The sequence below is a fragment of the Thermobia domestica genome, chromosome 2 (assembly GCF_964235325.1).
Source record: "Thermobia domestica chromosome 2, izTheDome1.hap1.1, whole genome shotgun sequence".
In the NCBI taxonomy this organism is placed as follows: domain Eukaryota; kingdom Metazoa; phylum Arthropoda; class Insecta; order Zygentoma; family Lepismatidae; genus Thermobia; species Thermobia domestica.
In genome coordinates, this window is record NC_137455.1 from 64106314 (window position 1) to 64167261 (window position 60948).

Genomic DNA, 60948 nt, shown 5'->3' on the forward strand with positions numbered 1-60948 from the left:
TAATATTCACCTCTCTAAATAAATAAATAAATGCCTAAGATTATCATGTTTACTTCATTCAGAATTGTTAAGTGACTAAATGACTGATTCTCCTATTTGATGCAGAAAATCCAGTTTTCAATTCATGTTCTTTGGACACTAAACTATAAGTTTGGATGTTACAGTGTATTATATAGAAAGTCGAAAAGAAATGAATTCCAAACAAACAAAAATTTATTATGAATCAGTAGTTTTGAAAAGGTCATGAGTCAGAAAATGACGGGTTCACATTGAGTACGCTTTTTGTTGCTACCAATTACTCTACATAAGTTTTTCAATTTGTACACTACAAAAAACTATTTTTCAAACAAAGGTCGATCATGTCATGTCTAGCAGGATTTTCGAAAATTAAAGATTTTTATTTATTTTTTTTTTATTTTTTCATAACTACTTTTCTGTCTCATGACCTTTTTAAAACTATTTTTTCACATAGTTTCTCTGTGGAATATATCGGATTTTTTAAAGACAAAAATAGCCTTTCTTTCCCCAATAAACATTATACTATTAATGATTTCTCTCTCCAGTGAACAATCTTTCAATAAGGTTTTCGCATATACATGATCATATCCCAATTAACAATTTCTTTTTCCACATTTTTCCTTATCACGTTAAAATATGCATTTTATTCCTTCAAGACTATTGGCTCTTGCGCCGCAATCTCTTTTTCAATACGTAAAATAATACTGCTTTTATTTCGTTGAGATCGAGACAATTTTCTGTGATATTTTTCACATTTTGATTTCAAAGTGCTTTTTACTATAATACTCTCTTCTTCGTAAAATAAATAACTTTTTTTCTATCTGGATTTAATAGTTATAAATTGTTAGTTTATCAAGTTATAAATTGATATGATTTAATACACAGTAAATATAATTTTAAATAATGTTGTCTTGCAGTGGTTCACAACATTAAAATTAATTTTGGCATTATCTTCTGAAGTATAGAGTTAATTATTTCGATCATTTAATAGTTGAATCTCTTAGTATTCTTAATATACTTTTAAAATTTTTAAGTAGTATTTTTAAAAAGATATAAAATATTAATTTTGATCAGTCTTCTCATTCGTAAGGTGCTTACACACAAAAGATATTAATTACGAAAGAAATCTTTCGTTGGCTGTAAAGGGCGTTCTTTTTTCATAAAAATAATATGTAGGGAGTGCACAAAATACGTGTATTACATTTTTTTAAATATACTAGTTTATATAGTTTTGAACTTTCATCACAAGACTTCTATATTCTTCAAAGGTTCTCCTCAAATCCTGAGGAAGCTGACGACAAGATCAGTGAAATTGTTGTTGGTTTTAAACTTATTTGTAGTTACACGACATAGTACAAGAAATTCTTTAAAAATCTCTGTACTTCGCCGTCTGCGAACTTTGTGATACAGTCAACATGTGATATTGGTTGGATGATGTGTTTCTCAAATGTTGAATTGAAATAAGCAGACCTATAGAATAGACATCACTGTCTCTTGACCATACACCTAATTTTATTCTATGAAAAATTGTGAGTTATGAGATACATACTTTGCAATCTGTATTATGTTATAATAATCTGGATCTGAGTTATCTGAGACAGGGGTAAGAAGATTTAAAAAAAAAATATTTGTTAATATTTTTACGAAGATTGTCTCAGTTCATTTCTTCAATAAAAAGCAACTGCTTTTGATATTTTACATCAAGCTAATTTGGTCTGTTCTCGACTATCATTTTGCTCGACTTCACTTGTATTCTCAGAGATATATTAACACTAGATAGTTTCGTGGTTTTCGTTTCCCAGCTATAATGATCAACTTATTTAATTTACCTATTGACACTCATGTTAAACTTACAGTGATAATCAATGTTGAACAGAAACATGTAATACACTAATATATTAAGGTGTCAATGAAAATGATAGTGGAACAACTAACGAAATGGTTGTTAAATGTTAAAAAAAAAAAAAAAAAAAGGTGAATTTCTACAATGGACTGGTTTATCGAAACACAGAAGAATGCTTTGGAAATTATGTTGAGAATAGTGGCGAACATAAAGAGTATATCTTCCATATTTTTGAAATTCCCATTACTTTAAGACTTTATAATCCTCCTGTTGATATTACTACTTCAAAATAAAAATAACTTTCAAAAACTTCCCGGCTGGAGCTCAAGTGATTCGGATTCCACGTTAAGCTGTAAGTCCACGTTTCATATAGCCTCGCTGCTGAACAAGATCCTAAACTCGAATCCAATTCAAAATGTAAGTTTGTTATATTAGAGTAATAGTGAAATGTACCAAACTAAACAAAAGTTTAAACGTTACAATAATAATTTAGAAAAAAAAAGAATTGTTCCGATATTTTTGTGGTCCCTCTGAGTTTTGCGGCTCTAGGCAGTTTGCCTGCTTTACCTAGTCGGAAATCCGACACTGGTATGGTGGCTTAGTAGAAGAGGGCTCACTTCTTGTGCGAGAGGTCCTTGATTTGATTCTAGGCCATGTGAATTTGTACTGAACAATATCGTGACTGTATTTTTTCGAAGTTTCCCCGTATTCTCACACAGTCTTATTCCATAAATTCTTTAAGCGTTTGTTTTTAGTAAAGATCCGTCTCCTTTAGCCTACGGGGCATAAATGTGAGACATGAAACTAGAAATTCCATTTCATCTCAAGACAAAAAGAACACGATGAAATATACATAAGCACAAGGACATGAAAAGAAATGTTCACGATAGTTTGTGCAAACCATAAAGCCTGGTGACCTCGTATAGGGACCTCAGTCACGATGAATAACTGTCTTTAACCTTTGACAAATGAACCTTTGAGTAAAAAACAGAATATAATTTTAACAAACTTTATGATGTTTTGACTTAGATAACCAATTAACAAATTGATCAATCATAGATGTCAATGAAAAAAGAATTGAATTTTTCCTGTCGATGTGATTTTAGTAAGTCTTCTCGCGCTAGCAACCAGGGGAAAGTATTGATATCCGACGTTTCGAATGCATACATCGCATTCATCTTCAGGAATTATAATGATTAGAATTCCTGAAGATGAATGTAATGTCTGCATTCGAAACGTCTGGTATCAATACTTTCGCCTGGCTGATAGCAGGATAAGACTTACTAAATATACCAGAGTAAGTATTAATTAATTTTATTTATTTTCCTTTAATAACAATGAAAACAATTTCACATAGATTTTTGTGTTTGTTAGTTTTGAAATTAGTATTAACTACAACTTAATACTATTTCCGCATTTTCGAAAATCCCATACAATTTCTATAATATCCAAATTTCCGATTCTTTCTTCAGAAAGTTCCGAGTGTGAGGATTCGCTTAAGTTAGAGGTGACAAATTCTGTATATAAATTCTTTTAAAAAAGAACGACGCGCATGTTTAAGATTTCTCGAAAATTCCGCTCCTAAGGGGGAAAATTGATGCAACTTATATATTCAAATGTATGTTTCTTTGCTCATAACAATTCGATATATTAACCATTAATTAAAAATAAAGAAGTACGTGGTTTCATTGTTTAAAGAGGGAAAAGTAATAACTATTATGTTGAAATTTCTGTTTCTTAAGATTCGTTGTTTAAATTTTTTTCATTAAAAATAATGTTCACAAAAGTTTCATCATTATCGATGATTCCACTTCTAAAGAGAAATTTCTGCAATATTCAAAATTCAAGTTTTTCTTTAATCTTCCCGTGCGAAGAACGGACACTTCTTCCCGTGATAGTATAACTTACTGTCCGCTATTCTGCAATAATAATGTTTTATATTAGAATTATGATATTTATTGTTATGAGTAAATTGAATTTATGTTTTTATGGTAAACTGTTAATACAAATAAGTTATTTCTTGTTTGTTTGAAGCAGTAATTCTCCGTGTAAAACAGAAGGACTGTCATATATTTTTCTTGCGTTATATAGTCAACTGTAAAAGAATACATTACATGAATCATCACATTCCAAGAAGTATTTCAGCCTACTCATTTCGAAACTTCACGCTTCGTACGGGGTGTGTGAGTGTACCTATTTACCTCTGTTTACGATCTGATTTCTTAACCCTATTAGGGTCTTTTAAATCAAAAGGATTTTGACTGATATGTATGTTAGGAAGTTATAATTATTTACCTTAAGAATTATTAGTTCTTGGTATACATAATTCTGCTCTGAATCTGTTCCTTTATTGCAGATTTCGACTTTCCAATTTCCTTGGAAACCACAGGTAAAAACACTGGCCAGTCTACCCTAGTTATACGCCAGTCTACACCTAATTGTCACATGTAGTTTATTTTGCAAAGAGTCAGAATTTAACTTATATATTTCGAAACTTAACTCCACCTTATTTAATATTACTTCGAGAATGGACAAAGTCATGTTGCTCAAAATATATCGAAGAACATTTTGTGTTGTCTAAGATAGCCAGCAAATTAATCTTTTACTCAGGACTGCTCGAAAAAATAAATAAAATAAAACAAAATAAAATAAAATAAAAATTGATTGCTGATTTCAAAGCACAGCATTTCAAATTTAGGATGTTGACAAAGAAATGGTAGAAACTTTTTAAACAAATTAACACTAAAAATTTGTAAAAAAAAAGAAAAAAAGCTATAAAAAATACTTCTTAATCTACACCCAAATGTAAATATTAGATGCCAAAACCACTTCAATTAGTTTAAAGATACAGTATACCTTCGTAATCTGAATTCCCCGGAAGTCGAACAACTTAGAATCCGAATCCGAATGCAAACGTTAACCAGTAAAGGATTAATCTAGATTCAGTTATTTGCAAGGAGAAAATTATATTGAAACTCAATCGATGATCCTGAAATATCACTATATTGTTAAATTTTGAAGAGGATATGTAAATAGAGCAATTATAGAGAATGTCGTCATACCATTTCTGTTTATGTTGCTCCAATTTCTTGAATATGTGACACCTCTGCCAAATATACTGTTAGTTCAGTTTTGTCATAAAAGAAATGACCAAAACCTTTGTGCAACTAACCTTAATATAGCACTAATATTTCAACAAATAAAAAAACAACCAGAAAGAAAAATTAGAATATAAAACAAATTCACAAAAGCTCAAGAACGAAATATTCAGAGATTTGTTAGAAGAAGAGCTATATTGATTACATTAGAGACCAAGAAGGAGGCTCCAACTTTCTCCTATAATTACTCAAATTATGAAACAATAAGTGGCGTTTAAATTAAGTTGTCACTTAAAATGAATACAATAAGTCTTACGCTTCCTCGTAAGATTGCACGCAAAGACTATGTCTATTGTGACGCAAATATAATATTCATAATGAAATATTGATTAAGGAAGGTAACGGAGAACATACAGATTTCTTTTTTTCTTCTTTTTTTTGTGACTTGACCACTTTAGCATCTTTTTGAGCACTTGGTTTATTACGAATGAGGATGTGCATATATATAGTGTAATATATGACCCAAACCAAATGTTCTACTGGGGATCGAACATAGAACAATATAATAATATATTAAGTTTTACAAAACTCGAAGTATTGTTAAAGAAGTTCACACGAAATTACGGTATTTTATTTACAAACAGGGAGGAATGAATTCGCTCTCTTATTATTTATCTAGTTCAGCTCCATCAGTAAAGTGTTTGGAAATTATTCCTTCAAAATTGAATTATTTTATTTTACGAAACCGGGAGTAACTACTCATTTTTGACCGACTTCAACTCCAAATAATTAGGAATTCTTTGAGAGCATTAATAAACATGCACATCACATTTAATCAAAATGGAATAACTATTATGTACGAAATAGCGATTTTTTTTTTTTTTCATTGAGGGCGGAGTATTTGTAAGAACTAGGTGAAAAAAGGTCATGTCTCGTTGTCGATTGATTTTAAATTCAAGATGATTATGAATCCCGAAAAAATATATGCTATATTGCATAAAATTTTCTTTTATGATAGTTATCTTGGAACATTTCTTTCTTTTTAGAGGGGTTAAATCGAACGAGGTTATTTACGTTAAGAGAGATAAATTTACCCTTCACTTCTGGTAGCTTTTTAAGAAGGGTGTGGGGAAAGCCTTAAAGAAAATGTTCATAAATTCTAAAAATCGAATATTTTTAAAAGAAAATTAAAGTGGAACTTCTTTTTTTAAAAAAAACACAATTTGCTCTTCCGTCACCTTAGGTCCAACCTCAAGGGATGATTCAGAATCTTCAACGAAAAAATTCGCCATACTGCATCAAAAACAAAAACCTTTACAAAACACAGCTTTCGTAAAACATTGTATTTCTTAAATTTGAGTGGGGAGGAATTATTGGTAGATTAGAGAAATTAGGAATGATTTCAGTATTGGTAGATTTTAACCTCACACTGTGAGGATCTTCTAAAAGATCTATCCCTTTGGGGATCCCATGGTACAATTTGTACCATACGGGGTGTTTCATGGTACATTGCATTATAACTCTCCTATTTGAGCTTTTTCGTCCTTTTTTTTTTTTTTTTTTTTTCAAGTCCAGAGGCATTGTAGAAGACATTACGTATGGTTTCCCACCTTCCTGCTTCGAGGCATAGGAGGTGATGACGTCATAAGTCTAAAATTTATATTTTCGTGTAATACTTTTTGGGAGGGTTTATGTAAAGTATTTTTGGCGGGCTTATTTTTGCACGTAGAAGATTGAAATTTTGCACAAACATGCAGTCCACCGAGTAGTATTTACCAGATTTTTTTCAGATTTCTGCGTTAAAACAGGGGGGATCCAGAGGGTCAAAAAGTTGAAAAAAGGGATATTTTTACCCCAAAATCCCGTTTTTCCTCATTTTTCCGCTTTAGATACATGATGGAGACAAGTGAATGGTACCGCCTGAAAGGCAGTTTTATTCTGAAGAGAATGATGTGCGACACATGGCCCTAGGGTAATTAGGGAAGTGTCAGGGAAGTTTTACCAAAATATACTTCTGTATAGGGGAATTTTTGACATTTTCGGTATTATTTTTTTGCGGGCTTATTTTTGCACGTGGAAGATTGAAATTGTGCACAAACATTCAGTCCACCGAGTAGTATTTACCAGATTTTTTTCAATTTCTGCGTTAAAACAGGGGGGTACAAAGGAGCTAAAAGTTGAAAAAGGGAAATTTTTTACCAAAAAATCCCTTTCACGGGATTTTCCCGCCTTAGATACATGATGGGGACAAGTGAATGGCACTGCCTGAAAGGCAGTTCTATTATGAAGAAATTGATGGGCGAAACATGACCCTAGGGTAATTAGGGATGTCTCAGGGAATGTTTAAAAATTTCCCTCTGTATACGGGAATATGGGACATTGTCGGTATATTTTTTTTGCGGGCTTACTTTTGCACCTGGAAAATTGGAATTGTGCATAAACATTCAGCCCACCGAGTAGTATTTACCAGATTTTTTTCAGATCTCTGCGTTAAAACAGGGGGGTCCAGGGGGGGCTAAAAGTTGAAAAAAGGATATTTAGACCCAAAAAATCCCGTTTTTCCTCATTTTCCCGCCTTAGATACATGATTTAGACACGTGAGTCATACTGCCTGAAAGGCAGTTCTAAGCTGAAGAGAATGATGGGCGAAACATGACTCTAGGGTAATTAGGGATGTCTCAGGAAATTTTTTACCTGAGATCATGGTGTTTTACGGTAATTTGGGGCATGGTGGGAATTCCTGATAAAATTTCTCCCGCCCTTAGTATTCAAGATAGAAACTTGAAATTTGGTACACGCGTTCAGTATACCAAGTACTATTTATCAGATTTGTTTTATATGGCTACGTTCAAACAGGACCGCTCCAGAGGGGCCCAAAGTGCGAGAAAAAATTTCCCTCCGAAATTTTCCCTTTGACATCATTTTTCCCGCTCCTGGTATATGGTATGAGCATGCAAGTGGTATCATTTGAAAGCCAGCTCCATTCTGAAGAGAATGAGATATGAACCATGATCCTAGGATAAATAGTGACGATGCAGTAGCTGCCTGAAAGTCTAAAAAATAGCCCAAAAAACCAGGTGCCGGAAAGGGCTATATGATACGTTTTATCGAAATCTAATAATTTTTGCATTTATTCTCCTCCAAAATTGTTTGGTATATCAATGTTCAAACTTGCAACATGGGGTTGATTTCATCTCCTTTGACCCTCTTATTCTTCGTGGGCTAAAATCCCGAACAATAGAGTTATTTCTTCTTTCTACATGTTCAAAGAAGGGACACATACCAAGTTCTGTTAAAATCGGGTAACTGTTACTAAAGTAATCGAATAAATGGAATAATCGAATGGTAGAAGCTTCACTAATGATGGCTTTAATTACTACTGATACCCTGCAAGTTTGCGTTGTTAAACTGAGAGACCCTACTTCTTCCCTCCCACTAACTTCAAACTATATTTGTATGAGTATGTATGTAAATTCCAACAAAACACATACCATACTATTATACATTTGTTTTTAGAGTTAAGAAATGATCCGATCAGGCATGGAGTGGGTCAGTGGGTCGTGGGTGAAGTAGGTCAATATTTGTGATTGAATCAGTGGGTCAATATTTGTGACCAGGACGTGATCCAAACTCTTTAGTTAGTTGAGAGAAGGGTGTGAATCATGAGTTAGAGTTGATGATGATGGGATTTGATGCGTGGTGGGTCAGAGTGGGTCATAATGGATGGTGAGTCATGGTGGGTCGTGGGTCACGATGAGTGGTAGGTCAGTAGGTCACAAGTCAAGTTTTGAACCACACCATCTCTGGAGCCAATGTACCCCTCCCAAATTTTAAAAAGAAAGCATCAATGTACAAATCTATATCCAATGAAAGGGAATTGACCTCGTACCCATCTATATAAGTATATAATACACTAACGCCTTATAAAAGAGAACACTATAGGTTAATAATCTTCAGATTTTGAATATTCAGATTTTATCCACAAAAGGGAAAAAAACTAGTACAACTAAAATACATACAGAAATACATATTAGAGTCCTACAGAATATTATCCAGATTTTGTTCTTTCATAATTCCCAATTTATGAGGCCATTCTATGTACCCCTCCGAAATCTATAAGGTGAGCGTGTTATAAAACAAAATGGACCCTTCCACTTAATTGTAAAACCGTATAACGTAATAAACCCTCACCAAAGAGAGAAATTAGACCAAAAAAAAAATACTTTTTTTCTTTTTTTTTTTTAACTCATGAAGGGGTACAAGCAGTACCAACTAAATTTGCAGAAGTATATGTTAGAGTTCTAGGAAATATATATCAAATTTTGTTTTTTCACAGTTCTCAAAATTAAGTTTTGTCCTATGTATCCCGTCCCAAAGTTTAGATGGGAATGTCCTTGTACCCATCTTCTATCAAACAAAATAGATACCTATACTCAACCATACAACCATTAATAAAACCATTAACGTCACAAAGAATACAATAGGTCAAAAAATCTCAGAATGTTACACTTTTGATAACTTTTTAACCTATGAGAATTAACGAGATAGATCAACCAAACTCAAAGAATTACATACGAGCTCTGGTCCTATTTTTCCATACCAAACTTTCAATTTTGCAAATTTTATAAGTTTAAGGTGGTGGTCCTATGTATCCTCCTCAAATTTGGGATTGGGCCAAAATATCTCTGCCAGAATTTGGAACGGTTGGTCTAATGAATCCGTAGATCATTGACCCTGGGAAAGAGACCATGCCCTCTGAGCGAGTAGAGTTGAGTTGATTTTGAGTTTAACGTCCCGTTCAGCAGCGAGGCTATGTGAGATGTGGACCTACTAATTAACGTGGAATCCGAACCACATGAGCTCCCGCTGGGAATCGAAGCCGGGTCTCCCACGCCAAAGGTGTGTACGCTCTGGTCTCTGAGCGAGGAACCCAGGGGAACAAAAGTTTTCTCAACTGGGGCCTTTTCTACTGGTATCTTATCGACATATATGTTTCTAGAGCATTTTCTTTGCAGACCTTCGTTGACTATCACTTTGTCAGTTATCTGTGTAACTCTTATTATAGCAGCAACCAGGGCACTCTTCTAATATGGCGGCTTCCACCTTGCTGATGATGTTCCGTCAAGTTTTGACCTCGGTTGATCGGAAATAAGTCGCTTCTAAATACATTTGAGTTACTGGTGTCAGTGTTTTATGGTACCATGTGAGATGGGGAATTTGACCTATAATTATAATTTGCCATCACCTGGAGATTTTGTTCGATAAACTGTAGAAAAGTCTGTTGAAAGCATATGTATGGAATATATCAATGTGGGTGTGGGGCACGGATTTTAGGGGAAGAAAAACGGAGAATGGAAGCGTTCGAAATGTGGTGCTACTAGTACAGAAGAATGTTGAACATTAGATGGGTTGGTAAGGTGAAAGGTTTAAATTAAAGAATGGTAGAAATTGTAGGAGAGAAATGGACTATACTTAAGGCAATGTCGAAAATAAGAGTAAGAATGATTGAACATATTATAAGATATGGAGGAATAACGTTGTTAGCTATGGAGGGAACGGCAGAAAGAGAACTACGCAGAGAAAGGACGCCATTGAAATATACGGACCAAATAATACAAGATATAGGGAAGAAGAGAACTACAAGGGAATAAAAAGTCTGGTTCAGAGCAGAGAAAAACAGCAAGTTGAGTCTAACAAATTGAAAGATAGCTCAAGAATACCGGTATATTCGAAAATAGAAGACCAATACCGATTTGTAGTGACTCTATTTTCCTACATCTTCATACATATAAAACAAACATATTTGTAAATTCAGATTTTCAACATACATTGTCACCCATAAACTTTCATTTTCATGCACGTCCATCGTAATCAAGGAGAAAATCAGAAGTGTGTCAGAAAATATTTTTAATGAACGCCACTGTTCCTTTCCTTGTGTTGTAGGAGAGAATATTATAATTATATTATTTAGATACTATTAAGGGAAAATAAGAATACTTATTTTTAATGAAATATGAATATAACAATTGTACAAAATTAAATATTATTATTCAGTATGCATCTCATATCTATTTTTAACAGTTATAAATACATATTTATGTTTTAATTTCTTCAAGAAGAAAAGGAATTATCTAATATTCACATTTATTTGTGCTTGGTTAATACCAAAATACGATCACTCTTGTTACAAATCAATCTTTACAAAGTACTATTCAAATTTTTTATACCCACTAAATATCAACTATACATATTCCAAGCTTTCAAACAGATATGTATAATATTCTTAAAATACTGATGACATTTTACAATGTATAGTCAAAAAGTTACAATATTTTGTTTAGTTTCTTTCAAATACTAACTACATAATTCCATCCAATGTGATTTTTGCTAAAGATACTTGTCAATCACCTACGCAAAAACTAATGTTTCTTATTGTTAAGTAATGAAATAGAAATACATACAAGGAATTATCACAAGAGTCAGAGAGATAATGTGTTAAAATTAAGATATGAACATAATTAGTTAAATTTCTTTTCAACAACTCTACATTATAACGTTTACTTTGTATTTATTTATTTATTACTGTTCATTATTGTACAAGGAACCAAGATTCAATCCACCTTAGCAGTGCCTAGATCTGAATCTCATATTAAGTTGTAGATTCACGTCTTATGTAACTTCGATAGACTTCAAATAAAAAGGGGGAGGGGGAATTATAAATTGCAATCAGTTTTAGTAAACTTGGTAACAAATGAAAAATACTAATGTTTTAACACAACATACTGATTACTCTTATAGATCAAAACTATATTCTTGTTTTCTTTACTTAGCAAAAAGTTTGGGAATGATCCAAAAATGGATCAAAAGATTGCGATCTTATCCAAGAATTTTAGAAATGATAAAAAAAATGTATCAAAAGATTGCGATCTTATCCGATAATTAGTTTTAGGATCAGGGACCACAAAAGTTTTGAACCTCACGTAAATAGAGTTTTCGAATCTTCTACGAAACAATCACATCATACTGAGTTAAGTGTTAATTTGGATTTGGATACATTGTCTGTAGTTCTCCAGATATAAAGCCTACACGTAATTTTGGGTTGAAATATATTGGATCTTTTGATAGGATCAGGGGCCAGAAAATTTTTGAACGGCTCCTAAATCGAGTTTTCGTTTTTTTTTTTTTTTGGGGGGGGGGTTGTTTTTTTTTTATACGAAATAAGCACATCATACTGAGTTAAGTGATAGTTTGGGTTTGGCTACACTATATATAGTTCTCCAGATATAAGGCCTACATCTACGATTTGGACTGAAATGATGAATCTTTTGATTCAAAAATAAAAAAGTGATAGAATAAGTTAATGCTATATATATGTAAATGTATGTATAAATTCATACTATTTTCATATAGGATTTTTAACAAAGCAGTAAATTGAAGTGTACTTGTGCTTAAAACAAACTCAAAGGAATGTATGCAATAGAAAGTAATTATGAATTATAACAAACAAGAATGAAGAAGTGATTAATTAAATATCTCAGGCAAACATTTTTTTCTACATAGAAAGAAATTTTCAGTTGCAGCAACTACATGTATTCCAAAGAACTGGAGAGTCAACAATTATTTTCTATTTATATTTAGTTTCCATTGTTGTTTCTCAAGTTACTGATAAATTGCTATTCTTGATTACAACTTTCAAACTCACTATTGACATAAAACTCAGAGTTTCATTTGTATATCTGTAAACAACTAACTTGTTAAAGTTGTTGTAAAGTATAATGGATTTTCTCTAATAAGAATACAGAAAACGCAAATATTAAACCTATAAACAATACTACAAAAATGCCAGCTAAATTTGATCCAGACAATTTAAATCTCTCTTTCAGTTCATCTTTGTAAGACAAAGTAACTAGCAAATTTCTTTCTTCATACTTAAACATCATTTCATTCATCCATTTACCAATAATGCCAGTATCTCTCAGCCACATTAGAACATCATCAAATTTATTAACAATGGGACATAAACGTTGCAACACACAAGAAACAGGAAATTTAAGAACATCATCTTTCATAAGATATAATGTATTTAGCGTTTCTTGGCTAAGAAAACCTGCATTTGAATACAATCCATTAGAAAGTCTTTCAACTAAAACTGATATTTGATTTACAAATACTACATTATTAAACTTATCGAGATTTTCAAAATAGTTATACCGCATTCGAATATTCTCAATGTTCTAGTCGGTAAAATTTTCAAATAATATTAGCCACGAGAGGTCGCTGAGACCCCATTCATAGCCTGAATTGGAAAACTCTTCGATAGTTTCTATTGGTTTCATATAGAAAGGCACAGAAAAGTAAGATATCAGATTACACCTATAAGCAGTAATTTCAATCATAGATACTAAACCAAAAAATGTTAATAGCAATTGAATTGCTGTGTATCTGCATCTTGAAACACCATGACCAATTTCCACACTTAAAGCTTTTAGTAATGAATAACCAACATCTATGTAATAATTCTTTTCGTCTCCAGGAATAATTTTATAGTACACAAAACCACATACGGTAAATAGAAAGGCACGTACAATAAATTCAATGATCATGACTCCCCAAAGTGAAATTTGAAATGGTAAAAATATATACCACAAGTAAAACACTTTCTTAGGTTTTGGGGTAAGAAATGTTACCCCCGCTTGTGCATAAGGTTGTGTCAATTGAAAGCGGTCTGCCAAATACTTAACATAATAGAAACCTCCAATCCCAACTATGGATTTACCATTTAATAGAGCACCAAAAACTCCTGTAGCAGATCCATTATCATAAAATACACCAAAATCTTCAGAAGAGATTTCAATTTTCCAGTTAAAATTATATTTACGTGAAATTTCGTACATTGCACGCATCTCAGTACCATCGAAATGACCATCAACTGTTTTGAAGCAGTATGGAAGATAATCCACAATAAGAAGTTGAAGACTTCTTCCATTGAGATCGAGAAATTTGTCCTTGTAAAAGTCCGTGTTATTTTTAAATTGATGTCCATTCCACTCATCAACAAGTATCTCATTCCCTGGAACCAAATTGTCACTGATAGAATGCGTAAAAATTTTAAATTTTATAGGATCATGTTCAGTTTTTGGTTTTATTGGCACAGAAACAACAGTATCTGGTGAAATTTTAAGAAACTTTTTATCAAACAAACTATAATCAAACTTTTCTTCATAGTTTTTATGCAGAAAGAAATAGCGCTTTTGATCTGTATGTGGGAACTTGGCATTAGCAGAGTAAAGACAATTTGTGATATAATGTATATGACTTACAACCACAATGTAACTTACGCAGTCCATTTCTAAAGTGCTTAGGAGTAGATCTTGTAAATAATATATATTATTATCATCTACATAAATATTGACAGCAGGAATTAAATATTTCGTGTGAACATTTAAGAAAAATTTCTGGAACCACGTATCATAACTCAAGTCCCCTACTATGGCTACACATGATTCTGCATAGAAATATCTGCCAACGACATTTGCCAAGAAAACTTCAATGCTAATATTTGTATCTTCTACTGTAGCATCAACTAGTACTGCATATGATCTAGTAAATACCCCAAATATAATAGCAAATAAAGTATACAATAAAAGTAACATTTTAATAAAAGTATATTAGAAACAATAATAAACAACTTTAAGTGTACATAATAATCTTTTAGTACAATATCAAATTTCACTCCATAGTTCTGTATTACTTTGACTATGAAGGTTTATATGTCTTAGCTATGCAAGAGGATCAATCAGCCACATTAAGATTATATGAATCGACAGTAATGGCATGTCTTCTTATTATATACGTAAGACAAAAGTTTTTGAACTACAATCAATTACGATGGGAAGAAAAAATTAAAGTTAACAAGTGATCAAATGTAACTTTGATAAATTTAGACATAAAATAAAATGACTTCTTCTAACTTTACAACATTTAATGCTGTGTTTCTTTACAATATCAATACAACTGCAAACTAAATTACGGAACAACTGCAGCTAATATGTACTATTACTGCTGGTCCTTCTACTCATATGTACACAGATTAAATGTTTATTACATCAATTCCTTTTTTGGTTTAGAGATAATAATGCACTATATTGTATAGTATTTTATGTTTAGTGTATATCATGTAATGAACGAATGGATGAATAGGTGGCTAGGAAATTAAATAAATTTCCATCTAAATTGTAATACTAAGTATTATTTCCAATATTTCACTATGCAGTTATCCTGTAAAATACCAAATAAAATTAACTACACTGATTGGTTAGGACGTGAATGTGCTGTGATGTAACAAACTTATCAACGTAACAGCTTAAAGAAATAAGAAGTTTACGATACACATTAATGTTTGTTTAAACCTAGATTTGTCAACTATTTTGTATTTGTATTCGCAAAATTTAATCATCTTTGGGAAACAATACGGTTATTTCTGGCTCAGTATGTATTTTTTGAATACTGCAACTTGATATGCAAATTGTTGCTAAGATTTTCCTTTCTTCAAATAAGATTTAATAAAATATAATTAGTTTGTGCTGGATGAAATACTTAGGTCTTCGGAACAGTGTTTATCATATTAACATTTTCAAAGCAAAATAACAAAATTGCAATTATAATCTTTTGTGATTTGTTCCAAATCAGCAAATTAAAGGCTGATCGTATCAAAGGTGATGGTGGAGTTGCTTTAAACATAGTTGTTTTTTAAGTAAATCAATGAAATATGACTACACATACACAATGCACATGATCAAATACAATTTTAGTAATGAAATATTGATCAGAAATATTGATTATCTAAAGTAATTGAGTACGTAGAGGAATACGTTACGTAAAGTACTAAAAAAAACTAGAATTCAACTTCAAGCACCTTTAAAATATAGTCATAACTGTTTAAGGTCTACAAAGACGAATAGTTTGTCAGTGTTGAAAATCATATATAAAAAATTTTTATGTGGACACCCATTTTCAAATATATTGACCATACTAGAAAATAACACACCAGGATCTAAATTACTGTGAAATTCTTATTCTCCTCAAGCAACGTCTTTTCCGGTCAAGATTATTACAGCTGAAGATGTTAGGCAGAAATATTTATAAATAAAAACTACATTTACTGACGTTTAGGGGAAGTCAGTTCAAAGAAGTAAGAATATCAAACTAGTTTTGCATCTTCAGCTTATATATAAAATGGAAAACTTTATATGTACTTATATACAGAGGATATATTGAGCATAGCATGTGCCATCAATACTACATCAAGATATATCTACAAGTAAACAAATCTTATATCTTACATATATTATGATCTAATTTGGACAGAATTATTATAAATTAGTAGTGTAAAAAAGAAAAAACTATAGCTGGAGTAATTTAGTGTTGGGATTTCTTGACACTAATGATGACAAGATAAAACTTGAACTAGTAAACCAACATATTGTAGAAGTACCATGGATTAAAAGTAAGAAGTCAAGTGAACTGCTTCCAAATCAATCACTGATACGCGCTTTCAGTTTTCCTACCCTCTTTAAATTTGTAAAAGCTGGATATTATCGAATAAAAGTTCGATTTTACATTCTTGGTAGTTTTAAATGGTAGCAAGGTGCAATATGGCTGCTGCTATTCGTGCGAAGTGACCAGGAAGTCGTAGAGCGGATACCTATACAGCTGTCATGTGTCAACTGTAAGGGTGACCGTTCTGCTTTGTGTAGGGACTCTCTAGCTTTTAAAAGAGAAAAATATTCCTAAAAGTTTATTGTTGTAGAAAGAATTTCAACTGATGCAAAACGTCGTCTGAAAGAAACTATTTCAATATAGCTTCTTATTCCGTTTGCATCTGGTGTCACTAGTACACGGAAAGCTCTGACTATCCAGATATTTTATGTTACCTCGAAAACTGAGCTTGCCGGACCTAAAAGCGATAAACCAAAACCCACAGTCAGCACTTTATCTATTGAACCTTCTAAAACATCTCGTATTTGTAACAGTAGTCTCAAGTTAACTCCACAGCATCGTCACTCGCTATATATCGCTGGCATGAAGCTAAGTCAGTGTGTTCGACGTCCTCTTAATGACTCTATCTCTCTCTCTCAGAGGAAACCAAAATCTCCAACAGTTCACACGCCACTTTCGGTTTTACAAAAACTGGATATATTGAAAGATGAACTGGTGGCTCACGTCAAACACGAAACCTTGACGGCTTCAGTAGTCATCTTGTTGAATTGAAACAACTGGTATTTGACCAATCATCAATATCCTCCCAGCAAATTCACTATAGGCCTATATAGGCATCTGTTTTATCTTGTTATATGATTTACAGGTACAATAAGCACACTAATGGTTTATCTGTAATTTACATACTGGGTCTATTAACATAAACTTCCAGTGTAATGAGTTGAAAATTAAAAAAAAAAAAAAAAAAAAAAACTTGCCATCTCACTTGATACATCGTTCAGACTAGTACCGCCAAGTGTGCCCATTAATGTAACTATAATTCGAACTGAAGGAATGGCTAGTGCCACTTTTGGACTAGTCATCAAACCGGTAAAATCTCACTTTGGTAGGTGTATTAAAACCATTGGAAAGCAGGAAGACTGTATTCAGAATTAAAGAGAAGTGATTCTTATTGTGATTAAATATCGATATTACTGAATTGTGTGATAATGGTTAGTTGTGAAAGGAAAAAAGGAAGTAATTGGTAGCCAAGTATATTGAGTTAAATGTGGTATTTTGTTAGTGACCTGACATTTGGTAAGAGAGCTTTATACAGGGTGTTTCAAAACAACGCCGACAACATTTGGGAGGTGATTTCTGACACCAAAATAAGACGAAAAGTATAGGCCAATCTGGGTGCACAAATGCTTCCTTTCGGAGTTATAGGCTGCCGAAAACATGAGAAAATAAAGTTCAAAGGACTATAGCTCCAAAACTATGGGATTTACCGTAGTCGGGTCAAGACTTCACTTAAGAACTAATATGTGCGCTATCCAAAAAAAAAAAAAAAAAAAATGTTTCAGAATCCTAAGGTACTCACGCAACAATCTTTATAAAGGAAATTTGACTACGGACATATAATTTGAAGTACTGGCAAACGGTGGTGTAAATATATATACACTTAAAGTAAATGTAATAAACAAGTGAAAAATAAAACTTCAGCATGTGTATTCCATATTCCATGTACCCCACTATGAATCATCACAAATCACCACAAATAGTATATATTCCAACCTGAACTCTATCTTGAACAAAACAGTCTTCATGAACCAATCCTTGCAGTCGTGAGACCTGAATCAATCCTTCCCATCAATTGCATTGTAATAATAACCGCTATATACACTTATAACAATGGTTTGTACTAATTTTCCTTGAGATTCCTTTCCCTCGATCTTCACAACTCTTTTGCGCCTTAGCATCTTCCTTTCTTGACTGTTCATTTGACTCTCGTGCTTTCTCTATGTATTCAAGGGATGTCAACTCTTTAGAAGATGTACATCTGCTCTCATCGTGTGCGTCAGCAGTATCAAGGCGTGGTATCTCCATTAAATCTACAACTCGCACCATGTTTGCATTTCCATTCGTTGTCCCAGAGATGTTGAAGGCATGGGTTCGAAGGTAGAGGTTGAGACAGGTGAGTTAGGCCTAGATCTGACTGGAGGTTGAACAAGGCCAACATCGGCGTTTGGACCAATGGATGGAGTGGTTGCACCTGTGGAGAAGGCTGCGACATTGCCATCCTAGGTCTGTAGAATCAGAGATGTTGAAGTAATGTGGTGGAATTGTGTATCTATTCACAGGATATAGACCTGGGCTCAAGAACCCAGAAACAGCCACGTCTACACTGGCACTTATGTTCTACGACTGAGTAATTTTGTTTCTAGTCGTCAGTGCATGATTCCGACTAAACCATCTAATGACAGTTAATAACCTGCTTATGTTATGTGCATTCATGAAAATGAAACACGGGGGCGAGCCTTGTAACTCTTGTACTGTATATCATTGCAAGACATATTAACTAAAACTCACGGTATATTCAACTAGCATAACAATATTTGTGGGTGCCGTCTTACCCCGAATGGCTTATGTCTTACCCCAACACCTGTCATGCAGCGAAAACAACAGAAGACATGCTTGTACGTTGCTGCATTCAAACCAGGAAGCAGCGTTGTACGCTCGACACCTCATCTAATACTCCTATACACCTGACTTTTATATTACTATAGATTTGCTTGTTTATCTCGAGGTTTTCATTAAGCAGAGAGTTATATCAACCATTTTGATAGTGGTATTTTTATCACTTACTTTCGTATTTAGGAGTATGCAGCTGGATGCTTCCTTTTACCAATACCACGCATATGTCACTCAATTTCAGAAAGCATCACTGTGTGTTATAATAGGAACCGTTAGCTCCGAATTTCGCCACGCGCTGCGAAACACAATGCTGTGGGTAGCAGTGGCGGATTAACGCACAGGCACAGTAGGCACGTGCCTCGGGCGCCAGTGTTGAAGAGGCGCCCAAGAGAAAATATATTTAAAAAAATCAGTTATCCAGAAATTGGTCTTTGTTTTTAAAAATCACTTGATAGACTTATTTTATGATTTTAGAATAAAGCACTAATCTTATCCACTTATGACTTGTTCGTACAATAGACCTCCACATCAAAATTTTGCAAATTTATTTGTATGTCTTTGCGTCTTCCATATTTATATTCAGCTACTCTGTGTCTTATAGGCTTCTTAGGCCCTATTATAAAAGTAACAATAAAACTATTCATAGTAGAATATAAGTAAGGCCAAATATGAACTCTAATTCAGTCTCTACTGGCAAGTACGGTGCCAAGGATGGGCACAGATGGGCAACCGCCCAACCGGTAGATGTTCTTGCCCACCCATCCACCACTCTAACAGAATTAGAATAATGTATGCAGTATTCTATACTTCAAAATAAATAATTTGTAGTTTCAATTGTACGGACCCATTCAGAAACTAACGCCCTCTGCCCACGCCCTCAAGGGATCCTAGTGCCGTGCTTGTGTACTAGATCTCCCAATTCTCACGTTAGTTCGCATATCATAGCTTGCTGTATCCCTTGCTATGTTAATAGGTCAATTTATTGAGTTGATCACTTTCCTCCTAATGAAATTAAAATGATTCGTAACCTATAACATGTTTCAGAAAAAAAAGTAGGATTTTGCATCTAAACCTAACAAATGACAAGAGACGGAAAAAAAGTATTAAAGCTGCTCCCGATGAAACAAAAGAGGGAGAACCCATGTTTACAGGAAGAGAACGATTTCGTATGAAGACATTTAACGCAATTGTGGATTCCCTCATCTCTGAATTGTGCATCTCCATTACAAATTGATTCTTCATTACAAATATGACTTAAATGACGGTTTTTCGCATGGCTGTATTCATTTCAAAGCTCACTTTGAAAGCGTGTGGTGTAGACGCATCTGCATCTGAAATGTTGAAGTTCATTCGGACAAAGAAACTCGAAACTATCTTTCCCAATGTAGATATTTGCCTACGAATGTTTGTATCTGCCCCAACTTCGAACTGTTCAGGGAAAAGATCTTTTTCTGTGTTAAAGCGCGTTAAGAAACAATTTACGGTCCAGAATGCACAATAAAAAACTTTCAACTCTTAGTAAAATGTGTATTGAAAGCAAACTGTTAAGAAAGATATTAGATTTGAATCAGTTGTTTGCTTGCAGACGCTAATGCTAGGAAGAAGTGTTTTCCTCTATAACAAATACCGTACTAACTGTTGATGTTTAAAGGTAAAAAGAGTGTTACCGTCCATATTATGACATGTAAAGATGTAGACTATAACCATTAAGATTCAAAGCGTCATAAATGTTTGTTTTATGTAATGTGATGAAAGTTTTTGTATACTGGTATTGTATATATTTTAAACATGAGTTGTGCTGGTGTTTAATGAGAAGTGCGTAAGTATATGTTGGGGAGGGGCGCCTTATGTCAGAGTGCCTAGGGGCGCCAGAAACCTTAATCCGTCCCTGGTGGGTAAGTAGTCTTTAACAAGTGGCCGTCTTTGAACAACTAGCCCTACTGCAATTTTGAAATCAAGCTTTACCATTTGAAGAAAAAATGGAATAGAAGAATTACTCTGTGATGCCAATATCAGGTATAGTCGGAGAGCGTTTTGGTAGGGGGGGGGGGATAAGGCGAGTTCTTGCCCCGGGCGACAACTAGTCTAGTTGGGTTACTGTATTCCTTGTGCTGAAGCCTTCTTAGCAAGCGGTTTGATTCAGCTTTTCAATCAACTTGAGCCACCAATGTTGATTGTCGGAGATCTTAATGCATACCATCGCCTCCCCATCTGCACTGACGATTTTGGTCATCAGGTAACCGAATTTCTGGATGAGAATGGGATGCTTGTCTTTTTAGTGACCATAACCCTATTAAAGTTTCTACTAAACACGGGATCTATTCGTGAATTGATTTCTATAGATGTAGTGCTTTTCTTGCTGGTTCCTTTACATGGAAAGTGCATCCAGTTTTCTATGGCAGTCATCGTTTTCCAGTGATCACTGAAGATCTGCCTATTCATGTCACCTTCCAATTCATGTCGACTAAAAGCAGGGAATTCGTGTTACTATTCGGTTCAAAATCTCTTGTCGTCGCGAATTCTGTCGAGGACTTTGAAGCTTAAAATATATAAAACGATAATCATGCCTGTTGTTCTGTATGGTTGCAAAACATGATCGCTTACTCTGAGGGAAGAACATAGACTGAAAGTATTTGAAAACAAGATCCTGAGACGAATATTCAGACCCAAGAGGAACGGGATTGGGGAATGGCGGAAACTTCATAACGAGGAACTACATAATTTATATGGAATACCCAACATTCTTAGGGTCGTCAAGTCTAGGAGGCTTAGGTGGGTAGGTCATGTAGCTGGAATGGAAGAAAGTAGAAACGCTTTCAAAGTCTTGACTGAAAGACCAATCGGAAAACAACCATTAGGAAGACCTAGGCGCAGATGGGAGGACAATATTAAGATGGATCTCGCAGAGATAGGAATACAAAGTAGAAACTCGATCCAATTGGCTAAGGATAGAAGTCAGTGGAGAGATTTTGTGAACGCGGCATTGAATCTCCGTGTTCCATAGGCCATAGAGTTAGTTAGTTAGTTAGTCACCTTCCAAACTTCAACATCCCTAGAACTTATTGACTAACATTTCGGGAGATAAGCGAGTTCAATTTTCCTGATCCTTTTCCTGTAAGTACCGCTCTATATTTATTTGCGCAGACTGTTATCAACTCTGCCTATGGCTCATTCCAGAATGCATGTACTCCTGCCGAGAATTGAACCCGGGTCTCCCACGCCAAATGCGGGGACGCCAACAGTTTAACGACCCATGATTATGTCCTTTAGGCTAAGGGAGACGATGATTAAAGCAAGTGAATGATGATGAAAGAATTTGTGGAATGGGAAAGAGAGAGGAAACAAGAGTCCAACGAAAAAACCCACGGACACGATGTTTTCCACCAGAAACTTACTTTGCCGGGGGTCGAACGAGGGACCCCGCGCACCAGAGGTAACCGCTCTACCACTGAGCCACCGTCTCCCCTTACAAAAGAATTGTGGAATTACGAAATTTGATCCATTTCAAAGTTAGAACAAATCTAATCACTTCAAAACAGCTTATGAAGTATTTATTGTATATTTTGATTCTGCCATTTATAAAATACAGCTAAGACAATATACCATATGATATATAAGTATAATAACGTTTTACATCTTAATAATTTATTATCCATAAAATAAAACACATAGAATATATGTTTCGAAGCAACTACATATAAAAGAATTAAGCGAGTAATTAATCTTTCAAGCCCCTCTTGTTCAGTCATTAAGTATTAGTAAACATATAGAAGCTTGTTTCTTAAAACAAGATCAGCATACAAAACTGTTACAAAATCAATAGTGAAAAATTGCATCCAAAGAATAAACTTAATGATCGAAAGCAGATTGAAATGTATTGACAATTAATGGTTATTCCTATCATTAAAAATTACAAACACTGATGTTCTTTTAAGATAACACTATCAGTCTGTTATTTCAATTCATTTTAAAAAATAAACAACGCTCTGATTCTTAATAACATTTTCCTGATGGAAGCCAACCATAATGATGGCCAGTCACGTTCGTTTAGCGTATAATGGAGCGTATAGTCTACGAGTACGTGACTTTTTTCCTATTTAGTCTAAGAAGATTGTATTCTTTTGGTATCCATTGACCATAAGACAATAAACTATGTATATGTATATACTGCATATGGTACATTTTAACATCATTTTTAAGAATATTGCTTTAAATAAGCAATAACATTTCATTGATGTACAAGAACAAACAAGCCACTTTAAATACTTACAGTGTATAATGGTTTTAACTATGTTGTAGTATCATTTTTGAGCATACGACGTCACAGTTCTACATATATCAACATGGAAGGTAAAATAGGTTTCATTTTATGACGTGTCTTTAGGTAAGTACAAAGTATTCGTAAAGTCCTGTTGGTAATTTATGTAACTTGCAGCAAAATATCTGCAGCTCTACTTTTCAGATAAAAATAAGCATTACTTATAGGTAGGGTTGCCAATCGTCCGGTATTTTACCGGATAGTTCGGTTTTTGACCTCCTTGTCAGGTGTTCGGTACGACTTCTAAACCGGACTTTAAATATCCTGTATTTTTTTTTCTCTTACTAGTCACCTTCAAGTAACTGCTATGTCGAACTCATATTCAGTGTTATGAAGAGTCTTTGGAATGGTGAAAGGAATCGTTTGTAGATGAACACGGTTAAAGCAGAGCTTAAATTCGTTTTGATATCGACCTGTTGTGCGTGGAATTTGTTGAAGAGTTGAAGACACGAAAATTTGCTGAACCTATCTAAACTGCTGAACGTCAAACGAAAGTACATTTTCAAGAGCGCAGCTAGCGGTGCTTCATCCTCAGCTACATTTTCCAATTAAATAATGCATCCAGATCCAGTTAAGGTATGTAGACATTATAAGACATTACTAGTCCCAGCAAAGTTGGTAAGATTTATTTTTCAAGTATATTTTGTGCATGCCATAATTATATTGCCACTTACAGAATATTGCCAATTTGCTTTTCTGTTTAAAAAGAAACAAAAAAAAAAAAAAAACTATGTATTATTGATGGTAGACTACAAAAATTACATGTGCCGACTCAACCAAAACTGGAATAAATAAGCTAAATAAATGCTTCAAAAGTAACTAAAGTTGTTAAATTTGAACTTCGAATCGCTCAATTTTATGTGAAGTAACCACTTTCAGGTTGTTTACATTTTTGACGAGCGATGAAATCACAATCTTAAGAGTGTACATACTCCAGAGATGTCCGGTATTTCTATTTTCAAAGGTTGGCAACCCTATTTATAGAAGAAAGATTCATTTTATCTTGGTATTATATATATAGGGTGTTTCAAAACAACACCGACAACGTTTGGGAGGTGATTCCTGACACCAAAATAAGACAAAAAGTATAGACCAATCCGAGTGCACAAGCGCTTTCTTTCGGAGTTATAGGCTGCCGAAAACATGAAAAAAAAATATTAAAGGTCCGTAGCTCCAAAACTATGGGACATACCGTAGTCGGGTCATGACTTCACTTAGGAACTAATATTTGCCCTATCCAAAAATCCATGTTTCAGAATCCTGCAGTACTTTCGTAACAATTTTTATAGAGGTAGTTGGTGAGTACTTCAAATTATATCCCGTAGCCAAAGTCTCGCTACAAAAATTGTTGCCTGAGTAGCTTAGGATTTTGAAACATGTATTTTTGGATAGCGCACATATTAGTTTCTAAGTGAAGTCTTGACCCGACTACGGCATGTTTGAGATATGGATCTTTAAATTTCACTTTGCAGCCTATAACTTCGAAAGGAAGCATTTGTTCACCCAAGTTGGTTTATACCTTTTGTCTTATCTTGGTGCGAGTAATCACCTCCCAAACGTTTTTGGTGTTGTTTTGAAACACCCTGCATATATGCATACATTCCTTACTAAGTATGTTTGCGAGTTACGGGTAAATATTGACAGCCGGATTGTTTCCGTTCAAAACTTTGAGTTCCTAATTTCTTGAATGGATGTTTCCTAATTTCAGATTATAAAAGTATGAGAATTTAAGATGAAACAAAAACTTTAGTTATTCTTTGTGTTATAAAATAAACGTGACTGTATTTCCTTCTAGACTCGTAAGATAATTTTTGTCACTTACTATCTAGTCTTTGTCATGGACAAATCTGAACTTCTAACATATTTTGGATAAAGATTAAGTTTAGCACAAAGCTAATATGCCTAGTGGAAGTATTTCGTGTTTTGAATTGTGTAAACATATTTGTTAACTAAATTAAATGTACTGCAGTTGCTATTGTCTTCATATTTCAATTATGGACCGTTTAATAATAATTTTTAAAAAAATAAATCAAGACATATCACAGATGGGAACTATATGACACGTCTTATGATTTCGCCTTAAATTAATAGATTTAACGTATCTATTAATAAAAGTTTATCTTCAGAACTACTGTAATCGATGTAGACTTTCTCAAACGGCAATGAAAAATATTTCTTGATGCATCATACAAGGTACGTGATTTCCCACACATGATCAATAGCAAAGCAGGAGTAAAAGTTAGGGGGAACGCGGGGGACACTGATCCCCAACCTCCAAAAAATATGTACGGCGTCCCCAATTCCTAAAAAAATATAATGGGCAAAGAAGCAAGGGACGGCGTGACGTCCTTTTCTGATCCACTTTTACCCCTGCAGCAAAGTGGTTGCTTAGCCTGCTCTTCAGTTTATGTTAACAATGACCGATTTTTAATGCAAGAGAAACCAACCCGACAATAGAATTCCGAACAAGAACACAAATTCCAAAATTCAGACACTTTAGGAAATTGCTCGATATTAATGTAAGAACTTATCATTGACTATGCTTACATGGGAAAGGTATGTGCAATAAAAAATTTCAAATTCATATTCCTAAAAACTAAGTAAAAGTTTATAGTTAATCTACTACCTTTATATCTAGTCTATTATCTACCACCTTTAATTCTAATGGCTAGTTAGCACGCCTTTCGTGCATTCAGTTCCTGTTCAGTTTTAGTTGGAAGAGAATTAAATTCATTACGAAGGTTCCGATACAGCCTTAAGCTGTAAGTCAAAGTCTCAAATAGCTTCGGAACTGGAAAAAACACCAATCTTAAAACCAAAGAAACTTTGATCTTAAGTAGTTGTTCTATCTTAAATCGTACACAACCAAATTGAAAACAATGGATTCCAATAGGTTGTTATGTGTAAGTTTTCAATAGTATTAATGTTTTTAAAATTTGAAGTATCAATTTTCAAATTAATAATATTCGATTATTTAAATTTTAGTGATGAATAACGACATATACTGGGTGACGATATATTGGCGTACACTAAATAATCTCTGAATAGAACTCACCAAAAGAGGCACAAGAATCGAAGTGAACATGTTAAGAAAATACATAGTTTCAAAAGTACAGGAAAAAAACGAAAATACGAAGAAATCTTTAATTGGTGGACTGCCATGAGTCTCATAAATGTGTCTCACCTGTACTTTTAGACGAAGCTGCAATACCCAGTCGTACCTAATTTGAATAACTCATTGAAACTGTCATATCCCTATGGGCACGGGTGCCTACCCCCCAAAGGATTTAGGCGTAAACCTCTCAAATTTACTACTCTTAAGTTTGATTGTACCTTTTTCAATGAAAAATTACGTCCAGGCAAATATTGTCATAGGCCCAACCTGCGCCCTAAAGCCCGTCCGCGAACATCCCTGGCTACAGGCGTACACAGAGAAAAATCCGTTCTCCGGACAGCGGTATATTGTACAAATATACGGTATCCTCTTGCTTACTATAGAAATCAGTACGGTAATACGTTATCCGTATGCTATATAGGCACTGCCCTTAGATGTTCATGCCGTTGCAGGATGTCTGACATCTAACAGTTTTCCGTATATCACATGCATATACTTATGTTACCTTCGTCAGCTATATGTTATATACGTCCATTTGTATGTGAAATCCTGACCGCCTACATTGTTTCATACGGAAAGTACGTATAGATGGAACACATACAGAAAGTAGTATAAAACATGCGTTTTCAGTTATACGTCTGCTGTACGTTAAGTCCAAAACTACAGGAATTACGCATGTAACCTATCTTTTTAAGTACGCCAGCTACAATTTTTTCTGTGTATACGACTTTCATTTGTGCTTGTGAATTAAACAACAAATAATGTGTTAAAAGTAGAGATACAAAGAAACTTTTTAGACAGGGGTTTTCTTTCATAAAAAGCGTATTTTGGGGCACTGAAATTTTCTCTCTCTTTTTTTTCATTTTCTTGTTGAAGTATCGCTTTTATTTCTCCTGTAGTGGATTCTACATTATGAAACTGCGTTTACATCATCCCGTACTTGTAAATCCTATATTCAGTCTGGATTGGCTGCCTTGATTGATTGATTTGGAAAAGCTGGCATTGCAGTTATTTCCAGCTAGTGTACGTTATACAACCACCACATGCCAAATGTTATTTTGGTTGCCTAAGTATCTTATTAAGTCTCTGGAAATTATATATATCTTGGTATATGTGTTTTAATGTTGTCTCAATGCAATCTGGCAGGTACCAGTAAAGTACGATAAACTTAGAAAACATATACATTTTTGGTATAAGTACCTTGTCTTGCTCACATCTTGTTCTCTGTTCAGTAAACATTTTATCCTGAACTTCAAAGAGACCAGTACAAACCTAAAGCCATAAGCGGCTATTTTTGGTATGATGTTAATTTAACATCATTATTCATAGATTTTTTTTTTTTTTTACTGCTATATCGTGTCAATTTTTTAAAAGTAAGAAATGTGTGGATATCGCTTTAAGCATGCTTTCTCTGGAATTTAATTGGCCTCAATAAATGCAATACAAAAGCTAAAAATTTTAATTTATTCATAAATTTTAAATGATAATTTTGTTTCATGACATCTACATTTTCAGAGCAGTTATCGTTAATACTATTTAACTTTTTAGCAAAACATTTCTGTCATTAAATGTTAACCTAACAGCTCTATAATCAATTCGTTGGAACTAGAGCATGTCCATTGATCTGTACTTTTTCTGTCATATCAAATGATTGATTTCTATGTCTTGATTTTTTTTTTCACGATTTTCTCTTCAGAATGTAATAATTAAATGCTTTCTACTATTATAATGGGGAAATTAGGTAAAACATACTTTTATCTCTCCACTAAACCTGAAATATTAAAAAAAAAAAAAAAAAAGACCAAAATTTCCCACACGAAAACACTTCGTTAAAAAAAATCAACTTTTTTTTTTCTTCGAGTCCTCGCGTCTCTAGTTGAAGCCCCAAACAATTACCCTGTTGTTGTGGTTTAACTTCACGAACACACAGAGTAATAAATGTACGTGAATGTACGAGGCTAAATAAGTTTTTATTTAGCCTCGCGCAGTGACAAGTATAAGCTATTTTTAGCTGTTATGAATGTGACACTCTTGATGCCATTAAGTTCAAATTTATTCTTCATGCATATCCTAAGGGGGAAGGAATACAAATACTTTCCATAAATGTATTTTCCCGTTCAAAGAACGGACATTTCAGTTAGTTAATAATACATTACTCTCATATAATGTTTTAAAATTGGTCATTAGAGATAAGCTATTTATAGTTTATCTATTTTCCAGTTTGCATGATTGAAGTCTATTGCTAATAAAGTTACTTTTAAAAATCATGGCTAACAATGAGGCAGTTGTAATTTCTGGAATATCTGGGAGATATCCTGAATGTGACAATGTCAGAGAATTTGGGGAAAAATTAATGAAGAAAGAAGATCTTGTGACGGATGATGAAAGAAGATGGAAGCCTAGTAAGTAAACATATTTTTTGAACAGAGAGAACAAGTTTGCCAAATTAAGGGTTTTTCTCTAAATTTTGTGAGACATTTGAGGAAACCAACGGGTGTATGTGACATTTCATTGTATAACTTAGGAAGCCTGTAGAACAAAGAACGTTGAACTAGTAACAGTCTAGGTTGTACTGTATGAAAAAGATGTGTGTGTTACATGTTTGTCTGAATGGAATTTGGAAATACAATTCTGAGAGTATCGTTTCGGATCTGAATTGGCTATGTGTGAGTTTGTAGAGATATTTGAGATTACTGATTTTATGACGAGTGTCAGTTAGTTGAATATTTAGTGTTCGTAACAGTTCGTACTTTGTTATCGTACGTGTAGGAGATACTCTGAAACGTACTATTCCAAGGAAGAAGTTTAGAAGTTTAGAAGGAACCCTAGGTATCTATCAGAGCCTGATTTTCATGAAACTTTGTATATAAAGTACCTCGGGAAACTCGCACAGCTAAAATTGTAGCTGCAGTGTCCAAGACGTTGGGACACTAGGGCTCGAGAAAGATTACAAGTGGAACGTCTGTACATTAAGGACATTGTGAGAAAATGCACGTTTTTCTTTACAACTAATCATTGTAACGACACGAAATGAGCGAGATGGCAGATATGATCTGTTAAAAGTTATAAAAATAATATCCGCCATTTTGAAAGATGCCATATTGAAATTGATGTGATTGCTGTAAATGAGAAGAGGCTCATGCAATGCATTAATTTGAACGTAGACACAAAAGCCGGTTGGTGAAGTCTGTTGTGGGATTACATTAATCTTGTGCTTCAGGTAGAGTGGTTTAGGTACAAGATGAGCAAAGTGTATCTCATGACACTCGAGCAGATGCAGGTTATGGACCGCTATGAGTGGGATCAGTGTAACTAGAAAAACAGAGCGAAATATAATTTTAGCACTTCATCATTTGTGTCAGAATCAACATGTAATTAATGTGGATGTGCTAATATGACGAGTTCAATTTCATAATAATGCCATGGTTGGCATTAATTTGTAACTATTTATTATATTTCCATTAATTCGAACAGAAATCTGAATGACATTTCAGTCCACTCCATACCTTCCATCTGCTCGAGTGTATGAGATACACTTTGCTCATCTTGTACCTAAACTACTCTACCAGAAGCACAGGAATAATGTAATCCCACAACACACTTCACCAACAGGTTTTTGTGTCTATTTATGTTCAAATTGATGCATCGCATGACCTTCTCATTTACATCAATCACACCAGTTTCAACATAGCCTCTTTTAAGATGGCGGACATTCTTTTCATATCTTTTAACAGATCATATCTAAAATCTCGCATCCATGTGTGCTCATTTCATATCGTTACAACGATTAGTTTTAAAGAAAAACGTACATTTTCTCACAATGTCCTTAATGTACTGACGTTCCACTTGTGATCTGTCTTGAGCCGTAGTGTCCCAACGTTTTGGACACTGCAGCTGCAATTTTGGCTGTGCGAGTTTCCGGAGGTACTCTCTATATATACAAAGTTTCATGAAAATCAGGCTCTGATAGATACCTAGGGTTCCTTGTGAGTTTAGCCGAAATAGGTTTGAAGGAGCTGCCATTGTTCAGGTAGGTGAACAGTATTCCAATTAAGGAGAAATTATTGTCTTGTAGAAAGCTGCTAAGGAAGAGATGTTCCATATTTATGTTAATCTGTACAGAAGTCCTAGAAGACTCATCAAATGCTTAGTGATAGTGCTTATATGTTCTGTAAAAGTTAGTTTTGTGTCAAAAGTAACTCCGAGATCCTTATGACTATTGACTCTAGTGATCAGCAAACCATTTATGTTGTATGAAGTGTGTATGAACAAGTATAGGAATGATAATTCCTATCATTCCTGAGTTATGAGTTCATTTTGTCAAATACATACTTATTAATCTCATCATGATTTCTTCCTTACCTACACCGAATTTATTTGGATATAATCGTCAGCTCTTTAAGAGCAGGACTTCAGGCTGCATATTAATTTAGAGAAGTTTTAATGAAATGTAAGGGACGACCTAACGGAGAAGCTTCCCTGTTTGGTCATCACTGCTTCTATGAGAGTTTGGATTTGCGTATGTATATCCAAATACTGCAGTCTATATATTGTCCAGGTTATTTATTCTTGATTTTCAAATTATATTTGTTTTTCAGCGTTTCCTTCAACTGTTTGCGAGCTCCTTCGTGGCTAAGCGATTAGCGTACGCGCCTTCGGTGTGGAAGACAAAGGTTCGATTCCCGGCGGGAATTCAGGAAGTTCGGATTCCACGTTAATCAGTAGGTTCCGTCTCATATAGCCTAGCTGCTGAAAGGAACGTTAAATTTAAAATCAACTCAGCTCAATTCAACTGTTTGTATCCTAGCCCGCTAAGCTAAATGGAACAAAATTACCGTATACAACGTATAGAATTAAGTCATTAATATTTTTGAATGATACTGTTCAATTACGTCATAAGTAATAATAATAATAATAATAATAATAATAATAATAATAATAATAATAATAATAATAATAATAATAATAATAAATTAAGTATTTTAAACTCAGAACGAAGCTGATAACAATGCGGTAGAGTAAAAATAAATATTGCTTACTCTGCGTTGGTTTGTAGATACTTCCTACAAACCAGTGATCACCAAACCGTCGATCACGAACTACTAGTAGCTCGCAGAGACATTTTCGGTAGATTGCATTAACGATCCGGTTGGCTAACAGTAATTCCTCCACTGAGCTGACACTAACGACAACAACTGCTTGTTTCTCCCTTCGCAATTGCCATTGTCAGTCTCATCTCACAGTTGTCGCGTGGGCTTGTGCACGTTATGTTTTTTCGTGTGTTTATTAGACATTTGCTAACTTGGATAGTTTGATTTTTTGTGTGTATATTAGACATTTGCTAACTTGGATAGTTTGATTCTATATTTACTAGAAATGTAAGTTTATAGACAATAAACAAATGTAAGATTTAAAAAATTGTAGTTCTGTTGGGTGGTAGCTTATATAGGATTTTAAAAAGGGTACAGTAGCACAGAAGCTTCATAAATTTAGCGACTACTACTATAAACTATTATTTGGGGGCCCAACATATACAGACTTCTCAGTACCATATGGTCTACGAAGCACTAGATCCTCGTCATAATGTAATTAATAGGATCAATAATAAAGCAGAAGAGTTTATTATTTAGAGAGAGAGAGCTTCTTCATGGATAACCAGTTAGCGCACGCCTTTGGCGTCGAAAACCCGCGCTTAATTCCGGACGGCAGGTCATGTGATTCGGTTAGCGCGTTAAACTGTAAGTCCCCGTCTCATATAGGCTCGCTGCTGAACCTGGTCCCTAGACTCAAAATAAAATATTATTTATTAGAGTAATGCTGTTTTTATGTTTAAAGGTTAGAGTGTTTCTCTTTTTATGAATTATTTATTGTGTGACAAGATACATAAGACTTAGAGATAAATAATAAAATACTAATAGCATGCAATTACTTTTATTACTATTAATCTTATGTTGTTGACATAGAAACAAGTTAAAAACTGATTGCTGTGTTCTGATGATGGTTGATATATGACTTTTTTCTTGCTAATGTTTAAGTATTAATTCAAATGCAGCTACATCCACATTTCTTTAATACTTAAATTAACGAAATACTTTTTTCCTTAGCAAATACAAATGTTCCTCAACGGACGGGTAAAATAAATAACCTGGAGAAATGCGATGCTTTATTCTTTGGCATTCCGTCTACCAGTGCTGATAGATATGATGTACAGCTACGAATGTTACATGAGGTAGCATTCGAAGCTATTGTAGACGCTGGTAAGAAAGTGTGATCTATCCTATATTTTATTCATTAATCAATTCTTAAATACTTTTAACATTTTTTTAGTTTTCTAACGACATGAATGAGCTATTTGTATTTCAAATACAGTATAAATTTAGAACATAACAAATTTTTGAACTAACTTTTTTAATTTTATCGCTTTTCCTTCCAGTTTATTAAACACTCATACAACCATATACCGTATTTCACATCAAAATAACCTTTTTTGTCGCTCAAGTGCTTCATAACTAGCCTAATCTCTAAATTAAATCACTATATTGACAGTACACGCATCTCCTAAGTATATCAGAGGTAAACGTTTTCCAAGTGCACTATAGGATAGTCATACCCACTGGATGTCCAAACTACACCAATCACTGGACTTCCAATTTTGTAGTGAACGTTGCTTGAACATCTTGAAAAAATTTAAATGTTCGCATTCGTTCCTAAAACGGAACTTCCTGTAAGATTTCTGTAGAATATTTTTGTGCTCTTTACGGGGATAATCCCATTACGAGTTTCGGACACCTCAGTATTGTCCCGTGACATGCATATTTCATTAAAGTTCAAGAAAAATTCAGCTTATATTTCTATTCTTAAAATTTATATTGGAGCATTCAGAGCACAAGGGCTTGAATTCACACTACTGAGGTTGCGAGAAAAAAAACATGGGAAAGGTTTCATAGATTAAAAAAAAAAACATGACATATTTACAATATCTGAACATGAATCTTGTAAACTTTGATTATGATGAATATGAAATATATTCAAAATGACCAAAATGTACTTGATTCTCTTGTATACTGTACGTGTCAAATGTCTCGGAGCAGGTATGAGGTTTGACTGGCGTCTAAAGGACGAACCTTGGGCATTTGCCGTGTGAGCAGGCAATCTAATCCTACCTGACACCTCCTTTGTGCCATTATCATAGCGAAACTTATCTGTAACGTTGTCAACTCAGGAATGAAAGATATTAGTACGAAGTGCTTGAAAATCATCATTTAATGTAAATCAGTTTATAAATACTGTCCCAGGAACGATAATAGATTTAAATGACTGCATTTTTGTGGGATCTTGTATTTCAACATTTCTTGTAGCACTATCTTCAAAATTAAACGTGGAGAATTTGTTTGGTAGACTCTATGTAAAAGACCACACACAGATTGTTTAGAAAACAATTAATTTATGCATGTGGGTCTATAGAGAAGCTTCTCCCCTTGTACTAAAATACATTTGCTCGAAAGGTAAGAAAACATTAAGGATTCCAATAGACCCATGCACTCTGTAAGTGCTTACATTTTATATATCATTCAGGAATGGCTCTGCAGTAAGCAGCAATATTTGTGCGTAACATGAAAATCTAGGGATATTCACTCAACGTCTGTGTATTTAGATTAGCAAATATCAAGGGCTAGCGTAAATATGAGGATATTTGTTATTTTCAAAATAAATACCCATCAATGATTAGTAAGTAAGTTGAAAATTCAGGAGATAAACTGATAGATCATTAAGATTGGCAAGATAGGTTAATAGGCTTTGCCTTTTATGCTTAATCATACTGACCTTACCTCAAGCAATAAGTAACTCTTCGAATAATAATAATAACATGATGCAGAATCAAGAAAAATAAACTTTCTTCTGTCGATGGTGAAATAAACTGTATTAATAATAATAATTAAAAAAAAGTTGTGACAATACTTTAATGAATTACAAAAATACTAAGCTGGAACAAATTACAATTCATTAAAACTATGCAACAAAAACAACATATTGACCACAAATGATCTTTTCTCCAAATTCACTAATTTTAGCTTTTGTATACAGGTATCAATCCTCTTTCCTTGCGTGGACGAAACATCGGAGTTTTTGTTGGAACATGTAGCACAGACTCTCAAACAGGCAGAGCTTTCTACGATGAATTGGAACCGCTTGGAGTAGATGTGGTTGGAAATAGTGTTGCCATGTTATCCAATAGATTATCATTTTATTTTGGTTTGACAGGTAATAAAAGTATTTTATTTATTTCTTACCCTGCAACAATTTGTGTAATTGTAATTTATAAATTGGGCTACGAAAATAATACAATACTATGTACTTTTAATATTGCATCACAGATCTATTTATTGCATTTTCTTGAACTGTATCGTTCCAAATAAGCGGAATATATTATTTTATCTTTCATATCTAAGGCTTCCAGATGTCCCGATTTGATCGGGTAATCCTTTCTTTCTGTTTTAATCGACTTTATATTTTCAACTGAAGTTAGAAAGCGAAAATGTCCTTAAAAAATAGTGAGCTATTTTATTTTACCAAGTCATTGTTAGTTTTTCTTAGTACAAAACTTGTAGATGCCTTATGCAGAGTCGTTTTAACGAATGATTAGCGCCATACTAACGGTTTGACTAACGCATGGGTATCAGAACTTCAGAACAGCACGTGTTAGTTGACTTAGTTAATTACATTTGATTAATTAATTTAGAGCAGAGGGTACCCAGATTTAGCCACAATGAACTTCCATTATGAGGATAAGGCAATTAATCACCTTTCTTTCTTTCCTTTAACCTCATCGGGTGTTAATTATGAAACAGCTATTAAGCTGAGTCTTGTATAATATAATAGCAGAACTCTTTCTTAAAGTAAACAGTTAGAGAAGAGTAGAAAATTTCCAGTTTTCTAGTTTTCTGAGGGATACATACAACTGATCGATAAATTATCTTCCCTTATAATTACAACATAATATTTCTATTATCGCTAATATTAATTGAATTCTACTTATTCTACCCATAAATACATCTCTAAGAAATTTATAACTAAATTATAATTCGATTTCGTAACTATTTGTAAGTTGTTGTGATGCCAAACCACAAAGAAAACATTTCGAATTTCGTATTTTCATTTTTACAGATACATATGCGCCCATCTACATTTCCGTAGTTGCCACGTTTATTATTTTTCCTCTCGAGATATTGGGTTTATATTGTTTAATCATACCCAAATTAACTTATTAGCTAAACTCCAAGCAGACTCTGAATACCAAAAAGTACGCCTTCTTTATTACAGAGCTAATACGACACTAACTAATCGTTCGACTAACGCTTGATTAACGAATTCTCTCTGCATACTGCCCAAGGTTTTGTTAACACATAGTATTTAAGTCATGACATATGCATAGTTTATCCAAAAATATTAGCCCTTTATACAGTATTTTTAAAAAGAAATATGATAACTACTTCTGTGGTGAGGTGAAGAGAATCAATGGAAACTAGGTATTGTTTATTATACGAGGGTCATCCGGAAAGTGGTAGCCGTTTGCGCCGTATGAAGCGTTGACGACTCGGGGAGCCGCTGGGCAAGGTCAGACCGCATCAGTGGCTTGTCTGCCTGCTCTGTGCGAGGTTGCCTGACGCTAGCAGTGCCTGTGTTGTGTCTGTGCTCGTTTATAATGATTAAACGAATTGAGAACCCCGCCACTTGTGAAGGGAGGGCCGTGATTATATTTCTTAATGCACGAAACGTTCGACCTTGTGAAATTCATCGCCAATTAAAGGAGGTGTATGGAGACAATGTGATGGACGAGTCGTCTGTTCGGCGCTGGTGTCGCAACTTCAACCTGCGGAGGGGGAGTACACACAACGAGGAGCGTTCAGGGAGATCATCTGTCATTACAGACAAACTGCTGAGATCAGTAGACGAATGCGTGAGGAACGATCGGCGCGTCACAATTGATGAACTCTGTGAACATTGTCCTAATGTGTCTCGAACAATTGTTCACGAAATTGTCAAAGACCATCTGCATTATTCGAAAATCTGTGCAAGGTGGGTCCCTCACATGGTCACAGATGAGCACACAACCAAGCGTATGGCTGCAGCACTGACGTTTCTGGGACGTTATTCCGATGAAGGAGACTCTTTACTGAATCGTATCATTACAGGGGACGAAACATGGGTTTGTTATGCATCACCTGAGAGTAAACGACAGTTCATGGAGTGGCATCACGCTCATTCACCAACCAAACCAAAAAAATTCAAGACAGTTCCGTCCACCAGGAAACTCATGGCAACCATATTCTGGGATCGACGAGGTGTCCTGCTCATTGATTTTATGGCCCGTGGAGACACAATTAATGCTAATGCGTATTGTGAAACATTAAAGAAATTACGGCGGGCAATACAAAATCGACGGCGAGGTCTGTTGTCTCAGGCGTCATTCTTCTTCATGACAATGCCAGGCCCCATGCAGCTGCGAAAACACAACAACTTCTGCAGCAATTCAAGTGGGAAACCTTCGACCATCCACCGTATAGCTCGGACTTGGCCCCTTCGGATTTTCATCTCTTTACGAAGCTTAAAGACTTTCTGGCGGGAAAAAGATTTGACAGCGATGAAGAACTTGAACGAGGCGTGACTACGTATCTCAATACGCTGGCGGCGGAGGACTATGAAGCTGGAATACAAAAACTCGTCACACGGTATGACAAATGCCTCAATTTCCTTGGTGATTATGTGGAGAAGTAGTGTAAAGTATGCTCTTTCCAATAAAAATGTGTATATTTGTTAATATGTACTATTGTGTCTTTATTGCACAAACGGGTACCACTTTCCGGATGGCCCTCGTATTTATATACCACAACAATATTTCTGAGCGTTGAATGAAAACTGTAAATAACAAGTCACTTTAGACAACAGTCGGAATGCTTACCACACTAATTTTCCGCAACATAGTCAATAATGGAAGTCAATAAAGAATGCAATTTCCAAATTTGTTTTAATATCACATATTAATAGTGGTATGAAAGATAGATCCAAATAATAATAATAATAATAATAATAATAATAATAATAATAATAATAATAATAATAATAATAATAATAATAATAATAATAATAATAATAATAATAAACATCCAAATGTTGCTAAGAAAAATGTTCCACAGGGACTGATTTACTGGAAGTTCCGGTGCGTCCCGGCCCACCGTAAAATCTTATTCTTGTAACTTCAAGTTCCACGCTAAAATAAATTGCCTATAGTTGTCATGTATTCTTAACCTCTTATCATTCATTCAGTTGGGAGATTTCAGAAATATGCCCTGATTTCACGCTCTGATAATATAATAAACTTACTCATGTCAATAATGTGAAATATTTGAAAACAAAGGAAGTTCATATGTAGGAAAATTTACATCTGGAAACCACGCAGCGGATAAGTTTTTTTAAATTAATGTTTTTTATCAATTTTAAATGTACCTAGGAAAGTATTTCATTACTGTTTTTTCTTAGGTATAGTCTTGTTTTGAACAGAAATAAAAAAAAAAAAAAAAAGGAAATTGTGTGCCACATTCGGACAGGCCACAAAAGGCTCATGGGCTGAGTGGGGCTGATATATTCAACATCACACTCCGTAAGCCTTTACTTTAGGTTTCCCCAGGTATCCATTGTAAAGAGGCTGGGTGAATTCCTGACCAGCATTGGTACGAGAGAAGGAAGGGAGACGATTTGCCAACTACACCATGGATCTCTTTATAGTTTTATTTAGTGACACAGATTGAAAACTTATTCATTTTAGTATATATTTTTCTTTTACATAAATTCCTTTCACAAATAAATCTTTAAGAAGTATTATGTCGACACTTGAATCCTAGCAGAAGTAGGCATTATTTACCTGATAATATGTAATACTAATGGACATTATTTAAAATACGAAAAACGTGTGGCTCAGGAAACAAATTAGCTCAAGTACGAATTTACATAAGCTGCTTCGAAATGGCTTTCCACAAGCTCAGATGTTTCTAAACGCTTTCTTATGCCTATAATGAAAGGTTCTTCCTGTTTCGTGGAAAACGTTAGATATTTTTAATAACCCTGAGAACCTTGATAATCTAACTGCATAAAACACCCAACAAACATAAATAAATTGTAGTTAGGTATCCACCATTGTCATAGAGATTCGCGCACATATTGCCAAATAGGATCAAGAGTATATTGGATGAGAAATTAGAGACGGAATGATCTACCTCCATGTATCCGTTCACCACCTACAATGAGCTTCGACTAATGGGCCTTTTTAATGGACCGGTACCGTTAACCAACCAACCTGTGTTTTCTCGATCATTGGACTGTTATGTTCCCGTGCACTATCGTAGATACACCTTCAGGATTTGTCCCTCGAGCTTGGTGTTCGCTTAGAGCGAGTAACACCGATTGCTTGGGGAATGGGATATGCCCACTACATGCCTGGACCAATGTTCTAAGCTTACCAGTTTATCCTACTGGTAGAGTCGGTCCTGCTAGCGAGTCAGGCCCTTCCATGCTCTGCAGGCAGGGTGCCCGAGCGTTCTAAGATTATCTTACATTCGAAAGTGCATGTACTCGCTACCGTCTCATGGTTTGACCACAACCCTGTAGAGTCCAATACAATCCGGAAGCCCCAGGCAAATCAGAGGGGGGGGGGCTTCATCATTCTCGGCCCTGCCTACCTCTATCGTTCAATAATCATCGCTTTACACTTACAGGTACAGTGCAAATACATCGAGATACTCTCGTATCTCATCCCGGATCCAATAGCACTTGTCACGTCACTATTTTTGTTCGAGATTGCCCCCTTTTTCCTGCATAGATTCTTCCCTTTCACTGGAATCAGAATCTGTTACCATGATTCCATGGATGGGTGTGAGACATTAGAGATGAGGTAGTCTGCCATCACGTATTATCTTGTCAACGACAACTAGCAGCTGCCGATGGCCTTGTTAATGAATCGGTACCATTAACCACCCGGCTGGTATTTCCTCCATCTTGGCCAATATCACTCCTAGTGCACTAAGTACACCTTCAAGATTTGTCCTTCGACCTTGGTGTTCGCTTAGAGCTTCGATTACTCAGGGAATGGGATAGGCCAGTCTAAAGTTCTAGGCCTACCAGTTTATCCTACTAGTGGAGTCGGCCCTGCTAGCGAGTCAGGTCGTTCCATGTTCTGCAGGCATGGCACCCGAACATAGTAAGACTAATTCACATCGCACAAGTGCATGCACTCACTCCCAAATCTCACAGTTTGACCACAACCCGGCAGAATTCAGCCCAATTTCAGAAGCCCCAGGTGAATCTGCGGGACTTGATCATTCTCGGTCCTGCCTACTTCTTTCGTTCAATGACAACCGCCTTCCGCATAGAAGTAGTTTCACATCGCATCCAGATCCAATGGTATGTATTAGCTACCATTAGGGTTTGAGATTGATCCCTTTTCCTGCACCCAGATATCCGGATACCTGGGATCGGCATCTTTCCCCAGTCACCGTTCATTCCTCCTCCTGGTAGGATCGTCCAAGCAATATGGGACTTCCTCTAATTACGGTAGAAGTACACCATGCATTGTCATAGCCAATAACTGATGTAGAACCGTCTACAAGCAGAAATGTTCATTTGGGAGTAGAAGAACTGCCCCTGGTAGACTCGCCCTAGCAATAGGGGGCTGCTTATCTTTGACGTCTTTAGGAATCACGTACACGTTGTGGCTATGCTAATCTTCCGCACCCAACAGTACGTGTAGGCCACCATTGGGAGGATCACCACACTCTTCCTTGGTAGGGCCATATAAAACTTCTTCCTTTCTTGGGGGGACACCGTACATTACCCAATAGCTAAGGCAAACTGTCTCATTTTAAAGACAATGGCCATTTGGGAGCGACGACTACCCTAGTAGGCTTGTGGATCCTGCACCCAGTAAAGAAACAGAACCTGGGACGAATGATTATTTCCACTACCTTTTACTCTGGAATTACGAGAGTGTGTTAGGATACAAATATTTCTTCCCGGACCCAAGAACACACACTAAATGCACATTGACAGCTTAACCACATCATTCCCCAATACCTGGGTCCTTAGGCTTACCACTTCTCCTCTTTCGTACGTAATGGGGTACCACGTAGTCTTATCTCCTGAACCCAAGGGCACGACCTAGTTGCCCTTTTTGGAGGATTATATGCCTTACTTCCACCAGTTGGAATGGCAGTTCAGGGTTCCCACATTCTGGAAAATCAGGTAAAGTCAGGGAAACCAGTGTGGAAATTGGAGCACTTTGAGGAGAGATGATTAGTGTGTGTCTAAAATATACTTGTAGTAGGGAAGTACTCTTGCAGACTAGGCGGTAATTTCTCAACGCATTCCAAAAGAAACTTTTACTCTATACTACTGTCGTATTTATGGGGCTATCCGCCTCAAGGCCCCCCGAAATAAATTTGTTAGTTTTTCGCATTCTATATATCTACAACAATAATCCTTCTTACCATTTCTAAGAATTTCGTTGACTTTCCATATTCTTACGGTCTCTGTTCAGAAATAAGACTGTATTTGTCAAGTTTTATTCCACGTAAGAACTGCATTCTTTATTTCTTTCTTTCGTCCATTCTACTCTTCTGTTTCTTTTTCTTAGCTATTACTTTCTTTCGTTTCTCCTATCATACTTTCGACCATTGTTAGTTGTGATTCAAGTCGGCCGTCGTCAGTAACACCAAAAGTAAGAGGGCCTGATAATCGAAACTGGTGTTCCACAAAAACTTGCGTGGATGTCAACATAATGGGATGTTAGTTATTATAGCAAAGGAATATTTATATCGTTCAGTTATAACGAATGTTAAATCTTAGAATTAAAGAAAATCAAGAAGGAGGAATAAATAGTCTGGGAAATTAGGTAGGCCAAGAGGATGTTTCCTTTCTCTTCTATGAATAGAATAAAAAGTTAGATACATTGCTAAATTTTTGTATCATATAACATAAGATTCACCAATCTGCAATGCTTGCCATTAAAACTGCAATCAATATATTTCAGCTTCGACTTGTCTCAACATATTCTTTCAGGTAAAAACGTACTCAGATAAAAGTGAATATTTCCATTTTTTTTCCTAAAATGAAATCAGTTAAGTTGAAATGAGATTACAAATATTCAACGTGTGTTTGCAGGAGCGTCATTTCAGATTTGCCTTGGGGGAGGGGGGCAAGATCCTCCATCGACATACGAGTTTCACTTTTTTCCTTATATGTTAGTAGACAATCGATTAAAATATATTTAATTCTCTAACTCCCATAATTGGCAACGAAACAAAATCCTAAATATGCCACTACTGTGTACAATATGGAAATGGTTATGATTTCTGAGTTCACAGTATTTTTCTCACAAAAGACTTGAAAGGTCAGTTTTTCTCATGTACATAGCGTGTAAAGGTGCTTGGGTACCCTCTGTGAGAGCGTCTCCATAGCAATTGTAACTGTAACTTTGTACTCTGTCTTCTCGAGGTAGATTCCATTTCGATACGATTCCTTAGCAGTGAGTGTTGAGAAACTGATGATTTCTTATTTGTTTATACATTTAATTTTTGTAATTACACATGAAGGTTTCATGTTACCAAGTTCCCTCTCTAGAAAGTACAAAGGGAACGAGGTTCCAGGAAAGTGCTCAGAGGTGCCTGGGAATTTCCCCCCTTTCCCTTCCTTCAATTACCACACCAAGGGAAACAAAAACATGTCAGGAAAATCGTACATTTTGCGTAAAATGTCATGGAAAGTCGGGGACCGTAAATGTGCAAGTATAACATTACTTTTTTCGATTTACCATTGTTTCGTCTGTATCAGTTGTCCAGATTGACATGTGAGGAGGAACACAACGATACAGCATTCACATGATGACAGTGATGCAGTGATGAGGGAGTGAAGTACTGTGTGTGTGCGGGGGGAAGAGTGTTGTGTATTTGTGTGAGATAGAGAGGTGTGCTGGGCACAATCAAGAAGATTGTGGAAAGGAGCCCTCTGAGGTACAAACTGGTACATGATCTGTCAGCTTTGGACCCCAGGCTACAAAATAACCACCCAGAACTTGCTCGGACTAGGATGAAACGCATCCTACAAACTCTGCATGAGCATAATAGAATATCTGACTCTGTAGCTGGGAAAGCAAAGTGTCAATTTATGTCTTTCTGTACTGAAATTCAGCGGTCTGATGACTTCAGAGAATACGACGAGAAGATGGATAGCATGAAGTTAGATGACTTCTTTGCAAAGGTATGTCCAAGAAACAAGAATATTTTGATTTGTAGAATGTTGTGAAAATGTTTAATTTCATCCCACTGCAATGTCTCAGTTGAGGGTGGGTTCTTAGTCAATAAAACACTTATTGTAGAAAATCAAATTGAATATTCTCTGGTAGCACACAGGCAAGTGCATGATGCAATTATGTGCTATGGAGGTGTAGAATCTGTTCCTGTTGATCTAAGAATGCTTATTTCAGACCATTCAGCTCGAAGACGCTTTGATGAATACCTTAAACAGAAGCGAATCAAAAGTGCAGAGGAAAGTAAAATCAAAGGTGAAAAGAGAAAACTAAGTACTGAAGTTAAGAAATTGGAAGCAAAGAAGAAACAAATGGAATTACGTTACAAACAAGAAAAGGCGCTTTCGTAGAACAAATTCAAGAACTGAAAGCAAAACAAAATTCTGTTTAAAAAAATGTAAATGTGAGGAATAATGTGTCTCAGAGTTAGCACTTTAGCAGTGATAGTGGGCCATGGTGCATCAGTAATAGAGCGTTCACCTCTGGTTCGATCTCAGCTCGTGCCAAATGAACTTTGTGGCAGATAAACACGTGTGCGTGGGTTTTCTCTTCGTTCTCCCGTTTCCTCCCACCTTCTTCATTCCACTATTTCATTCATTTTCCACCAGCACCTTCTCTTTTAACCTAGATGACATAACCGTGGAACATAAAACTTAAAGAATCCATTTCATTTCATTTTAGAATTGATAGTAATAGGTCTAAGGGAGAGTTAGCAATATATTCTTGACCGCATGTTATATTGCTTTTATTTATTTATTTATTTATTTATTTTAAGGGAAGAAAACGTAATTTGCAATGTCAAGGTTATACATTTATGATCAATTTTGTGTAAAATACAAATATGTAAATGGTAATTAAAGGGATGTGTTGGACGGGTATGAGGATGGAGGAGTCCGTTAAAAAAGTGTATGATAGAACTTACTCCATATCTTCCCATTTATAGTCAAGAATTTGTCAGGGAAAACAAGAATTTGTGTCAGAGAATGCCAGGAAAAGTCAAGGAAATTGATCTTGACTTTTCTGTGAGAACCCTGCACTTTCACTACCTACCACGATGAGATTGTGATAAGGTCGCACATATCCTTCCAGATCCAGTGGTACGGGTTAGTCGCCATATGGAGATCCGGCCAAAGCCTTTATTCCCTTATAGATTGTCCGGACTAGCCGACTATCATAAAGGGACAGCAGTCAGGAAACTCCTTGCATAACGTGAGTTACATGTTTCCACACACTTCCTGAGTTTCAATCTCTCCCTCCGACTTCTGATACTTGGAATCTTGTGGGGTTTCAGTGAAGTATAGTGGAATCCTTCCTCTTTCTCAGCACGGACTTGAGACCGACCATGGCGGGATTGAAAGCGTTAAATAGCCACGATAATGATGATAATGTTTTCCTTCAGTGGTCTCCTGTCTGGAATTTTGTATTGGGTATTTTTATATATATTTTTTTCTAGATACAAATAATTTAGTATTTTAAACATGCATAATAACATTTGACAGTCCACAACTTACTGCTGTTATCTAGCAGTTAGAAACAAAAAGTCTTCAATGAAAAAAAAATATTATTTCGTAATGTATTACAAAATTTATACTATAAATAGAAACCATGAATACGGTTATAAGTAGTATTCTGATTTTGTGTTATGATATAAATAATTGAAGTAGTGTGAAAAACTACGATAATTGGCATAGTTCAGGGATCCTGATAATCAACTATACTATTGGTTAATCAATACAAATATAAATACGATAACCAACCATACAACTAGAATAACTTAACTTAGAAAGTAGTGGTTAGTAGGCTTGAATTCATTTGAAACTTGCAATATTGCCTACATTGTCATTAAGAGCATAATGGGTCAATCATCATTTTGTACTTCTTTTTTTTTTTTTTTTTTTTTCAATTTTCCATTATTGTCCTCTCTGTGCGGCGTTGTAATATAAACATTTTTTCCCCCTCATAAGCAAAGAAAAACAGACAAGATCATTTGCTTAATCACTAATTTGAATGTATGTACCCTTTTACGTAGTTGTGAAGCATCTCTTTGTTATAGGTCCAAGTTTTACAATAGATACAGCCTGCTCATCAAGCAGCACTGCATTTCACCAAGCTTGCCATGCTATCAGAACGGGAGAATGCGAAGCCGCAATTGTAGGAGGATGCAATTTAACTCTTCTACCAGAAGCCAGTGAAAGATTTTATCATTTAGGAGTACTGAGTAAAGATGGTAAATGCAAGACGTTCGATGAGGAAGGTAATTTTACATTAAAGTGTGTATAACCCGCAAGCTCTGTCAGTTTTTATGAAATCCTGAATCTCCTGTGCAAGAAGACTTTTACACAGTAGTTTCTTCATTTTAACAGCAACTTTTTTTTACAATATGTCGACTTTTTACGTCCTGTATGTGTTTAACTTTTCAAAGGCTACTTTCTCGCGTGCTTGCAATCCCGTAGCGGATACTTAAATCGCTTTTAGTCCATTTCAATTTAAGTTCAATGTAATTGCAGATCAATTTAGACATAAAAATAAAAAATAAAATAAAATAAAAAACTTGCTGGAATATATAGTGCTACTTGAGAGGTAAAAAGTTTCAAAGAACGCAGTTTTGGGCTTAGGAGATATGACGTCATCAATATACACGCTCACAGAATTTGTAAGGTATTCTTTAAACGAATATAATTTCTCACATAGTAGAGGTAAATATAATGCAAAGGATTTAACTGTAGAATGTAGGAAAAAGGGTATTTTAATAATACCGCGTACACGTTTTGAGATATACTAACAGAAAATGGAGGAAATGCCTGATTTATTATATATTTAAAAGTTTAAGCGTAAATAAATATCCCAGTAATTATTAACTAATATTACACAATATGACATTGTAATTGTAAGTCATTTCAAGAGTTTTGAAAGGATACCAAAATAATTTCTATATCTCAGAATATGAGAGAGATATGTTTAATATTTGAAGGTTTCGTTACTAATACTTTCTTACAGTAGATTTTAATTAGACTCTTTCCGTTGCTCTAGATCTGTGTATTTAATTTACTCTTTAGAGTCAATATTTTTTAAAAAAATAAAAAATGTAACTTTCAATATAGAAAATAACACTCCTAAAATATGCAGATAAAAAGTGCTAAAATTAATATTCAAACATAAAAATTAGTATTCAAGTATTTCTACAATGATAAGTGATTTCTTTATGAAGTAGAAAAGATCCAAAGAATCTGAGTTGTCTTCATTGAGCGTGGTTGCTGCCATTTTGGAACTTGTATTATTTAGTATTATTTATCTAATCTGTTGTTTTAGAATGCTGATGTATTTTTGGAATCTTCCACAATTAAATTCAAAATAACAAGTGAACATTGTGATTATTATTATATTTTATTTTTACACAATACGTTAGCAGTTAGCAAGTGTAAGACACAGACAATCATAAACTGTATTGAATAATATTAATTTCATAGATCTTTCTCGTAACAGTTTCTGTATTCTAGACGAGAATGTTTGGCACGTTGGGGTGAATGTTCTTCATTTGAATATTCCATCCAGATCTTCTTCATCCTGCACGAACCTGTTGCTGCAGCCATGTTTCATGTAGATCTCTTACATGATGGAACATTTTAAGATGATTTCCGACACTCAAAACGTTTTCAATAACCGTCTTTCCAACAAGAGACAGGATGCAGTAGGTCTTCTAGGGCTAGTATCTTTGAAGTTGGTATAGAAAGTCTTACAGCATAGCCGGTGTTATCCATTCACTATCTTTAGTATTAGATATGTCAATATATTAATATTTCAAGAATGTGTAGAGCAAACTTTAGTTTTCCAAAAGAGCTTCATCCATTGTTATAAAAGTGATGTTTTATTTTAATGCTTTTAACCTTTTTATTTTCGCCATAATTTTGATATTACTTTCAGCTCATACACCGTGAATCCTCACGAACCCCTTCATCTTGGTTGAGAAATGTCCTCTTTAATATCTTCAATCGCAATTGGTTTCTTTATTCCTTGTTTTTACTTCTACTATACCTTCTAATGCACCTTCAGAATATAAATCCTTCTCAAACAATGTACCAACTGCCAATCAGGATCCAGCACTTCCCTCAGCCAACCATAGGCCCCCATCATTGTTCCACATCTAAATAGACGCTATATATATGCCCACATATCTCCGGTCTCTTCATAACAAACCCTGAAGATGAATGCAATGTTTACATTTGAAACGTCGGAAGTCAATATTTTTACCTGGCTGATAGTCAGAGAAAACTTACTAGAAATATACCAACTAGTACCTTTTAATCTTCTTAATTATCTCTAGTAGTTTTCTTTTCTTTACATTTTGAATACTTCTTTAATACATTTTTCTTTATCCAACTCATTTTTCTCCATTCTTGATATTTATATTTTCAAAGCGCCCCTTTTCTTAATTGATTATGCATTATATTCCTGTTTTTTCTCACCGTAGAAAACAGCAATAATCTATACGAAACACGGGACAATTTTTTGTCTTAATTATATATTCACAGTCCCATTTTATTCTATCTTAAAACCAAAATACGCTATTCCTCCGTTTCTTTACTTTTCGTTCGCACTTCATATGCACTAACATTAATACTGACTAGAAATAAAAAGATAGTCACCCTGTAGTTTCTCTCTGTGTACTTCTATAGTTGATATAGACCACTTAATTTCAACCACCAATGAGTTCGTCTTACAGTGCTTCACTTTTGTTGGATCAAAAGATCCAATATATTTCAATTAAAAATTTTCTTGTACGCCTTATATCTGGAGAACTACATACAGTGTAGTCAAACCCAAACTATCACTTAACTCAGTGTGATGTGCTTATTCTGTAGAAAATATAAAAACTCGATTTAGTGGCTGTTCAAAAATTTTGTGGCCCCTGATCCAAAAACTAATTATTGGCCAAGATCGCAATCTTTTGGTGCATATTTTGGATCATTCCTATAATTCTTGGCCAAGATCGCAATTTTTGGTGAATTTTTTGGATCATTCCTATAATTCTTGGCCAAGATCGCAATCTTTTTATCCATTTTTTTTTTTTTTTTTTTTTTATCATTCCTAAAATTCTTGTTATACCATTCATTTATGCAACATACTAATTAATTGAGAACTACAAAATATAATTGTTTGAAAGGGTTCACCAATTGAAATGGTGCTTCATTTTTTCTTTTTTTTTATATATATATATATATATATACATTTTTAAGATATGAAAAGTGCGTTACAATTGTAATGAAACAGATCCATTTATGTCAGTTATTGTCAGGGATTATTGCTGCACGAAGATGTATAGTATTATTTAAAAAAAAAAATAGCTTTCCAGCTCTGACGGCTGTCGTATCAGTATATTCCTGAAGTAATTATAATTGAATCGCTACACGCTAAGGAAAGAAAATTTATCTAATGTACAAGAATTAGTGCATAAAATTAGTTCTCTTCCTTAACTCCTAGATATGAAATGTATTTTATTTTATTTTATTTTTATCAATATTACTTCCCTCACAAGCCTCCGTTGCAAAATCGTCTGTACTTTTAATAAAGATACGGTTCAAAGAAGATTTAGCAACATAAGGCTTTTCAAAGAGAGAAGAGTGGCCATTTTTTTTAAAAGAACAAAGCTACACATATTGAGTAAGATACCACAGTAAGTGATTATTGCAATAATAATAATAGTCATTATCAGACCTGAGTGGGATTATATAATTTTATTGGAACATTTTTCCTTCCAAATATGAACACTAAATTACCGGAATGAAAAGATACCTTTTAATTCTGGTACCTTCTTTCTGATTTAGCGAATGGGTATGTAAGAAGCGAAGCCATTGTTGTTATAATGCTGCAAAAGACTAAAGATGCAAAACGAATTTATGCAGAAGTTATTCATACAAAGAGCAACTCTGATGGCTACAAAAGTGAAGGAATATATTTCCCATCAAGACAACTGCAACAAAAATTATTAGAGAATTTGTATTCTGAATGTTGTGTTGATCCTACTTCTGTTGATTATGTTGAAGCACATGGAACAGGTACAAAGGTAAGATTTAATTTCATGTTATTTATTATAACTTTGTAGTACGTAGAGGTTATATATTTATTTATATATTTATATATATATTTACCCGTTTCGATAGCTGTTGGGTAAATGTGATTCGGATCACAAGCTATCGGTCCATGTTTAACAAGTTAAGTGCCGCGTGAGACCACTTTGTTCTCACATCAAATATTTCCTTACTGCTACGCGGTGCCAGGTTGGTCTCACACAACCTCTTGTTAGCTTGTGGTTTGTGGTGACTTATTGATCTCACTTTTTACATTAAAACCTATTGCAGTGTATAGTAGCCGGTATAGTAATACGAGAAATAGTCTTGGCGTATGGAATTGTGAGTCCAACGTGGTCTCACATGGCTTTAGCAAAAGTAGCAAAAATAGATCGTACTTTCTAAATTACCCAAAGTTCTAATGTATTATTCAAGTCACTCAAAACTGAAGCGAGACAACAATCACATGGAGTAAAAGTACAACAAAGCGTACAGAAATCACCGCTATAGTAAACTCGTTATTAACTTATGCATTCTCTTTTTTTTTTTTTTCGGGGAAATCCGGAAACAATCGGCTAAAATTTGCGTGGTGACATGTTGGTCTCGCTTGACCATTAAGCCTATTTCGGGCGTCGGTCTATCTGGGGTCGCGTGAGGCTATTATATCATCACAAGAAAGTATTAATAGTACTAGAATCGATAATACAGAATTACCTAAAATGATTAAATTACTACTTAGGAGGACACGCAGAAATCAAAAATGAAGAAAATAGATTTTGGCCATAAGGGATGTTTCTGTTGCGATACAGGTGGCATTTAACCTGCTAAATAGTATCGATTTTGAAAGGAGACATTAGATTTCACAGAAGTAAACTAAGCTTTCGTATTTTAATGCTATGGTTCCAGGCTTGTTCCAGGACAGCCAGCACATAATATTTAATATTAACATAATTCCAGTTAGGCAATTGTGCAGACTAAAAGGTAGCAAAAAGCGGGTCAAGAAATAACCAAACAATGGTGTTCTGAGTCTACGAACTGAACGTATATCACTCAAATAAGTGCACGCCAGTTTCAAGCCAGAGTCCTTCCACAGGCTGGAAGAGCCTAGAATTTATTATTTACGTATTATATTACATTATTATTTGCCTATCTAATTGTCTATTACTTTGTATGTTGGAAATAATACATAATGAGAAGCTTATGATATAATAATATCTATTATATCCACAAAAATATAAAATTAAATTTAATGAAACCTTTCAACAATTACAAAACACTATTGACTAGTTACAAAAACAAAATACTGAACAGAAATTAAAAAAAAAAAAAAAAAAAAAGAAGAAAAATCATGCTTTTCTCTATACCAATAATTAGTGCTGTATTTAAAACGATTGTTAAACCCCAGATAATATTATAGTATGAATCTCCCCAAGATGAATTGACTGAATATTTATGCCTACTATTGTTTAAATGTAAATTTATTTCCAGGTGTTCAAGTTGGTATTACTTCTTTGTACAAAATACAATATGTCAGATTTTTTCAGGATACAGTAACCACTATAACGCGCCCGTAAAGAATACAGTTTTTTTAAAGTTTTTTAAAGTTTTTTTTTAAAATAAGATATAAACCATCCTTCATCAATAGGGCGCTTTGGGTGCAGGCAGCCTGAAGGCACTCGTGTAAGAAATCTCAGCTCAATCCTTCAACAGAAACCTTACCTTTGAATAACCAACCAGGGTCGAATTCCACCAACCTCCAACTGAGTATACTGTAAACAATCTTTAACTGAAACAAATGAAGTAACATATACACATATGTATATAGTATAAAAAATCAGAATAATTACTCAAGTTTTATTGTTTTATAACTTTATTATAATCCAAAAGGAATAACAACATATAATTAGTCGCGAGTTGTAACGAATATTATAATAGTGTAACGTTGTTTATTGCTGAGTCGTGGACCTACAAAATTCCATATAAAGATTCCTTCGCTTCTCTTCCTTCCAGTATATTTAAATTCTATAATTTTTCTATATACTTAAATTATCTATAATTGCAAAGCTATTTAAAGGTCGCTATTAAATTTATAACGCTCAAATAATATTTCATTGATACATTGATACTAGAAACTTGGAGGGGAGGGGGCTTGACCTAATCTTAGTCTCAGTTCTAATTTTACTCTTTTCTTCTTTTTTAAAAAACGCTTGATCAAGAAACAGTTAATATCAATTATTAATTCAATCGTTATTAGTGGTCAGGCAACGTGCTCACATTTACAAAGCACTGGGGTGGATCCCGTCAAAAACTATGCCTTGATTTCAATATTAGAAAATATTTCTTATTCAGTAATTTGATAGTATTTCCAGTGACAAGTGTTGTCCTCTTCTTTTGATAACTGAAAAACATTCGTCAGGATCGAGCTGAGAGTAGTGAAAAGGGCAAAATGTTCGTAAATTTCGAACTCTGTTTGTAAATTTTTATTTATCAGTCAACGGCGGTAAATTCCAAACCATGGAAAACGAACTATGAGACAACCTCACAATCTAGAAGGAGAATTTATTAGCTAATATTGACAAAGGACACAGGGACACACAAAAATTAAAGTAATGCTCACCTTGAAATAATGGTTAAGTATCTTCCTTACCAATCGGCTCACTCTATGGGCGGAATTATGACCTTCACTTCGCTCCTTCTAAACCAGTCCATTTACCACAAAGATAACCAGGAAAGTCCAGAGATAGAAGAAAGATGTTTCCAAAAGAAAAGTAATTATGTAACAAGGAAAGAACAAAACGAAGTGGAGCGATCGATTTTTCATCGATTAATTCACAAATAACCGATCTGATAATTAATTTAATTACAAAAATCATTCACTTTCTTAATCAGTTTCCTTTACCAGAATCGATTATTCGGTTTCGAACACCACTAATTTTCTTTCACTCTCACAACACCACCTTTCTCCTCCTTCTTCCGACACTTAAGAAAGCAGAATAATTCTCACTGCTATCTTTTTCTTCCAATATTTTTATGACTGATAAAACTATTCATAGCTGGTCTCCTTTACACGCATTAAACAAAAGTAACACGAAGTATTTAACAAATCACGAAAAAACAAACTCGTGCTCCTGAAAGGAATCCATATTTCCCATGTTACACAAGTTTCCATCAGACATCCGTACACCGGGGCTGTACGTAACTCACCGGCAGAGCACACGCTTGCTCGAAGAAAGAAAGAAAACAGTGTTGCCGGCTGGAAATACTATTCACAGAGATTTGCCTTTTTGTCACAATCGTATTAACTGTTACATTTTTCTTTATTTCTTTTCCTTAAATTATAGAAAATGTTACAACAATTTAATTTGTTATTAAACAGTATCTATTGATTTTACTATTTATATTCAGCTGTTAAATTTGTAATTGAAAGCGTCCGGACGATCTTCTTCCAACTCCAATAATTCAGGGGAGGCTTATTTTTACACCACTTTCCCTTTATGTATTGCAAATTGTTCTTCTCTCTCTCTCTCTCTCTCTCTCTCTCTCACACACACACACACACACACACACACACACACAAACACACACGCACATTGTAATTGTTATTATTACTATTTAAAAGCTTGCATTTTAAAGAACCTAACAAACAGATGTGATAAAGCGTACGAAAAAAAGTGGAAATATGTTTTGCAGTATGTCAATACTTTGTAGATATTGCAAAATTATCAATATATCATATGGTTTTTACACAAATCTTTAAAATATTATTAAGAAATTGCAAATACATAGGTACAGGCTCTAGTTTGACTATCTGCGATCATATTCATTAGGTGTCACATTGTCTTTCTTTTGTGTGCAGGTAGGAGACCTGGAGGAAGTTTCAGCATTGGCAGAAGTGTTTTGCAAGAACAGATTTTCCCGTCTTCTGGTTGGTTCTGTGAAAACAAACATGGGTCACTCAGAAGGTGCATCTGGTTTATGCTCTATCACAAAGATTATTATTGCCATGGAGTCAGGAGTTATTCCACCAAATCTTCATTTCAATAAAGCTAGATCTGAATTAACGGCAATTGTGGATGGAAGAATTGAGGTTATTATAAAAATATGTATATTCATTTTGAAACATTTGAGTACTTTTCACCTTTAAAGTTAATATTTCAACATAATCAATAGAAAATGTTAAGTCTAGTTATATCATTCAAAAAAAGAAAAGAATCTTTAAAACCCCACTTCTTTAAATCCCTACCCTAATTACAATGTTTCTCAAATGCGCAGAGTTAATGTTGTAATGTGGAGAGATAATGATGTAATGTGGAGAGGTAATGTTGTAATGTGGAGAGGTAATGTAATGTGGAGAGATAATGTTGTAATGTGGAGAGATAATGTTGTAATGTGGTCGCCAAACATATGAAGCTTCTGAGCTACCAACCAAAAGAACTACCAACTTAAAAAAAAAAAAAAAAAAAAACTCTTACATTTATTTATTGCCTATAAACTTACATTTCGAGTAAATATGAAATCAAACTATCCAAGTTAGCAAATGTCTAATATACACACGAAAAACGTAACGTGCACAACCCCATGCGAATACAATCAACTATGAGATAAGTTGAGTTGATTTTGAGCTTAACGTCCCTTTCAGCAGCGAGGCTGTATGAAACGGGACCTACTGATTAATGTGGAATCCGAACTACATGCGAGCTCCTGCCGGGATTCTAACCCGGGTTTCCCATGTCAAAGGCGCGTACGCTAACCGCTTAGCCACGAAGGAGCTCAACGGTTAGATGGGGCTGACAATGGCAGTTCGCGGGAGAAACAAGTAGTTGTCGTCAGCGCCCCCTGTCGTTAGTGTCAGCTCAATGGAGGAATCAAGGTTAGCTAACCGGAGCGTTAATCAGGAGCGTGGTTTAGGGGGGCAGGGGGGCAATTGCTCCCCCCTAAAAATGTTTGAAGAATACATATACTTTAATCGATTGTCTACTAATATATTAGTACAAAACGTCGGTGTCTAATGTCGGTGATGCTCTTGCCTCTCTCAAGCGAAGTCTGAAATGACGCCCATGGCGTTAACGTGATCTACCTAAAAATGTCCCGTGAGCAATTAGTAGCTCCGCGATCGACGGTTTGATGATCACTGTTGTGAAATGAAGTTTTAGAATTTTTCATACAACAAATACATACCTTTCAGTGAACAAGATAAATGTGTATTCATTTGCAAAGCACAAGCAAATTAAAATAATCATCCCATGCATGCATTCTCTCATGTTTTGATCAATAATCCCGAAATTAAACTATGAATGAACCTATAGATCAGATACCATATTTAAATGTATCTCCACTTTCATTATAATAATTTACTTTCAATGCCGAAAACAGTAATATATCTGAAACAAATACACAAATTTGAATTCAGTTTTATCTAAAAGTATATAGTCATCGATCAATGTGTGTGAGAAACCGAAAATCCTATTCATTGATCTACTCATTTCGACATTTTTGTATTGCTGTGTATAACGATGGGTACATTTTGCTGAGAATTGTACTTGTAATATTATCAACTATTGAAAACTAAGTTTAAAAGTGGAATCGCCATTACTTTTGTATTGATCCTCAATAGGCTTGTTATGCATATAATGAGTAAGGAGTAGAATAAATTGAAGTAAACTTCAGATTTGAAATCGTCAAGTAGGAACACTCAGAATCCCTACTAACCCTCGGAAAAACAAAATGAAGCTGACATTTCGAACGCAAAGAGTGAAAAAGTGACCGGCTGGATGCGTTACTCGAATCCGGCGCCTCTCGCATATCGTGCCGATGCGTTAGCTACTACACTATCCAGTCCGCTTCCCAGAACAGCAACTCGCTCTCTTACTCTCGAAATCAGTACTCTCATCTCGGATCACATGGGTTGTTTCCACAGATCGCATTGTGATTGGACAATCCTGTGTCCTTATAGCGAGCACCTTAACGCATCGCCATGGTATGCCGGAGGTCCCGGGTTCGAGTTACGGTCCAATCGGTCACTTGTTCACTCTTTGCTTTCAAATTCACGCGTATAAAGAATTTGGTGTGTAAAATAAAGAATTTGGCTGTTTCCTTCTTTTGTTAGTATAAGCTGACAATGTCGGCTAACCCTTTCTAGAGCTACATGTTTGGGATCATACGATCTAAATGAACTAAATTTGAATTTTGCAAAACTATTACTATTTCATCAAAAATAGTATTAGTGAAAAATATAAGATTTCATAGCGTAGCTATTGGTAATAAAGTAATCCCTCGGTATGTGTATCCATTAACGGTAATCAGTCAATTAATAGCAATAAAAATATTAAATATGTTTTATAAATAACTTTGTCAAATTCATGGACCGTTCATTTCCAAGTTAGTGCTGATCTCGAATTTTAGTACCTTGCTTATTTTTCTTTCTTTTGCTTTAGTAAAATGTACATATGTGTTGATTTCAAATGTGTAATAATTTTTGTAATTAAATATTGGTTTTAACTATAGGTCGTTACAGAAAAGACAACACTTCCAGGAAACCTAGTAGCTTGTAGTTCTTTCGGATTCGGTGGAGCGAATGTCCATTTCCTATTGCGAGCTCATAGCAAACTGAAAAAGAAATCACAGAATGAAAAACAAGTATTTCGTTTAGTGGCAGTTTCTGGAAGAACAGAGCAAGCAGTACAAAAGTTGCTGAGAGAGGTTAGTATTATAAATTAAATATTTCAAAAACAATCTGTAGAAAATGTTGAAAATTTTATATTTTGTAATTCCTACTATTTTCTTAAAAGTTTTTGAGTTGATGTAAAATTCTTACTTCTCTCTTTCTCTCTCCATCTCTCTGAAATATGCATCAGAGTTCATATTAACAAGGTTCTTAATCGTGCGAACTGTACTTTTCTCCTTAACATACTATATTAGCAGAAAAAGAAACATATTTTAAGGATACATGTGCTCTAAAGACCTTTCCGGAAGAAAATATATATTCCTTTTATTCCCATGTGTTCTATATAAATTATCCAAACAATTTCACTCACATTGTTCTTAATCTCTTCTGATTATGCTTCTAGTAATGAGTATAAAATTTTGCGTTGACTTACTTCTAAATACATCTTAATTTTTATAACTGCCAAACAGTTTCAACAAGGTCTCTTGTCTTCTTCGCCGGCTTGATAATTCCTATTGTAAAGTTAAATTACATTTGTTGACAGTGAGGTGTAATGTAACTTTGCAACAGAAATTTCAAGTAACCGAAGAGGAAAGAGTATTTATCGAAACAGTTTGACAATTTAAAAAATTAAGACGTATTTAGAGGTAAGTCATGACTTCGGATTTTAGGGCAAATGTCTATTTTTTTTCTTTCACAGTACAGCAATAAAACTTTGGATCTTTACGAATTATGAAAATTTAGGCCTATTGAAATAATGTTTTAGTGACCTAAAATGTCCTAAAAGAGGTGTTAGCGCCTATTTTTGTCCTTTAAAAGCTTAAAATAACCTAAAACAAGAAAATTGCATTTTTTCACGTACCGTACTTTCTTAACAATTAAAAAATAAACAAATATTTTATTTAAAGAATACTTCTTGTGAAAGCTTTGTAGCAAATGCAACAAAATTATTCATCTCATCTCTGTTCAATACTCCATCAGAAACTTATCAGAGAAGAAGAGCCACTTAAAGGAGCATGTAGATGACGCTAAAACTCGTAAAAGTAATCAACAAAAACAGATAGTGTTAACTGAGCATTCTACATCTTCAACTACAAGCACATTTAATGCAGAACTTAGCAAAGCTTTAGTCCCATGGAATGTCCTTCAAAATAGTGTGTTCCGATAATTTCTACCGAAGTGGAGCAAGCAGTCAATTCTGTTTGAAGCAACGCTCAGAAAGACATATTTAGAATCTGAATACAACAGTGCACTCGCTAACATTAGGGAGGACATTGGCGATTCCTACATTTGGGTAGACGTCGATGAACCGACAACAGATGCATGCAACAGGTAGGTAGCAAATGTCGTTGTAGGGAAACTCAATGAAGAAGGACCTCCCCACCTCCGAATTTGATCAATAGTAAGGAAATCCAAAAAGTAAGTACCCAGTCAGTTGCTTACGTTGTAAACAAAAGTTTGCAATTCTTATATCTCGGTGGTGTAAATGATTCCAAAGTTCTTCGCTGTACCTCTTACATGATTGCTGTCCATAAACATCTGAAAACCTTCTACCTCAATTTAATTCCTATTACCTGTATGGCACATGCTTTTCGCAGGATTTTGAAACCATCAGAAGTGAATTCTCTGAAGTAAATAACCTCATTTCAAACATGAAGAAAACCTTTTACAAAGCTCCATCCAGAACTGCCTTTTTCAGGGGAAAACTTCCCGACATCCCCCTTCCTCCACAACTTATTTTAACTAACTGGGAACCATGGATTGAGGCAGCTCTGTACTACACTGAAAACTTGGATGCTATTGCTCTTGTTGTTGAAGAACTTCCTGGTGAGGGTAGTAGAGTGTGTCTCATAACTATGGAGCTTGTGAAAGACGCAGTAGTAAAAAAGAGATCTTGTGTATATGTGAAGGCAATTTTTTCATTTTTGCCTGTAACAATTGCCAAATTGGAAGGTAAGAAAAAAAAGAAAAAAAACACTTGTTGAGCAGATGACAGTGGTAAAGGAAGCAGAAAGAAAACTTCAAAGTGCCACGGGAAAAGTTGGATTAAAAGTGAAATGTCAATGGGAAACTATGATTGAGAAAAACCGAGGATTTGATGTGTTAGATCACACGGCAAGAGTCTTGACGGAGGAGAACGAGATGCTTCCGGAAGAAGTACTTTTATTAAATGCAAGCAAATTCAGATATGTACCTATAACATCGGTTTTAGTTGAGAGATCATTCTCTGCAGCGAAAATTATTTTAACATATAAAAGACACAACTTAACTGTAGAAAACTTGGAAAGACTTTTGGTCATTTACTGTTCCGTGAACTATGAATAAAATCTTACTATTGTGATATACATATGTATTGTTGAAAGACACAAATAAAGATGTTTGGGAAATTTACAGTTGAAATTTTAGAACCTATTTTTTAATTTTTGGCGCCTATTTTCGTATTTTGAGAGCCTATTTTAGGCGCCTAAAACGTAAGTTTTTCGTTCCTAAAATTCCGAAGTCTAGTCATTACGAATTGTTAATTAGTGTGTCCCAGTTCATTTCATTAAGTGTAAAATTGTTTGTAAAAGTAGTGCACTGGTAATTTCTTCTACCAAACAGGTGTAATCTTTTTAAAAAATTTACAATAAATTAATCAATGATTTTATGTTCTTCCTTGTTTTAGGCCGAAAGCATGCCTCCAGACGACGAATTTTTAAAATTGCTCTCCGAAGTTTTTAAAGCAAATATTCCTGGTCATATGTACAGAGGATATGCTGTCCTTGGAGGTGAAAATTTACCAAAACAAATAGAGGCAAGTATGCTCAAATAAAGAGAAAGTAATATATAAAAACAGAGTATGTAGTTGGTAAGCGTTTCTAGTAAATTAAGCCTTTTGCAAGCTAAATACATCCAGCAAAAATAGAAACGGAAGAAACAGTATACTAGGCATAGAGTCAGGAAGAACTGTTAGAGATTTTAATAGTTCACTAATACTCACTCGTACACTTAATTAACTACAGTACATTCTTTATGAGCGAATGAAAAGTCAGACAACAAAGAAAGAGGAAAAGTTTATCTGACTTACTCGATGACTATATTCTTTCCCTTCTTCACGTTTGTTTATTTCCATCTTCGTTCTTGAAAGATTTAGTCTCAAGTTTCGGACCGGTACGAAGTCTTTTCTAATATAATATTTAATATTTTTTCTACTATTTTTCTTCCCTTCTGTTACTTTTTAACCGTCTTCCTTCCATGAGAAATGTAAACTTCTAGTACTAGTTCTATAACTAGGTCTTTCTGATTTAATAATTAAGTCTATTTTTTCTTGTCTATTTTTCTTGCTTCTGTATTTCTCTTCGTTCACAAAGTATTTAGAAGTATTTCTAGATCCAAAATTAGGCCCAATACTAGCTTCACCCTAATTCAATATCTAGCTTTCTGTTTTCTTTCATATCTATTTCTCATGTATGTATTGGCTCACACTTTGAAAGCCGAAAAGTTAGTTCTCTTGATATGTTTTTTGAGAGTGCTGTTTTCTCTGGTGAAAATTGTAATTTCTATCTATTTTATTTTGCTTTACGTATGCATGCACTAAAATTTGTATGATGAATAAATAATATATAAAGCACATTTTCAATAGAGAAACTTTTATTTACAGTCAATCTGTCTTATAAATCGTAAGTGTTCGTTTTTTAAAGCAAGAGGTTGGGGTTCACCCCATCTGGAAATTTTTCTCTAGCTATAGCTATTAAAACACCATTCAGTGTGGATATTATTTTTGAAAATTATAAATCACAATGGCATATTCATATATGGAATTCCATGACTAACAATTATTGATTATTTTACATTCATATACTATTCAGTTAGATACTGCTGTTGGACATTTTCGTCAAATATGGGTCAAATACATTTATGAAGTATTCAACTTAAAAAAAAAAAATCTAATAAGATTTGTGAATACCATTAAAACTATGATGAGTTTGTAATTTCTAATTATGTTACCACTGTTACTGTTGATACCATACAAGAGGTGGATTATTGTAAAACTGAGTCTTCTTTTCATTATAGTAAATTATAGTAATTATACTGCTTGTTTCTCAGTACTTTTCAGGAAAAACAAGACCAATTTGTTTTGTATTTTCTGGAATGGGATGTCAGTGGCCTGGAATGGGGAAGTACTTGATCCAACTTCAAGCCTTCTCTCATGCAATTGAAGAATGTGACAAAGTGTTGAAACCTAAAGGGGTTGATGTGTATGAAATCATCACCAGTGAAAGTAACACATTGTTTGATAACGTTTTGAATTGTGTTGTTGGGATAGCTGTAATTCAGGTAAGGTTTATTTTTTAATTATTAAACGTCCAGTCATTTTTCTTTCCGACAGCAAATGTTGTAGCCCTGTTAGTATGACGGAGATATTGTTGTATATTACAATTATAATGTTTTGTTGTTATTATATTTTGTAACATTCGTATTATTCTTATTTTCTAAATTATTTATTAATTACAATATAATAATGCAAGCAGAAAATTAATAAAGGCTAAGAAACATTACATTACATTTCCAAAATGGAATATTACAAATGCCATTGCAGAAAACATAAATAGCATTTTGGTATATTATGTACAAGTGACGTTCAATAAATTTTGCGCAAATGGTTATAATATTGTTATTAGTAGCAATATGACTATGAAATTTTAGATGAACATACTTTGATCCTTTGCCTACAATACCATGTCGCTCAATGTAACCTCCATCTACTTTGACGCATCTCTTTTCAAACGTTCTTTCCATGCCTTGAATGCATTTTGGTAAAATTCAGGTTGCTGACTTTTGCACTATTGCGTCATACAAGAAATGAGGGCCTTGTTATTGTTGAATATTTTTCCTCGCAGATGGGGCTTCAGACGATCAAACAGGAAGAAATTCGAACAAGTCAAGTCCAGACTATAGAGAAACTGATGTACGATTTCCCGTCCCATTTTCATGATTTTCTGCTGTGTCATCATGGCTGTGTAAGGCTTGACATTGTCATGATGGAATTTGATGACCTTACCTTGCAGCTCCGGTCTCTTGGTCTGGAAAGTGTGTCGTACCTTATCCAGTGACAAACAATATTTCTCTTTGTTAATTATGGAGCAATGTTCCAAGAAGCAGGGCCGGCCTTAAGCCGATTGGACCGATTGCTCCCAATCGGGCCCCGCGCATAAGGGGGCCCCGCGCTAGTGCCGTCTACACTACTCTTCAGTCATCTATTTTCCGGTGCTGTTTTAACAGCATATTAGGTCTCAGAGCAAACAAGTGAGTTGTGATCGC

The 60948-nt window shown here is 34.6% G+C and overlaps 1 protein-coding gene across 1 annotated transcript; it reads left to right on the forward strand.

Annotated features, from left to right (window-relative positions):
- The first annotated feature begins 28830 nt into the window (after nucleotides 1-28830).
- LOC145679052 (fatty acid synthase-like) lies at nucleotides 28831-60740 on the forward strand. The gene is made up of 12 exons (XM_081749650.1): nucleotides 28831-28966; nucleotides 32669-32821; nucleotides 34650-34817; nucleotides 43015-43161; nucleotides 44972-45172; nucleotides 48741-48979; nucleotides 52840-53070; nucleotides 55488-55682; nucleotides 57246-57527; nucleotides 58313-58441; nucleotides 59734-59964; nucleotides 60528-60740. The coding sequence occupies exons 1-12, from the start codon at nucleotides 28831-28833 to the stop codon at nucleotides 60738-60740; spliced, it is 2325 nt and encodes a 774-aa protein (XP_081605776.1).
- Nucleotides 60741-60948: the final 208 nt, after the last annotated feature.

Bases quoted from the DNA above. Each gene is read 5' to 3' on its own strand.
- LOC145679052 (XM_081749650.1), top strand. From the start codon at position 28,831: ATGGCTAACAATGAGGCAGTTGTAATTTCTGGAATATCTGGGAGATAT. The intron at 32,822-34,649 runs GTAAGAAAGTGT...TTTTGTATACAG, and splicing joins CGAAGCTATTGTAGACGCTG to GTATCAATCCTCTTTCCTTG. The intron at 59,965-60,527 runs GTAAGGTTTATT...TTTTCCTCGCAG, and splicing joins TTGGGATAGCTGTAATTCAG to ATGGGGCTTCAGACGATCAA.